Source organism: Gossypium arboreum, chromosome 9 (genome assembly GCF_025698485.1).
Source record: "Gossypium arboreum isolate Shixiya-1 chromosome 9, ASM2569848v2, whole genome shotgun sequence".
Lineage (NCBI taxonomy): Eukaryota > Viridiplantae > Streptophyta > Magnoliopsida > Malvales > Malvaceae > Gossypium > Gossypium arboreum.
In genome coordinates, this window is record NC_069078.1 from 196,333 (window position 1) to 268,421 (window position 72,089).

General features: G+C 33.3%; 2 protein-coding genes and 1 long non-coding RNA gene across 3 annotated transcripts; all 3 read right to left on the bottom strand.

Annotated features, from left to right (window-relative positions):
• Nucleotides 1–21,717: 21,717 nt before the first annotated feature.
• On the bottom strand, nt 21,718–51,870 carry LOC108455338 (GDSL esterase/lipase 7-like). Its single transcript, XM_017753917.1, has 7 exons — nt 51,694–51,870; nt 28,956–28,998; nt 23,793–24,056; nt 22,793–22,923; nt 22,451–22,690; nt 22,047–22,299; nt 21,718–21,935 (listed from the first exon to the last, which is right to left on the bottom strand). The coding sequence occupies exons 1-7, from the start codon at nt 51,868–51,870 to the stop codon at nt 21,718–21,720; spliced, it is 1,326 nt and encodes a 441-aa protein (XP_017609406.1).
• A 14,497-nt stretch (nt 51,871–66,367) lies between these two features.
• LOC108455726 (probable 3-beta-hydroxysteroid-Delta(8),Delta(7)-isomerase) lies at nt 66,368–68,119 on the bottom strand. Its single transcript, XM_017754263.2, has 4 exons — nt 67,846–68,119; nt 67,423–67,569; nt 66,959–67,067; nt 66,368–66,863 (listed from the first exon to the last, which is right to left on the bottom strand). Exons 1-4 carry the CDS (start codon nt 67,976–67,978, stop codon nt 66,599–66,601), a joined length of 654 nt encoding a protein of 217 aa, XP_017609752.1. The 5' UTR covers nt 67,979–68,119; the 3' UTR covers nt 66,368–66,598.
• A 1,370-nt stretch (nt 68,120–69,489) lies between these two features.
• LOC128280894 (uncharacterized) lies at nt 69,490–69,993 on the bottom strand. The gene is made up of 2 exons (XR_008271092.1): nt 69,679–69,993; nt 69,490–69,560 (listed from the first exon to the last, which is right to left on the bottom strand). It is a non-coding gene; the product is annotated as an uncharacterized LOC128280894 (long non-coding RNA).
• Nucleotides 69,994–72,089: the final 2,096 nt, after the last annotated feature.

Here is a 72,089-nt window from a genome sequence, read left to right on the forward strand (position 1 = left end):
TATCCTGACTTCGAAAAATCATCAAAAATTTTAAAAAAATAATTATGGGCTTAAATTTATATGTTTAAATCCTTAATGAGTCTATTTTCAAGAGAAACAAATGGAAACATCATCCAAATTCTGTACTAAGAGATAAATAATGGTTGAAGCTGTCAAACAGTAGAATAGGGATAAATTTGAAGATTTTAATGTACTTATTTGATAAACTATAAATTCTAAAAATTTTATGGTAGAAAGGTATGTGAGACTAGTTTCAAAAACACCAAGCGGATCTTAATTTGGAATCTTATAGCTCAAGATATAAATAATTAAGTGACAATGACTCAAGTAGACAACTTTGAATAAACATATAAGTAAATAGCGAAAAAATATATGAATATTTAGCTAGCATGGGTTACATTAAAAATGAATCACACGGCCAAGGCTAATTTGGGCCGTGTGGGCCACACGGGCGTGTGAGCTTATCTTTTTGAAAAGTTGTCTAAGGTTGCACGGCTCACCCAAGTCGACTGTGGACCTACTAAAGGGTCGGTAAACCCTGCTTAGACCTCTATACGAGTGATCTGTCTGTCTGATTTCTATACCGAGCATGAATTATGATATCTGAATGTATGTACTGTAATTGCATAATAGCATGACATCATTTCTATGGTGCATTGCATCAGGGTGGGTTATTGTTATCTGGAGGAAGTGTCTGAAAGGCTATTAAGCCTGTTATCTGGTAGCTCTGCTGCAAATTTCTGATTATGTGCCGTATTTCGGTACAGCATGGTGTGTAGGGATGGGTGGGTTGATTTAATCTCCACATGGTGTGTAGGGATGGACAGAGATGGTGTGTTGAGGCTGGTGGGTAGGATTCTAATTTTCTGCTATTGCATATTGTATCTGAGATGGGCCAAGGCCCTAAATTTTATCTGAGACTATATCCGAATAGGCTAAGGCCCAAACTAAATCTGTAATGGGCTTAGGCCCCAGACTGTAATTGATTATTTTCTGATGTGTATCTATATGTATGTTTTCTGTGGGGATTACACACTGAGTTTGCAAAAACTCACCCCTTTTTTTATGTACAGGTAATCCCCAGAATTAGGAGGATCGGTGCAGCAAAGGGCTCGACGGTGACCACCACTACTAAACTGCTTTATTACAACTTTTGATTTTATATTATATTTGGGTATTTATTATTGTAATGTTGGGACTTTGGACTATTTGGTTTAAATTGGGATTTTATACTGTTTTTATGGATTTTTAAACTGCAACTCAACAAAACACGATTTTTTCTAAAAACTAAGATCTTCGGTTTTGTAAAATAATTGGTTTCAAAAGCTTCTGCTTAAAAGACATGTTTTAAAGCAAATCAGCTAGTTCACGTTCTTCCAAATTAAATAAAAGCTAATTAACTGGAACAGTTTTAACTTATCAATCTTGATTTCAAACCCCATTCCATGTGACATCGCTAAATCTGGCCATAACGTATAGGCCGGGTTTGGGTGTTACATTTAATAACTTATGTTTATGCTTGCATGATTGATATGAAAGAAATAAAAGACATAACATGCATTCACTAGTGCCTATAATTATGCCTGCATTAATTGAATCAAGTTGATAGGTGAACAAACGGAGGAGTCCTTCAAGAAACGCCTGGCCCAAAGGAAATACATAGTTTCACTTGGGTAGAATGGGTCGAAGAACACACGACTCTTTCTATCTTTACATAGAGCAATATTTAGAGTGCAAACTTGAATTTTAGTCCCATTGTTATCAATGCAACATGAAGTCTTCACATACTTAAATCCTGCATATACAAATATACACATATTTATCTGTCATTCAAAATCCAAAATATCTCACATAAAAGTTAATTTATTTGTAGTTTTAAGGATTATTGCTAAATAGTGTTTACTCACCATAAGATTCAGGCATTTCGAACACATCTTTAAATACCTTGTAAATATCTCCAAGAACGAATTTAGAGCCTGAAAGAGTGGATTGCAAATTTTTCAACAAACTAGGAAAGAGGTTATTGTAAAATGATACACGATTGTTTATTTCTTCGACACATGGCCCACTGTGATTTTTTGTATTTATGCTAAATGGTGAGCATCCTAATGGTGATACATTGCTTACAAAAAATTTGCGACCACCTAGTGTATATAATCTCTGCATTGTAAAATGTAAAAGTCATTAGACATTAAAAGAAATATTTGTGTAAAAGGGTTAGTTTATCTATTTAATGATATAAAATCAGTCTGTCTAATATGGGTCGTAAGAATGTGTTTGCAAAACCCAATTATTATATCTATCATTTTACCTTCAATTGCTTGGAAAACTCTTTAATGAGAAGTTCGGCATATTTATCAATAGAGTACTTTTTCGCCATTTCAACTTCAAAGGTAAGACCTAAGTCATTGCCTACGTGATGGATGAAAAATAGAGACTTGGAAAGGTATTGAGTAAAGCCTTTACAGTAATCAAATTTGCTTTTCAAGTCTTCCATTGTGGTGTTCTCAAAAAAGTCTACTTATTGAAAGAAGTTGATGACATTCTTATGCTATAAATAATATCCAAATCCAAATCATGAATATATATAGTTAGTGTGTTATCTACATTAAAAAAAAAGTCAACTTAAATGGTTCAATATTAGTGTTTTACCAAAAAATGTCGATTTTAAGGGAGAAGCCTAGAAGATTCTGATGCATAATTAACACCAGTTCGAATTCTTTTTCTATCTATCTTAGACATACCCATAATTGGTGGTGGGTATGGCAAACCTGCCACTGTAGCTGTAATATGAAAAAGAAAAAAAAATTGTTTATCGAAAAGGAAATTAATTGGAATTCTTGCACACAAACATATACAGACATGAGCTTATATTTCTATTCAAAATTAGATTATTATTACTAAATCATTTGACTAAGAGAAGAATTATTTAGGAATATGGATTGATATCATCTAGTCTTTGTGTTTAAAATATTGTAAATTATAATGATTCAAATAGTTTTGGGATCAGATTGAGTAAGTTAGGTTAGGAAAAAGAAATGTTTGTTAAAAATTCTGATTGAAAAAAAATACTAAAAGTTCATACTAATAGTTAAAAAAATGTTAAAAAGTTATTTTGGAAGAATATTATAGTGTAAACAATAGCTATGTTCAAGGGACAATTTACTCGACCAAGTTCAATGTCTTGCCAGAAATTTTGGAAGTTTTGGACAAAATATTAGACCTCAGAAATGAATTTGAGCAAAAGAAGCTAGACATGTTTAAAATATGAACGAGTTTAGGCTCTAACATTCAAGGTCCAAGCCAACATTTGAAGCCCATATATCACCTCGATCTAGGTTTCGACAAGCATTGATTTAGCGTGTAAAGTATACAAGCTCGACCCAAACACAACCTGGCCTAGGCCATCCTCACCCTTTGTAGATAGGAATCTATCTCAAAGAAATAATTAAAATAGAATTACTTTATCTAATAATAATGAAAGAGAATAGTAGATATCAACTCAAGAATATATATAATAAAATGAATTAAAGTAAAATGTAATTTTACTTTTGTGTCATACCAATGAAATCTACTCCAATTCTACCATTGGTGACTTGACCAGTAGGTTTTCCATCAAAATCAATTCCAAATGGCAAATAACCTCCTTCAATTGCATCTTTATTTCCCAAAACTGCTTTATTGTTTACATTGTCAATAAAAGAGTCACCGAATACATAAATAGCTGGCAAAGCAATTTTGATATCTACTAATGATAAATGCTTCATAAGATCTTTTTGGTTAATTTTCAATTGCGCCACTTCAATCACATCGCCATAACCAAATTCTAATAAATAAATTAAGATGATAAAAACCCAAAGATGAAGTTTAACCATGATAATTCCAGCACTTGAAGAATATTACAATTTTTGGTATGTAATTCGTATATTTGAGCTTTGATTTTTGCGTGGATTTATATATTGTGTTTCTTTTGATTATTTTGTTATAGATTTTAATTAATTGTAAAAATTAAGCATACCAACTTCTTGAATATTGGCAAGTTATAAACTGATTATTAAAATATATAAAAGAAACTCCTAATCAAATTATCTATAATATAATATTACTAGATGCTAATAGGTTTTTGTTAAACTAAATTCATATTTGTTTCCTACAATTTTTATTCGGTCTAAATCATTTAAAAATTTTAGTTCTAATTGTTAAAGTAATTATTGTAAAACTGTAAAAACAAATTTTTTGTTTCTTGTTTGTGTAATTGTTAAGGTAATTACAATTCCATCTCAAAATACAACTAGACATCACCTTTCATATGTCATGCATTGTACAAATAAAAGATGTCTCACAACAGCAGATGTCCTCTGGCGTAGTCCTTGAGCAAAATACAAATAAAGGGGAACGAGGTAAGTTTAAAAGAATTTAGTGAGTTCCATAGAGATCTTAAGCAAAATACTAATAGCACAGTCCAGTCTTTCAAAGGAATCTCTCAACATTACAGAGTATGCTCAATGGCATATACAGAACCCAGACAGACTTAGTGCGCCAATGGCGTGTAATATGGGCGAATACTATATGCCAACACAATATAAATAGACATTATATTTTCATGCTAGCCAGATAAGCAGATTTCAGAGCCAGATTCATATCAGATGTTTTCATTTCATTCATTTACATTCTCTCCTTATTGCTCCCCATTTCAAAATCATTCAGTAGCCTGTTTAATTGTGTTATGCCAATCTAGTTTGCGATATATATTTGCCCTACCGAAGGCTACATAATTTATTTCCTTTAACTCCATTTTCGTAGATCAGTCCATATCATATCATTCATATTAGAAGTAGATGGCAGTGACTTAACATGAAAATGACCCATACTTCTTATCCCAGACATATACAAAACTCAGAATAATGACTCTGGACAAACAACCATTATTCACACATACATACATTGATCATCCTTTATAGAGTAGGAATAATTACCTTACAATATGATAAAGTAAAAATAATCACAACACATGGAAGTAAAAAGGAACTCACTAGAAAAATAACAAAGTCTAAACAGCAGGTCCTTTGCCTTTGTCACTCGGACCTTCAGTAGCATCTTGAGCTAAAAATAAGGTCATTTAGACATATCAGATTACTACTTCATCGAATTTAAACATGCATGCATGAAACAGTAACATTAAACCTAGACCCAGGAAGTTTTCTTCCTTACACACCAATCTGACACTTATGAATGAAGAATCGAAAACACGTAAATTAAAAATAACCTAGGGTTTATTAGTAATTACTAGAGAGCTATGCAAAACATATAAGTTGGTTGACTACAGCAAACCTAACTTTAGATAGGTTTTTTGGACTTTGGATTTTAGAAAATGCAAAAAAGATCATGATAAGTGTAACAACCCAAACCTAGTTGAGTAGGTGTAACCTGAATATGGTGAGCTATATTAGCCACCAAAGTGACTCTCCGTTAACTCCTAACCGGACCTCCAACACACCACTTAATAATAGCAGATAATTTCATAAGTTAAGACAAAGCAGCGAAAATAATTCACACACAGTGAAAATCATGCAAGTTTATAAAACCACAAAGAAAGGTTTGCAAGTCTTAACATCAACAAGACTGAATAGTTCGCAAACATTAAATAACAATAGTTCGCGTAATAGTATTGATAAACTGTAATTTATACATATTTTTACCCCATGCTTAGCATATTTATGAATGATTTTTCCTTGGTTTTAGTGAATTCGATGCTCCTAATCCTTTAATTTCACGTTTTATACTCAGGAGAGCTTAGGATAGTAAAAAGAGCGAAAAATAGGCCTAAAACGGATGAATTGGGCTTAAAACAGTGTTTCACACGGCCTAGGCACTTTCACACTGGTAAACCACACGCCCGTGTGAGGCACATGGGTAGACCACATGCCCGTGTTTCATGCTCGTGTTGACTAAAAACCAACTCAAAATTACACACGGCTTGACAACATGCACACAGGTATGGCACACAGCCGTGTCCCTGTAGATCCCAAGTCTAATTCTACTCGGAAATGGCCACTTTTGAGGGTTTTGAAGCATTCTAAAGCCTATATAAACAACCTAGAAGAGGATTAAAGGGGATAGATAGAGTTGGAGGCAGAAAATACTCGAGAATAGCCATCGGAATCACCTCAGAGCCAAGATTTACATCAAGACTGAAGATTTCCATCCAATTTCCTAGAAGTTCTTTGGGTTTCTTTATGTTTTGTTGTTTTCCAAACTTTGAGATGCTTTCTATTAATATTATGAACTAAACTCCCTAAAAACCTAAGGGAGATGAAACCTAAGACGAATCTTATTACTATTTGATTTATATGATAAATACTTGTTCTTATTCTTAATTGTGAGTTTTAATTCTTGCTTTAATATTCCAGGATATTAATTCAGGTTTTTGATGTGCTTATTCAGTAGAGGAAAAGTCCCTGTTTAAGAGTAGATCATTCATAATTAAGCAGAGTTACATGCAATCCTAGAGATAGGACGACATAAATATGTCGGATTAAAGTCAAATCTAATAAGGGAATCCATAGATCGAGTTATTGCAACAATAGGGGTTTTAATTAGAAAGAGATTTCGATTAATCAACCTAGAGTCAGTTGTTTTTAGTCTCAAAAGGGATAATATCATAAATCAAGAATTTCTACGGAATAAGTCAAGTGAATAAATCATCTAAGTCAAAGGTAATAAGTGAAGTCTAGGTGGATTCTTTCTTGGGCATTGTCTTCTCCATTGGTTTTTCTAAAGTATTTTCCAACTTTCATCTCTTTCGTAATCTTAGTTAAATTAGAAAATTAGTTTAGTTTAAAAACATCCTTTAATTAGTACTTTTAGTCCTCGTGGATACGATATTTCTGGTCTCACCATAACTATACTACTATTCGATAGGTGCGGTATCCTTAAGTCAGATTTTTAGTTAGTTTCACGACCATCAAGTATCTAACACGAGTTAAATTCACAATTCACACCAAAAACATAGGTTCGCTAATCGTCAACATTTCGATCATTACATAACTTAAAAACATGAACACACGTTAAAGGTTCGCATATAAACAAACTTCACTTACATAGGAAACATACATGCAAAGGTTACCATACTTTTGTGGAGTTCATATAAATACATGAGTTCGCACACATATATGGGCTTGCTAAGTCAAGCGTACACATGTAATTATCAAGGTCATAAAAAAATTGTACTTTCAACAAGTCTGACTTGCATATTATAGCCAAGGAAATATACATAACACTTATGCATGAATAAACATTAATCTTTATTCATAATAATAATAAGATATTTCAGATATGGTTCACAACAACAAGTAGACTTAATATAAAAGAGATTATTTCGAACAAAGTCAACTTATGGTAATTCTAACTTACATAATTAAATAAACCCCATCGCCAAATTTTCCAAGTTCGCCAATATCAATTCAAGAGTGAGCCTTTCCAAGTCATCGACCTTGTCATTGCTATCTGTGACTTACTTACCTGCGAAGTAATAGAGGAGTGGGTGAATTCATTACGAACTTAGTGAATAACCTGAAATCCACATGGTATGCTTAAAAACAGAGCTTAAAACAGAAAGAAGACTTAGACTTAAAATAGTTTTGCGTACTAGGTTCGCGGGTGAGATTGTGAGACCTAGATTGCAAATCTTGTCAGAAAACATAAGTTTTGTAAAAGTAGTTTCAAAAACTTAGTAGTTGAATCTCAAAGTTTGCTAACAGGGCACACCTTAAGTTGCAAGGCCTATTTAGCTTAAACAAAAATTTAAAAACTCAAGTCTAGGTTTGCCTTAGGTCGCGAAGCCAACTCGCACATACTTTTCAGGAAACTCAAAAAGGTCCGCCTTAGGTCACAAGACTGGTTGGCACATACTTATCAGAAAACATGAACAAGGTCTGCCTTAGGTCGAGAGACTGGTTCGTACATACTTATTAAAAAACATAAACAAGGTTTGCCTTAGGTCATAAGATCTGTTCACTTATCAGAATATTGTCTCATTGGATATACTAATCTTCTTATAACACCTCAGAATGACTCAAAGAGTCCAGAAAACATGTTCCATAAGTGCATCATGAGGCAATACACTCTCTTATACACAAACGTGTCCCAGTGAATAGAGCGTAGCTCAATATTCCTTTATCTCTCTACATGTCCCAAAGCCTCAACACCCAAAATCACAGAAAAGCTTTACTCAAAAGCTTATAGGTGAGTACTCACAATCCTTTGGTAGACCAATATATCCAACAAGGCTCAAAATGGAGCACGTATAGAGACATACAGAGAGCTGGCATAGAGCTTACTTGAAAACACTTATAAAGAGCTTGCACAAAAACTCGTAAAAATAAAGTTTACAAAATCATTCTATAAAACACACTTAAAAACATCGGCCCGCTTTGTAACTCCTATAAAACATATTTTTGAAACTCAGACTTAAAAACACGTTTCAAAAAAAAAAGTCTTAGAACCTGAAAATTGGTTTTTTTTTAAAAAAAAAAAACTTACTTTTGGAACTTAGTTTAAAAACAATGTTCTTGAAAACCATCACAGTTCTCACAAAAAGATACGAACCTTAAACATTCATACCTAAAACCATGATAGTGAACATACTTATGATGAACCTCAGATCACTCATACTAAAAAAAATGACAGTTTTGCATAATTTTTATAAATCCTCGATCACTCACCGAAAACTGAGAATTAAACAAGCTTAGTTTTGCATTTATCCTTACAGGTAGATGGTCCTACTCATTTGCAATAAAAACACACACAAGTTACTTAAACAAAATTCACACATGCAAGTGAACCTAGCTTTCTGGACAATCAAACCTAATAGGATAAGACTTACCTTAGGTTCTACAAATTTAACTCAAAATAGAGATTTGATGGCAGAATATTCAATAAGAGAAATCTCATGAATTAAGGTTCGTATTTATTGATCTAAGTGTCATGGAAATCTTAAGATACCCTACCTAACTTAAAAAAGGTGTTACTTGTGTCATGGGCTGTAGTTCAAAGCTCGAGACCATCGCACCAAATACATCCGATGGAGGTCTATTGTGTAGATGGGGATCATTTGGCCCGCAAGAACTGTCCCGATTCAATAAGCTGTTGGAGAAGTCTATCAGATTGAAGCCCGGTTGGCCCTATAATAGAGATTTGGCAACTTAGGCTATTTTGGTAACTAATCTTAGAAGATTGATAGAATAATATCTTGTAAGGATTAGATTTGATAAGGCATATCTTATAAATCCCTAAAATCAAGGGATATAGTTAATCTCATTCGTTGATGTAAATGTATCTTGACCGTCGATTTTGGGGGAGCTCTACTATAAATATAGAGCCTCCCATTCATTTTTACTCACTCCATTCATTGTTTCATTATTCTTTGTGAATAAGATAATATTAAGAGCATTTACTCAAACACCTTGTGTGCACCATTTTTGTTGTTCTTTGTAAGCTTCTTTTCGCATAAATCACTTTTGCTCTACAAATTGGAGCCTTGGAGGAGTTCTTAAGGAATCCTCACTTGAGTAAAGGCTAACTTAGGTGAGTTTGGACAAACAGATTGCCTAAGGCTGTACGGATCGCGAGACGAAAGATCTAGCCCCGTGACACTTGCATGTAGAGTATCCCCAAATACACCAAATCTTTATTTTCTAATTTGAGTCTGATTGTATCTTTGATTGGAAAACCCCAGTTTGCAGCTTGACTAGCAAACCCCGATCTGAACCTTACCTGGTGAACTCTTACTAGCAAAAAGTCTGGTGAACCCCCTTACCACTTGTTTTGGTCTACACTGCCACTTGCAAACTTCTTGCTAACACTCTTTTTAGTGAACCTCCAGCTCGCCTAATCTTGCCAAACACTCACTTGCGAAGGCAAAACTTCCTGACCCGATCTCATGATGTTATAATAAGTGTGATTTCTCATTCTAGGAATCTTTTTTTCTTAACTGTAATGCCACTACACCTTTTACTACTAAGAAGAAAGATAGTCCAACTAACTTTGAGGAAGTAATAAAAATTACCTTGTGACCCTTGTAGTGCCTACTATCACAAGCACTTTAAATAAAGGGTAAAGGGGGACTTCTTTTATTGTTGCCAACAACATTGAAGGATTATCCTATACAAAGAAGACTGAACATTGCCCTTCTCAGCAGACAGGTGTGAAGGCTTCTTAAGAACAAGGACACCTTATGCTATAAGGTTCTTAGTGCTAAATACTTCCCCGAGGGTGACATTTTTCAGTCTAAAAAGGTTGACAAACCATCATTCATGTGGAATAACATTGCTATAGCAGCAAGTATTCTTAAAGACTGTTTCGAAAGGAAAATAGGGAGCGGTGGTAAAATTGACACTCATAAGGAATATTGGGGTTTCGAAGGACTCAACAATGACTGGATTTATGAAACTGATCAAATTGTGCATGAGAGGAAGGTGCATGAGTTGTAGGATAAAGATAACACGTGCTGGAAGGTTAGCTGAGTTAATAAAATTTATGATAGCTACATGGGTGATCGAATTTGCAATCTCCCTTTCTTTCCCAATGACTCAAACGATAGCTTAAGTTGGTTCCAAAACCCTCATGAATACTATTCTTCGAAAACCGCTTATTTATGGCTTCTTCTCAAAAATGTTGGCATGGGTCCTCATAGATTTTTTTGGAGAACAATTTGGAAACTTAAAACTCTTCTAAAAGTTAGAGTGTTTGCTTGGAGATTGGGTTATGATCTCCTCCCTACGAAAGACAAGATAGCTTCGATACGCAAGCATACCGATCGACAATGTTTCAAGTATAGTGAAAAAAGGGAAACCCTTGCTCATGCCCTAAAGGACTGTCCAAATGCTAGGGTCCGAATAGGAGACTTATTGATTACTATTTTACTAGTTGTATTGACTGGTTGAAAGAAGGGATAAGAATCCTGGAACAGCTGGAACAATAGAAATAATATGTTGTTCAGGGGTAATGAGGTATTTGAGAGAGGGATAAAAGCCTTAGCAAGAGTTCCACATCCATAACATGATGAACATACCTATTTTACCATCTCAAATGGTGTAGAAGAAGTGGGAGAAACTTCCTATCGATAAAGTCAAAGTGAATATTGATGCAGCTATTAGTAAAGACAAAATGGGGTTCCATGTCCTTACACGTGATGATGAGGGCTTTGTCATAGGTCGGAGCTGTGGCTTTAGAGTGGAGAAAATGCAGGTTGAATGGGCAGAATTACACGTGTTTGAAGAGAGCATTAAAGTGGCTAGCTCCACCGCTAATATTATTTTCAAAATCAACTGCACAAGTTTGGCTAACAAAATAAGGAATCGGGGGGTGGACATCACTATTATGGGACAAAGGATTAATGAGTTGTTCAAGTCTAAGGATATTCGTAAAAAAGCTAAATTTAGATGGGTAAATCACAACTATAATAAGGCAATGCATTTTATGAGCAAATTTGATATTACAAACAATTGTAACTTAAATTTTGGGATGGATTACCCTTCGGCAGTCCATGATTTTGTAATTGTTGATGCGATTAATTGAAGTTGACCTTTTGGTCTTTTTTTTTCAAAAAAAAGTCATTCCACCTTGTACCAATTCATCATGCTATCTTATCATCATCAAATAAACATCAAAACAGTCATAATAATAGTCTAAAACATCGAAAGTAAGTCCGAGCAATAATCAACGCAATACGAAACGAATCTCATAAATTTAGAAATAAATAATCTATGGAAGCATCCAAAAAATCATGACAAATATCTATAAAAGTCTACCAAATTGTCTTATTCCCAAAATGAAAACAAATAACAATAACACCTACGAAATAATGGATTAACGGAAAAAGACTTGCTTGGATCACCCATCGGAACCACACCGCTCACAGCGGCACTTAACTACTCTACAAGGGTTTTAAGAAATGAATGGGTGAGCTTAACAAGCTCAATGAATGCTCAAAATAGCCACAATATACACACAATATCAAAGGTTAAACAAGATCATACTACAATACGTTCACAACCATATTCTAATCAAGTCAAAATAACATATTCACGTTTCATTAATTCATAAAACTAACATATACTCCTACATACAATTACACTCAACTCACTTATATATGATTCACTTAACAATAATTCATCAAGACTAAACGACGTATACATGCTTTAACAACCCACAAGTCTAGTAGATATATTCACATCCATTCACAAGTTAAATGGAAATGATCCAAACCACAATTACATATGCAATTTAATAAAAGAACATACTAACAATTTCATGAAACTTAAATTGACTCATTTAGCATATTATTTGCATATTTATATATCCATCTCACATCGTATTATCACAATAAATAATATCATATTTAAATGATAATTTTCATAGCAACCGCATACTCATTTAGGCATACAACACATTACACATATATAAATTTTAAGATAATTTGGCACTTGAGGCTATGAAACACGAAAGTGGGCTCTACCACCACACATCAGATACACGGATCTCCAACACACCAAATGACTCATAGAGCTGGATATATCCCAAAAGTGAAGTGTAAAGCTAACATTCTCCAACACACCAAACATGTCTCGTTGAATGGAACTTAGCTCACATTCCCTTATCTCTCTAACATGTCCCAAGGCCTCAACGCCCAAATCACAAAACATATATAGATGAATACTCACAATCCGATGGAATGCCAACTATATCCAATGGTCTCATAAGGTCACAAGACCAAAATATCCACAATTACACAATTTTAATTCCTGATTTAATGCACATCATTTATGTTCATATTCAACAATTCACATCACAAACTTGTTCACAATGCATGCTTTTTGAATTCACATTTAATTGCACTTAAAGTGCCACAATAATGTTCATTGAACCATCATGTATCCAACCATCTATGAGTGCATTAAAATCAGTTTATCAGATACATAATCTGTTACATTAGCATCACATTTCATAATTCAACACATACGTACTTATCAGTTTTTGCACACTTTCACTGCACATTTATATTGCTAACACAGCATCATCACTATTGTTTGGCATATTTAATATGCCCACCAAACTATACAATTCATAATAGTCATCACACATTCTTATATCACAATATCACATCATAATAATCTATCCATAAATATTCTCATAATCACATAATTTACTAAAAATAAAAGAAAGAAATAGAAAGCTTACAATCAGAACATAGGATAGGGGTTTAGGTTATTCATAAGCTCCCAATTAACACTATGAATTGTGTATACTAGTAGCGATTCCAAACATTCACCAATTACACTTTCGTTGAAAAGCCGAAAGCTTAAACTAGCTTTTCCTTGCCTTTCGCCTTGCTCGAAGAAGGTTCCAATGGTTCCAACACTTTACACATAATAATCACACAATATACACAATCAATATTCAGCCAAAGACTCACTTAAACCAACCAAAAACGCAAGTCTAAGCTATATTTCTCATGAAATTGAAATTTCGACTAACAAACTTAAAACTCAAATATCTTCCTCTATACTTAATCTTTTCACCTACAACCAATTTCGTTCATCTAATTATTCACCTATGACTAATGGACAACCTTTAAACTACAATAAAATACACAATTCATGGTATCGACTTTTTCGACTTGTTTTATGGCTATTTTTCAAAAATTCATTAAAACTCAAGAAATATTTAATGAAACTTCAAAACAAGTTTAGAAACCTCTTAATAATGTCAAAATTAATTGAAAAATACTTTGAAACAACATTTTTACTCAAAATCCTGAAATCCACCATTAACGAGTCAATTTTCGGCTTTTATTCAAAACATGCAATTTAATGGCTAAAACTTAGTTTTAAAGACTAAATAACATTTAAAACTATTTAGGAGTTAAATTGTTACCTTAGACGATGAAAAACCGAGCACTTGATCGAAAACCCAAAAAACTCACAAGCTTGACAATGGAGAAATCAATTGTGATTTTGGGTGGTTTTATTGGTATTTAATAGAGGTTTAAGACTTGAATGTTGATGGAAATCAAGAGATTATAGTTTAGAAATTAAAACTTGATTGGGAGAGCAAGAGGAAACAAGGGACAGCTAAAGCATAAAGATGGAGAAGATTAAAGTGAAAATTGAGCTATAAATTGGGGTTTTTAGGTTTGATTTTAAAATCTGATCTAATTGCCTCTTAAAAACTCTAAGTTTTGACTCTTTTACAAATCAATCCTATTTTCAAAATTCTGAACACTGTAGGTCTAAAATCCCTAAAATACCCTTAAAACTCTTAGACTCTATTTTGAGGTGTTACATGTGATCTTTTAAAAGGAGAAAACATTCAATTTGCTTAAATTCAATAAGGATTTGTTAAATTAAGATCCAAAACCTTTTAATTAGATCAAAATGAGTTATAAATCACTTTAAAACCAAATTTTAGCCAAGAAATACGAGATCCACCATTTTCAAGCCAAAAATCAATACTTTTTACCAAAATATAAGGTTTTCCCACTCAATTTTTTTTTCCTAAACCTTAATTAAGTTTCTAAACATATTATTTAAAATTTCTAATTTTCTAATTTCACGAATTTAAAATTTCCAAAAAATTAAGCTTATATGAACACACAAAAGGGGGGAACTCAAAATTCATTAAAACTGGATATCAATCTATAAAATTGAGTTCAAATACCTTCTATTTAGTTAAAAATGGATTAGAAATCAATTAAAAATAGTAGGTTTACTCATTATTCAGATTTCACCATTGTTGAACCAAAATTTGATTAAAAAGCTTTAAATATTAAAAGCTCTCAACAGACTCGATTAAATTTTGAATTGGAGAAGCAGCAACCTTCATCTGATCTTAATAGGTCAACACAATACCTCAATTTGAAGAAAACAACGAGTTGTGGAGCTAATTCAAATTTGAATATGAGAAGAAGACTAAGGAATTTGATGAGGATTTAATGATTTTTCTTTAAAATTAGAAGGTGTTGAGATGTTTGGGTAGCTCGAAAATCACTAAGAATGAGTTAATTTTGAGAGAAAATATCATATTTCAACTTGGAGAAATTTTTGAATGTGAAGCTAAATGGGAGGGACATCGAGTTCTTGAAGAAGAAAGGAAGATGAACATTTTTCTTAAATTAAGGGAAAATTTCCTTTTAAAGACTCTGTTTCCCTTTGTTTTTCAAATCGGTCCTTAGTTTAATTAAAACACATTTTTCTCAATTATTTTCAAACCCGATTTTATTTTTAAAATTCGTTTTAAGTTTGGACCATCTAATCCTAATTTTCACCACCTAATTTTAGACCCAATAATCATTTTAATATTTTATTATTACCAACATTATTTAATTAATTATTTTATCCTAATTTAAGTTCTATGATATTAAACCTAATTTTCTCTCGAGCCCGTAAACTAATACCCAATTCTACTAACCCAGTTTTCAGGATGTGACAACTAGTACTAACATAAATTTTTACAATTAACCTCAAATTTTAATACTAATTTCATTCTAGAACTAATTTAACTCCCTATTCTTCATTTGTATCCCAAAATTTTGAATTTGGTGCAATTTAGTCCCTATAGCACAAAATCATCAATTTACTTCACAATTTAGTCCTTTTTCAACTCTAAACTTAAAATCAATCAAACTAATCCCTAGAACTTAAACTATTCATCCATGGCAACTTTCTCAATCTTTAACAGTAGCAAAAAATATAGCATGGGTCAGCTAGCCCAAGCTACCGGGATTTCAAAAACATAAAAATTACAATAAAATAACTAAGTTGAACTAAACAAATTGAAGCTTGACAAATTGAAGCCCTAGCCGTGAGTTCTTCTTCTTCCCCCATTAATATTTTGGCCAAATGAAAGAAAGATGGAAAATGCCTTTGGTTTTCCACTAACGTTAAGTTTTATAATATTTTATTAAAATTTCATTTTATAATTTTAACTACTTATATTTTATAACATAAGAACATACATATTAATATTCTATAATCAGTCACCATGTTCATATTAAGAGTATACTTTCTCTATAAGTCCCTTAATAAAATCCCAGTTAATGATTTCTTAAAATCTACACCTTTGACACTTTTATGATTCAGTCCCTCTACACTAATTAATCACTAATTCAAAAAAATTACCCGAACGAGATTCAATTTTCTTTTAATATAACTCTATAAGTATTTAATAAAAATATTTACAGGTTTTGTTTACAAGAACGGGGTTCCCAAACCACACTTTTCGACACCACTAACTATCGAGTCGTTACATTAAGTTAACGAAAGGAAAGTAAATTTTAGTTAGTATTAGTACATCTTGAGTATTGATTAAATTGAAAAGAAATCCAACTAAATCTAAAATAAGATAAAATTATGAAATGTGCATCAAGAGATTCCAAAAAATAAGTTTCAAACTTTCGACACATGGAGGCTTTGAAGCTAAAAATCTATAATAATCCAGTACAAAACACAAGGTACATATACAATTGTTCTTAAAATAATATATTGCCTGAAAAATACTTGAGAAAAAGAAGTTAGAGATCTTTATACAATATTTTATTAGTAAAGGACTTTAGAAAGGGATATAAATGTGATAAGCAATCCTAGTAATGTTTGAAAATTGACCAAGGGTTAGAGATTAAAATTGAAATTTTTAATTTGGCATTCCTTATCCATATATGTTAAAGGGTTTGGTAAGGGCAGTAACACTTTCTTTGCTTAAAAGAAGATTTCTTAAAGAACAAGACATGGATAAAGTTTTTTATAACATGGAATAGACACCTTTTTAGACAACAATGGACTTATGGGTTTTGTGAGCTATGTTGGACCTGATTTTGGATACATTGTAATTGAATTCTATGCTAGTCTACCGAGGATTATTGATAATTATCAAAGTCCTCTCTTTCATAGAGCTTTCATCGAGGACACAAGTATGAATTCAACCCTATATAAATTAGGAAGGTCATGAGTTGCTATACTGTCAATATATTTGAGCTTGATGAAACATTGGACAGTATTCCTCTTCCATCCCTAACAACATCCACCCTACATAGTCAGTGGTGGGTTTTATTCATGCCTCATCTCTTAACACCATTTATGTTTCCATGTTTGCTATAGCAATAAGGAAGTCAATCCTAAACAACCAAAGGAACGTGGTTAGTAAAGGATTAGTAGTTATTGTTGAAAAATATGGACATCACATATATAATAAGGGTAATTACTTGTTATTATTTACTATCATGATAAGTTAGCCCAAATTAAAAATGATCTAATTTGGTTAAGGTTTATTGGGTTTTAATTATTAAATAAAGTATGGGTCAAATATGTGTAGATAATCTAGTAACTAATTTATAATTAATGATGGGCTAATTAGGAATTAAGGCTAATGTGCCAAAGTTATATATATTAGGGTTATGGTCCCTAAATTACGCACAAGGTAACTTTTCTAATATCCCATCTTTAGAAAAGAGAGAGCCACACCTTTTCAAGATTTTTTGTGTGCTAATTTGAAAGATCAAACCCCCAAGATCCGAAAAATTTCTAGGAACCCATGGATTCAAGTACGCTTCCGCATCTAGTTTTGTTATCGTTTTGTTCTTGATGATTTAACATGATAGATCCTGATTTATGGTTTATTAAGTTTTATATCATATCTTGATTTACGATTCTAACAGTTATGACTAGGAAGGTAGTAAAGATGTTTGAATTTAACCTTGGGTAGTTTATTTTATAAGAAATTACCAATCACATAAATAAGGTACATATCATACATCTATTGCTCTTTCACTCTGTGATCTTTTCAGGTCCATCTAAAGTAAAATACAAGGTTGTTTCGAGCCACTGAACATCTTAAGAGAAAAGTTTCTAAGTTAAAGTTCTCTCTAAAATAGCTAAAGCTAAAGTATGCATCAGTGGCCTATGCCGATCCATATGAAGAAGAAGAAGTTAAACCTAATATTGGAGCTACGACAACTACCCCAATGGTGACCTCTAAAGCAAGTCCTTTAAGCAACCTAATTGGTTTTCATCAAAGAATGCTCTATCACCTCAATTCGTCTATTGACTCGTACTACCCAATCATCTCCAAACCTTGAGATGAAATCTAGGTATTTCAGCAAAATCGATGTATAGCAATTACTCTCTGCAATGATTTAATGGGTCAACATAAACAGTTATGTTTGGCATATATTTTATCAAAACGGAAGAATCGAGAGGAGCAGTAGGATAAGCAATGCGATGATGATGGCTTCTGATCTATTGATTTGCTAGTACGGATAGAAGATAATATTTTGTTTTTGAATTCTTATTTTTCATTTTTGAAAGTTTTGAACTTGTTGAACTTTATGAAATTTATTGGTGAAAGCTGATTGATATTATTTTGGTGTAAGAACCCTTATCATTTGGGTTTCGTAAATATGAGATGATTTATCCTATTTGTAAAGTTAGTTTTACCTATTGAGGAAAGAGATTTTGAAAAAAAATTCTAGGAACTTATTAATTAGGACAAGATTGATATAATGTTATTGTGGTTTTTGATTTTATAGATTTTATTAATTGGTCAGTTAGTCAAGGTACAAGTGGTTTGTACTGAAAGTCAGTGGTTTTGGAAAATAAGGTATCGGTACCTCATTTTCATAAATCAAGATAGTAAATGTTTTTTTATTAAATATTTACAGAGTTTTTATATAGGTAAATTGAAATTTGGTCCAGAAATTTTACTGTTTGGATAGTTAAATAAGGAAAAAGGACTAAATCGTAAAAATTACAAAAGCTAATCAGTATTTATTTATATTAGCTAAAGTGCTTTATTAATGAATGTGTAAGGATTAATGGAACAATTTAACTCTCCCTATAATTAGTGAATGGTAAAGGCTAGCTAATTAATGAAATTATATGTTAAATTACAAAGGTAATTTAGTAAATAAATAAAAATTAAACATAAACAAAAGAAGAAATAGCCATCATCTTCCTCAGTTCATCATTTTGACCGAAAACACTATTTTAAGTCCATTTTTCGTAATTTTTATGTTTTGAATATCATTGCAACTAGGTCCAGCTAACTCATAACTCTATTTTCAAAGCTGCTATGGATTTCTAAAGTGGTCATTGATGTTAATTGAAGTTTTTGAATGTTTATGGTAGATTTTGAAGCTTAGAAATGAAATAGGAATAATTTGTTATGTAAATTTTGTTAGTTTTGTACATAGAAATTTAAATGAATTAATTTATGAAAGTACTTTCATTGCTTAGTATAATCAAAGGTAAAAGTAAGTTGAAAATAATTGGTGGAATCAAATTGTTGTGAAATGTTGATTCATGTAATAAAGGACTAAACTGTATAGTATGGAAAATAGTGTATTTGATGCAAGTATGGAATTGACCTTATATTGGATTGAAAAATTTTATGTTATGAGATGACTTGTTTAATTGAGTTATGAAATTTGGTTGTTGGGATATAATTGAAAATTTTATGGAAAATTCATTACTTAGTGAATGTACAAGTAATGCTTCAATTTACTCGATGAGGCATTCGGTACCAATTAAATCGACGAGCGTTGGGTGCAATTGGATTACTTCAATTTGTCTGATAAGGCAATGGGTGTCAAACGTATTGATGAATGTAAAGAGTAAATTCTTCACTTTAAAAGACTAGTATGGAATTGGGGTGTGGTTATTTTTATGGTATAAATAATACATTTGGTATAATGTTATGTTTTAATAAAACCTTGAAAGTTCTCTTAAAATCTTCTCATATTGATATTGTTTATAGTGATGTCTTTGTATGGATTACTCAATGTTCAGTTATTTCCCTGCACAGGTTAGATTAAGTATGAGATCTTTTACATCGACTTCAGCATCTAGTGAAGATCCCAGACTCTATAATGTTAGTGAAAATTTGTTTAGCTTAATGGCATATACCTAGGAGAGTCTTATGATTATACAATGCTATAATTATGGATAATGTTTTTTTTTTGTAATTTAGTATAATATATGTGAATTAGAATGTATAATAGATGGTGTTTTTGACAAATGAATAAGGTATGCATGCTTATTGCTTAAATATTAGTTAAGTGATGTGTTATATAAATAGGTGCAAATAGATATGGTGATTAAAATTTTAGAATATAGCTTTGTGTCAGTTTGATGTGAATGTGAATGGTATGCCATGTTAAGCTTTATGATATATGGACATGAATTGGTAATTATGTTTTGGTCATCTTGATGAATATTTCTCGATTGTACATTAGCAAGTGAAATGGTGAACATGGGTGAATGTTTAGAAATGAAATTGTGTTATGTATGATGATGAATAGTTGGTTTTGAATTGTTGAATTGATGTGTCAATTGTGGCATGTTGGTTAGGCACTTAGGTTGATTGTTAAAGTGATGTTCTTGGCATGTTGGATATGAATAAGTATGCCATTAGTTGATGATTTTCATGTATATAATCGTATCTAAGTGGTGCCATTTAAGTTCAAGTGAGTTTGGCATGAAATAGACATTTTCAAGATAGGATTTTACCATTTCTGAGATTAAGTATTGATATTTTGGCATTTGGTATCAATGCCTGGACATATGAATAGATTTAAACCAAACAAAATGTCAAAATGGTATTGATACTTTTCTTAAAATATCAATACCAGAAAAATAAATATCGATACCCTTATTTTCCATAACAAATAGAATTGTGATTTGTATCATTATTTAATAAGGAGTCAATACAGTATCGATAACCAGCAGTTAAATATCGATACCAACTTTGAAATTTTTACAAATCAATCCTATTTCATTCATGAATTTTATAATTAAGTCCTTGTATCCAATTTATTACATTGCAATGTATGTGAAAGATATTTATATAAATTGCATGCAATTGTCTTGATTTTGTATGTAGCATCCTATTATTCGGGTTCGACGATTGAACCGGGTAAGGGGTGTTACATTTCTTATACTATTTTTTTTCATATAAAACCAATTCCTTTTTGTAGTCACAAAGAGTAAATATGGGTGGCATTGGTATTATAAAAATATATATTTATATGGTCAAAATAAGTTTTTATGAGAATCACACGGGTTAAATAGATACAGTCTTGGTGTTTTAAACAATTACTAGGATCAACATAGGTTTTTTTTTCTTGAAAATTTGTAAATATGTAAATCTCTTTATAACGATAAGGAGCAAAATATGGGGCTTGGTGGGTGACATTCAAAGGGAAAGTAATACTAATTAAGAAGAGGTTTTTAGTGTGCCTTGTAATGGTAATTGTGAGATAGCAATCATTTAACAATCCTAAAAGATAACATGATAGAGTGTTGCCTAGAATAAAATGAAGGGGTTGAAGATGTCGCTTTAGATACAAAATAAAGTTATCTTAGCTACAAGCGATATCATAAGAGTGGTATGAAGAATCTAGTTCAAATTTAAGATATAAAAGGGTAACTAGAGCAATGTTGATTAGGGGGACTTAGAAGAAGTGGAGGTATATACAAATAACTTATTTTCCCTCATTTACCCCTCCGCGACTAAAAATAGATGCATTTTGAATTAAAATTAAAGAGACTTGACTAAGAGATTTGATGATTTTGAACACAATTTGAATGCAGGATAACTTATGTTTGTGCTTTCATGATTGATATGAAAGAAATACAAGACATAACATGCATTCACTAGTGCATATAATTATGCCTGCATTAATTGAATCAAGTTGATAGGTGAACAAATGGAGGAGTCCTTCAAGAAACGCCTGGCCCAAAGGAAATGCATGGTTTCACTTGGGTGGAATGGGTCGAAGAACACACGATTCTTTCTATCTTTACATGGAGCAATATTTGGAGCGCAAACTTGAATTCTAGTCCCATTGTTATCAATGCAACACGAAGTGTTCACATCCTTAAATCCTGCATACAAAAATATAGACATTTATATCTTTCATTCAAAATCCAAAATATCTCACTTAAAAGTTTATTCATTTGTAGTTTTAAGGATCATTCCAAATATTATTTACTCACCATAAGATCTAGGCATTTCGAAGACATCTTGAAAAACCTTGTAAATATCTCCAAGAACGAATTTAGAGCCCGGAAGTATGGATTGCAACTTTTCCAACAAACCAGGAAGGAGGCCGTTGTAAACAGATACACGATTGTTTATTTCTTCGACACATGGCCCACTATGATTTTTTGTATTTATGTTAAATGGTGAGCATCCTAATGGTGATACATTGCTCACAAAAAATTTGCGAGCACCAAGTGTATATAATCTCTGCATTGTTAAAAGCAAAAGTTGTTAAACATTAAAAGAAATATTTATGTAAAAAGGTTAGATTATCTATTTAAAGAAATAAAATCAATCTATCTAATATGAGTCGTAAGTATGTGTCAACAAAGCCCAATTATTATTTGTATCATTTTACCTTCAATTGCTTGGAAAACTCTTTAATGAGAAGTTTGGCATATTTATCGATAGAGTACTTTTTCTCCATTTCAACTTCAAAGGTAAGACCTAAGTCATTGCTTGCGTGATGGATGAAAAATAGAGACTTGGAAAGGTATTGAGTGAACCCTTCAGGGCTATCAAATGTACTTTTTAAGTCCTCCATTGTGGAGTTCTCAAACAAGTCTACTTGCTGAGAGAAGTTGATGACATTTTTATGCTATAAATAATATCCAAATAAAACTCATGAATATATATAGTTAGTGTGTTATCTAAATAAAAAAAATTCAACCTAAATGGTTTGATATTATAGGTGTTTTACCAAAAAATGTCCATTCTGAGGGAGAAGTCCAGAAGCTCCGGATGCATAATTAACACCAGTTCGAATTGTTTTTCTGTCTATCTTAGACATACCCAAAATTGGTGGTGGGTATGGCAAACCTGCCACTGTAGCTATAATATCAAATAGAAAAAAAATCAATTTACATTAAAGGAAATTAATTGGACTTCTTGTGCGCGCACACACACATTTACGAACATAAGCTTGGATTTCTATTCAAAATAATATTATTATTACTAAACATTGGTCTAAGAGAAGAATTATGTAGGAAAATGGATTGATCTCTTCTAGTCTTTGTGTTTAAAATATTGTAAATTATAATGACTCAAATAGTTTTGGAATCGAATTGGATAAGTTAGGTTAGGAAAAAAAAATTGTCTGTTAAAAATTTGACTTAAGAAAACAGCTAAAAATTCATACTACTAGTTTAAAAAATGTTAAAAAGTTATTTTTATAAGTAAATTTATAGCTAACCTAATTAAATTATCTCATAAAAAGAATGAGAACCTAGATTCAATTCCAACAAGATAAAAGTAATAATGCAAATATTATAGTGTACGAAGTAGCCATGTTCAAGGGGCAAGATACTCGACCAAGTCCCGTGTCTTGCCTGAAATATTAGAAGCTTTGGACAAAATATTAAACCCAAGAAATGAGTTTGGGCAAAAAAATTAGGCATTTTTAAAATTTAATGAGTTTATGCTCAAACAATGAAGGTCCGAGCCAACATTTAAAGCCCATATATCACCTCATGGCAGGCTTCGACAAGCATGGATTTAGCATGTAAAGTATACAAGCTCAACCCAAACACAACCTAACCTAGGCCATGTTCACCTCTTGTAAATAGGAATCTTTCTCAAAGTGTTAATTAAAACAGATCTACTTTATCTAATAAGAATGAAAGAGAATTGTAGATATCAACTCAAGAATATATATAATAAAATGAATTAAAGTAAAATGTAATTTTACTTTTGTGTCATACCAATAAAATCTACTCCAATTCTACCATTGGTGACTCGACCAGTAGGTTTTCCATCAAAATCAATTCCAAATGGCAAATAACCTCCTCCAATTGCATCTTTATTTCCCAAAATTGCTTTGTTGTTTCCATTGTCAACAAAAGAGTCACCGAATACATAAATAGCTGGCAAAGCAATTTTGATATCTACTAATGATAAATGCTTTATAAGATCCTTTTGGTTAATGTTAAATGGCGGCACTTCAATCACATCGCCATAACCAAATTCTAATAAATAAATTAAGATGATAAAATCCCAAAAATGAAGTTTAACCATGATAATTGCAGCACTCGAAGAATATTACAATATTTGGTATTTAATTCTTACCTTTGGTTTTTGTCTAGATTTATATGTTGTATTTCTTTGATTATTTCGTTATAGATTTCAATGAATTGTATAAATTAAGCATTCCAACCTCTAATCATATTTTAGCTATAATATAATATTACTATTTTGTTAAACAAAATTGATATTTGTTTCCTACAATTTTTATTATGCTTTAAATCATTAAAAAATTTAGTTCTATAATTATAGTAAACTGTAAAAACAAAAAATTGTTTCTTGTTTATGTAATTAAGTTAAACAAGAAGGACAAGATTTAAAAAATCAATGAGATTCAAAAAGTAATTTGAGATATGTAATAAATATTCCATAAAATCACATAATGTAGTTTAAGTTTATATATTTCAAACTTAATACACACTTTCTTAGAATAAATTTATAATAATTTACACTTGCCGATTCTTATCAAAATAGTTTATATACATATTCAATATAATTATATAAAATGTATACATTGATTTTTGAAGTAGAAAGCTCTCAAGTAGTATTTTATGGGGAATTTGAAGTAGTTTCTCAACCAAATTTGAACCAAATTGTCTATCAACTTCTTAAATAGGCTACATACTACAATCCCATTATTAATCCAACTCCTAAGGTTGTCTTAAAGAATAAATAACAAACTTCTTTTCTTTTTATTTTTAATCCCTTTGCAATAAACAACTCACTTTTATTTTTTCACAATAGCTGTTGTAAGGCAAAACTTGTCTTATTTGTGTACCAATATTTTGCTCCAAAATGTGTTCATTGGAAAATATATATATGGCCTACCTATGATGTTCAATTGTACAAAATAAAAAAGGATCAGATCAAAGTCTTTTAATACAATCCAAAGTTCCCTTGTTTAAGAAGATCGGATCATTATGAATTTTGAATATCTTTGCATTTGTCTTGGGTTTTAAAAGGATAATTGAAGCCTAATATTGGAAATTATAGATTGAAAATTCATAATTATCCATCAGCACTTATTAGAAAGTGATGATTTATTCAAAAGATACATTTGATTCCATGAGACATGTTTTTCTAAGAAGTATGTCCAATGGAAATCAAACATAAAGGATTGTGACTCTTCCAAATAGTGTTTATTGTGTATATGTAAATAGAGGGCCTATGGTGCTCACTTACAATATGTAACACCCCTAACTTTTATCCGTCATCGAACTAGGGTTTCGAAGCATTATCAAAATATTTAGAACATTTTTCAAAAAATTTACTTAGATTACTATTCTTTTATCGAAATCATTCAAAACATCCCTTAATTGGACCGTCGAGGCCCAATACAAGCGTTAGGATCGAGTCAGGACTTAATCAGAACCTCTAAGAATTTTTCGCGAAATTTCAAAAATTTTCCAAGGTGCAGGGCTCACACGTCCGTGTGGTCCAAGGGACAAGCCCGTGTGACCCTGGGTGTAACACCCCAAACCCAGCCTAGATGTTATGGCTAAATCTAGCGGCGTAACATGAGAGCGTTTTTAGAAAATCTTAGCAAGTTAAAAATCGTTCACTTCATTATCGTTACTTAAGTTTTGAAATCTCCAAACTGATTATTAGGTGAACACATTTCATCATCGCGGAAGCTAAAACATCATTAATTCATTAATCAATAGCTTAATAGTTTAAAATCCCTGAATAAACTTAAAAATAGTTCAAATTTAAAGACATTTTAATCCCAAAAATAAATATTTAAAATAAAACAGACAAATAGAATATTACTCAAAAATCCATAAATGTTCAATAGTGGTCACCACCGAGCCCTCCGTCGCACCGATCCATCTACTGCTGAGGATTACCTGACAGAAAACTAAACAAAGGGGTGAGTTTTCGCAAACTCAGTGTGTACATCCCTACAAACAGCATGCATACAAACAGATAACAAAATACAGATAGTTCAGCCTTAGCCATACACGTATCGCATGCATAACAAATCAGATATCAGAAAACATGCCCACCAACCCTGCACATCATCTCCGACCAACCCAACACACCATGTGGGGATAGAATTGACCCACCCAACCCTTCAAACCAAGTATGGGGATATAATCAACCCATCCAGCCCTACACACCAAAAGGTACCGTAAAACAGTACATAATAGATATATGCAGCGTAGCTGCCAAATAACAGGCTAATAGCCTCTCGGACTTCCTTCTCTTCACAACAATCCCAACCCAATGCAATGCAACATACATACCATGACATGCTTATATGAAGATATCAGATCTTATCAAAATCATGGCAGAACGGATATACGGAGTCAGTCAGATACACATGCTTATAATAACATGCTTTTGCACACAATTCAGTAATCAATCAGAGTAAGGGGTCTAAGTAACGCTTACCACCCCTACAATCAGGTCACAGTCGACTTAGGCAACCCGTGCAACCATACAAAACATTTCAAATTAATTGGGCTCACACGTCCGTGTGCCCTACCCGCGTGGGCCCACACGGCCCAACTTGGCTTTACCCGTGTCAATCACATGGCCTGGCCTAAAGTCCTACACGACCGTGCGGGCTAGACGGCCCAATTGGTCAAGCCCGTGCCACGCACACTGCCTCGCTAGCTTCACACACCCGTTTCAGTCGTGCCCGTGTGGCGTGTGCACGCCTTGGCTCATCAGTCACACGTCCGCGTCTCGCGACGCAGGCTGCCACATGGGCAGACCACATGCCCGTGTGGCGTCAACATGCCACTTTTCAGCTTTCACCGAAACTCATTTTCTACGCAATCGGAGTACACACCTGATTCGTTTTCTCTGCTAATCCAACCACGAGCACTCCAAAGCCTAAGATTGACAATACCGAGCCCAAAATAGTCACTTAAATCCACTTACATAAGAATGGACAAATCTCAAAACGCGAGATCTACTTACCTTCGACGAAGAACGGAGTTTCCTCGTTGCTAAGAATTTGATTACTAATCTACCAAACCTTGATTAATCCCTAAATAGCAACCAAAATCCTTTTAAATAATCTCCAACCGAAATCTCGTAACTTAGTTTAAACGTTACTTACCGAATCGTCAGAACCACTAGCCAATGTCACAACTAAACGAAAGAGAACGGGAAATCGAAGGAGAAGAAAAACGGAGAAGAAGGAAAAAGAAAGAAAAAAAAGAATTTCGGTAGCAAGGGTTTGGAAGAGGAAGAAACGGCAGAGAAACTATTTTGTCAACCAAAAGAAAATAAGAAAACCCTAATTCTTCCCTAAAGCCCACAACCCAGAATTTTAATAAAACTCAACTATTAATTGCAACTTGCAGCAAAAATAATCACATCGCCACTGCAGGGAATCGAACCCCTGACCCTAAGCGTATTCCCTTCCCACTTAACCACTAGACCAGCAAGCCCATTCTGTTAAGTTTTTACCCATAATTCATTATAAGCCCACTAACCACAAGACAGGCTTTATTCAATAATAATAATAAAACCAAAAATAACTCGAAACACAGAGTCAGACACTTCTAAGCCCAACACTTACAAAAGCCGAAATACAGAAATTTGGGGAGTTACACTAGGACACGCCCGTGCTAGAGTTCGTGTTCGACCCCATGTAACTCTCTGACTTCTGCACATGGCCATGCCACACACTCGCGTGCTAGGCCGTGTGGCTAATTAATTCAAATTGAAATTAGGTGCAGGTTTCACACAGCCAAGACACACACCCGTGTTCTAGGCCGTGTGGCACACACGACCGAGACACACGTCCGTGTGCTCAATTTTGAGCATCTGTTTCTTAAAATTAAGGTGCAGGGGACACACGGCCTAACCACGTGCCTATGTTACCAAGTCGTGTGTCACACACAGTCCAGACACACACCCTTGTGGAAGAAATGAAGCCATTTCTAGCTTTATTTCTCACCCAAAATTTCACCTAAGACCTACTCTTGAAATACACAACCAATACCAAACATTTCAAGCATTCAATTTAGGCAATTGCCATCATTCAACATAGCATACCATTAATGCATATGTGTTTATAAACTTACCTTGGATTAACTTAGGCATTAACAACATTTTATCACATATACATAGCATATCACATATGAATATATCATTATAACCTACTAAATCATACCAAAATAAGCCATCACTAGCCATTTCAATGGCTAAGTTACAAAACATCAATTTCAAGCCACTATTGGTCAAGTTTTCTTATACTTTCCATTACACCAAAATGATTTTACAAAGTATACCCAAAATGACTAGTTGATAGTGTGACAATGCTCCAGTGATCTCCAACCTTCGCGAGCTTCCGAGCACTAAAAAATAGGGGAAAAATAAAAAGGAGTAAGCATTACGTGCTTAGTAAGTTCGTATAATGGAAACTAAACTTACCAATCTCGTTTATTAAATCTAAGCATACAATAACAAGTTTTCCATCCATTTGGCTAAATTAACTAAACACATGCATCCAATCAAATATGTTAGTCACAAAGTTCGCATGTACATAAAGTAAGAATAGATGAGCTCATCATACATTATTCTTTCAAGACATTATCATTTCATCTCATAATTCTCGTGCCATGTCAAGAGTATTATATCCTTTGAATCATTGAAATTCCGATGAATACTCAAGTGGTACACTCGGGGTGTACAATTCAATAATCCGTCAATTCTTATTCAAGGGTACCCCTTAGGGAACTTAACCAAGGAACATGCTCTCGAGTCACATATTGTATAACAGGATTATCAGTCCAGGCTAAATCCTTTACATAACGTATGTGTAATCAAACCCTAGGTGCACCGCACATAGGGCCTTTTGACCAGTCGCATTCCCCTAGGTCTACCTCCACTTGAGCCATCATTGGCCACCGCCACTTGGACTGCCACCTGCAAGAATTAAAACAGAAATGACAAGCAGAGATACACATGCGATAATATTTGTAAATGGCTATATAAGACATAAAACTAATGAATTTTGGGGTTCTTCCCATTCGAACATCATCAAATAAAATAAAAAAAAAAGATTTCAAGCATACAAAACAACCAAAAATAGCAAAGCACATAAAAGAAAAAAAACGAAGTGATACACGTGCAAAGGTTCTTCTTCTTTTTTTCTTTTCAAAACTTTTTATGTATATATATATATAAAGTTTTTTTTATTTTTTTAATTATATATATATTAAAATCTAGTATAAAAAAACGTACCTTGTGTGACAGCCTAAATTGACCCTAGTCGGAAAGTGGTTTCGGAACCACTAAACCGAGTCATAAAAATAATTAGCCGTCATAGTGGATGCTCATTATATGTACATATGCATGTGTGAAAATTTCATGTTTGAATTTTTTTAATTGTAAGTGAATTTTATCAAATAGGACTTATGTGAGAAAATTTAGAAATGTGCTAGGCAAATGTAAAGTGGCCTATTAATGCATGTTGTGAAAATGATGGGCTTGCATGTCAATTTCCCTAAATTAAAGCCTAGTGGCCGGCCATGGCAAAGGGTGATGGGCAAAACATGTCATAAAACATGTTGTGTAAATGGGTTATGTTGAAATAAATAAAATAAGGAGTATGGGTAATAAAGAAATGGAAAAAGGAAAGAAGGTGTGTGATCCCCCCCCCCAATTGCCGTGAGTTGAGGGAAAGGAAACAAAACAAAAAAAAAAATGTGTTCATCCTTTTCATTTCTTTTGGCCGAAAATTCTAAGGAAGAAAGAAGGAGTTCTTGCTCCATGTTTGGTTTAGAAGAGGATTAGGAGGAGGTTCGGCCATACTTGTATCAAGATTAAGGTATGTTTGATGTTGTGCCATGAGATTCATGCATGTTTTTTTAGTTGCTAGCTTGATGTTCTTATTAGCCCATGGTTCAAATCTTTGCTATGTCATGGGGATGGTATTCGCCAAGGTGGATTTTGTGTTGATATCATTGCATGCTAAAGGTGAAGCTTGTTAATGATGCATGTGATGGTGGATTGATAACTCTTGAATCTCCTTTTAGCATCCTTGAGTGAGACATTAAGTTCCTTGTTCAACCATGACCAAAATTGAAATGGTAAGGTGTTGTGATGCATTCGGCCATGGTAGGATATAGAAGAGAAATAAGGTTGTTGTTAGATGAAGTAGAGTCTAACAAATGAGCTCGTATGTGCATTAGTTGCCAGATGGAGAAGAATCGGCTAGCAAGTTGTGTGCTAAGGCCGAATGTAATTTGGTATATTATGGGTAATGCATGTGTTGAATTAGTGTAAAGGGAGAGGATGCTTTAATAGTGTATATATGTGTATTAACCAAGTTTTGAACTTGAAACAAATGGTGTTTAGTCAACACAAGTGACCATACTTGTAGAATGTATTAAGTGTTGCAATCGGCCTTAGCATAGATGTGTATGTTCAGCCATTGGTAGCCTATTGATGGCTTTAGCTTGACTTAGAAAATTCGGCTAAGGGGAAATATTAGCTAGTATGTTGAAATCGATTCGTGATTTCGTACATATGTGACTCTAATGTCTAATGTATATATGGGCTAAGTACCTTGAGCTTCTCTTTTGATGTTCGAATGAATTGTATTAAATTGTTGATGTGATTAAAAATGCGTATGATCATTGTGTATTTGAGCTAAAAGGTGGCCATATGACCTATCAAACTCCTTGTCATATTCGGCCATAAGCTAGCAAAATGAGACTTTGATAAGTTAAATTTGTTTGAATTAGCTCAAGAGCTTAGGGGACCACAGTTGGATAAGGGAAAGGAAAAAGTGATCGAATAGCCGTTGAAGTCGTTCAACAACATCCGAGGTAATTTTTCGAGCAATGGAACCTAGATTATGATTCGATTAGATTATGTCACAAACAAATCAAAATCATGCTCTTTGAATGTGGCTATTAAGCCGAAACTTGTAAGTGTGATAAGTGTCTTGTGTTTGAGCTTTGGTAATGAAAATGAAACATGGATGTGTCATGATTTATTGATGTATGTGCATGGTTATTCGAATGATATCCGGGCTAAGTCCCGAAGGCTTTTGTGTTAAGTGACTATATCCGGGCTAAGTCCCGAAGGCATTTATGCTAGTGATCATATCCGGGCTAAGACCCGAAGGCCTTGTGCGAGTGGTTATATCCGGTTAAATCCCGAAGGTACGTGATTCGGGAATGAGCGATCTTGCTATAAAAATTTCAGTTAATACGCTTGTAAAGTCCCAGCAATGAGGTATGTTTCGTATGTGCATTGGAATAGTCGATCCCCTTCGAATAATATTCGCTCAGTCGAGTAATGAGCCTCCGGTATTTGGCTAAGATGATCCCTTATGTATGAATATAGGGGCTGGAATGTGAAGTAGGAATGATTTGAGAATATGTATATATGGAATTATCCGTTTAGTTATATGAATGCTATACTTCCGATGTGCTTAAACTCTTTGCTCAAAACTTACTAAGCATTAAATGCTTACTCCGTTTCTTTAATTCTCTGTTTTATAGATTTTGGTTCGTCAGCTATCGGACTCGGGAATTTTGAAATCAAAGTCGCCCACACTATCAAAGCTCCTTTTGGTATATTTTTGGTTGAACTTTGAAATGGCATGTATAGGACTACCCTTTTGTTGTAGGTCATGTACCTTTCGGTTTTGTGTAAATTTGGATAGCCATGCGAAAATGGCTTAAGTATACTTTGGGCATGGTATTATAATCATTGTATGTTGTTCATTAAAAGGTATGGAAACGTTTGGAAACGATTAGCCATTGGGATGGATAATCATGATCATATTTTGTGCTATTTATGTTAAAGGGCTAGTTGAAGCATGGAAACTATGAAATAGGTAAAGCCTACCTTAAAGACAGATGCTGACAGCTGCAGTGACGTGGATGTGAAAAATCACTAAAAATAGTAGATATGGAATTAAATAGTTAATAAATTATGTAAATGAACCTTGACGAGTCTATTTTCATAGGAGAGTAACGAAACGATCATATGAACAGTATGTTAAGAGATATTTAAGTTTTCGTGAGACAGGGCCAGAAAGGTTTCTGGAGTCCGTGTTCCAACTTTGGAAATTCATTATAAATTGACCAGAGATAATTAGAAGTCATGCCATATATGTACAGATTCCTTTTCGAGTCTAGTTTCTATAGAAACAAATGGCATCAGTATTGAAGTCCTGTACAGGGAGATATCCAAATCGTAATGCATGAAGGTCAGTGTAGTCGCACCCTGTAACAGGGGAGACTTTAACTAATAAACTGTACTAATTGGCCTGACCAAAAATTCTAGAAAAAAATATGTAGATGGACATATGAGTATAGTTTCAGGAAAAAATCACGAGACTGATTTTCGAGTTTTGGAACTCAAGATATGATTTTTAAGGTGACAGTGACGCAGTTAGCCAACTGCCTGGAAATTTTTAAATTGGACTGTGAAAGTAAGGGATTAAGCCGTTAACCCCGTGTCCGACTCGTGACGGTCTCGGTGCACGGGTGTTACAATTTTATTGGTATCGAGCTACGGTTTAGTCGATTCTAGGACTACCGTAATGTGTTTGGGTCTAGCTATACATGCCATTTTATGTGATTATTTGATAGTGTGGTGATTCTGACATTTGCAAATGTGTTTATTTATAGTAATGGATCCCGATCCTAACCGAAGCGGTAGTGATGATCTTGAGAGTGTAGCGCTGCCCCGACAAGGGACGGTGGCGAACTCTCAACCTAATGCTAGTAATCCGAAAGAGGAAGCTAGACAAGCTTTCTATAGCGTGATGAATGATTGGTTCAACCAATACATTCGAACTAATATGGTCGTTCCACAACCTCCATTCCCGACAAACACAACCCAGACCTACAATACCTCCAAGAATCGACCAAGTAATGTCAAATAAGCCCCCAGCTGTTGTAATTCAAAACACAGACTATGAATTTAAGGCTACGGATAGCGATGATGCCGAGCAAGCTGAATTTTGGTTGGACAACACTATTCGGTACTCGATGAGCTATCTTGCACACCGATGAGTGCCTAAAGTGTACTATCTCCTTGCTACGTGATTACGCCTACTATTGGTGGAATACGTTGACTTCTGTTGTGCCTAGAGAGCAAGTAACTTGGGAGTTCTTCCAAACCGAGTTTCGAAAAAAGTATATCAGTCAGAGATTCATTGACCAAAAACGGAAGGAATTTCTTGAACTTAAACAAGGTTCCATGTCGGTTACCGACTATGAACGAAAATTTGTGAGGCTTAGCCGGTACGCACGAGAATGCATTTCCTTAGAAGCCGTAATGTATAAACGTTTCGAGGATGGACTAAATGATGATATAAAGCTGTATGTTGGCATCTTGGAAATCCGAGAATTTGTGGTACTTGTTGAGCGAGCTTGCAAGGCCGAGGAGCTCAGTATGGAGAAAAGAAAAGCTGAGGTGGGAGCAAGGGAGTTTCGTAAGAGATCTTCGGGAAAACCCTTCCCACAGTCATCGAAGAAATTTAGAGATGGCTTGGGCCGGTCTAGGGACACTTCGGGCTTATCTAGACGAGATCACGATCGACCCCCTGTGAGTGCACGAGTCACTTCGATCGCCAGTGTTAGAAATGACCGTCGAGACAGAGCGGAATGCCAGTATTGTGGTAAATGGCATTCAGGGAGTTGTAGGTTCCATGACCGCTCCTGTTACAAGTGCGGGTCAGTTGACCACTTTATCAAAGATTTCTCGAGGTTGTCTGAACAGAATGCAAATCAGAGTGGGAAACCGGGTGCTACCACTGCTCGAGGTAGACCATCTAGAAATACGGGCAATGCTAGTGGTGGTCAGAGAGGATCTAGGGATGCTACGACCAGATCTGAAGCTCGTGCTCCAGCTAGGACTTATGCTATACGCGCACGCGAGGATGCTTCCTCGCCAGATGTTATTACCGGTACTTTTACTCTCTTTGATACTAATGTGATTGCTTTGATTGACCCTGGTTCTACTCATTCTTATATATGTGAAACCTTAGCATCTAGTAAGACTTTGCCTATTGAGTCTACCGAGTTCGTACTTCGGGTGTCAAATCCCTTGGGTCGTTACGTGCTTGTCGACAAAGTGTGTAAGAAATGTCCCCTAGTAATTCGAGGTTTCTATTTTCCGGCGGACTTGATGCTTTTGTCGTTCGATGAATTTGATGTTATTCTTGGTTTGGATTGGTTGACCGTGCATGATGCGGTTGTGAATTGCAAAAGCAAGACTATCGATTTGAGGTGCGCAAATAACGAGATAATCCGAGTTGAGTCTACAGACTTAAAGGGGTTGCCGGTGTAATATCGCAATGTTGGCCCAGAAATATGTAAGAAAGGGTGCGAAGCATACCTTGCGTATGTACTTGATGACAAGGAATTGGAAGAGAAACCGAATCTGTGCCGGTGGTTTGTGAATACCGGATGTTTTTCCGAATAATTATCGGGTTTACCACTGTTCGGGAAGTAGAGTTTGGTATTGAGCTTGTACAGGACTACGCCAATTTCGATAGCTCCGATCGTATGGCACCAACCGAGTTAAAAGAATTGAAAGCTCGGTTGCAAGAGTTGACGGATAGAGGTTTCGCTCGACCAAGTTTCTCACCTTGGGTGCACCAGTATTGTTTGTGAAAAGAAGGACGGAACCATGAGGTTGTGCATTGACTATCGTCGGTGAATAAAGTGACGATAAAGAATAAATATCCGCTATCAGCGTATTGATGATTTGTTTGATCAACTAAAGGGAGCCTCGGTGTTTTCAAAGATAGATTTGAGATCGGTATTACCGATTCATGAATTCGAGATTCGAATATACCCAAACCGCTTTCGAGCGAGATACGGCCACTACGAGTTCTTAGTGATGCCGCTTGGGCTCACTAATGCCCTCGCGGTATTTATGGGTTTGATGAATCGGATCTTGACGCAGATTTGGACCGGTTCAGTAGTTGTGTTTATTGACGACATCTTGGTCTATTCAAGAGATGAGACCGAACATGCCGAGCACCGAGGTTAGTGTTGCAAATTTTACGGGATGAGCGACTATATGCTAAGTTCAAGAAGTGTGAGTTATGGTTAAGAGAGGTTAGCTTCTTGGGTCATGTGGTATCTCGTGACGGTATTCGAGTTGACCCGAGCAAAATTTTGGCCATACTTAACTGGAAGCCTCCAGAAATATTATCGAGGTTCGAGCTTTTGGGACTTGCCGATTATTACCGACGGTTTGTAAAAGGATTCTCGATGATAGCCACACCTATGACGAAGCTACTTCAAAAGATGTTAAGTTGAATGGACGGAAAAATGTCGAAAAGTTTTGATCAACCGAAAACTTATTTGACGGAAGCTCAATTTTAGTGCAGCCGAATCGTGCAAAGAGTTTGTCATCTATAGTGACGCCTCCCTACTTGGGTTAGGTTGCGTATTGATGCAAGAAGGTCAAGTTGTGGCCTATGCGTTGAGACAATTAAAGCCACATGAGAAAAATTATCCGACCCATGATCTCGAATTAGCTGCCATCGTATTCGCCTTGAAAATATGGCAACATTACTTATTTGGTGAGAAGTGCCATGTATTTTCGGATCACAAAAGTCTCAAATATTTGATGACTCAAAGAGACTTGAATCTACGACAAAGGCGTTGGCTTGAGTTGTTGAAAGATTATGAGCTGGTCATTGATTATCACCCGGAAAGGCTAATGTGGTTGCGGACGCCTTAAGCTTTAAGTCATTGTTTTTTACTGACGATGAATGTACACTTGTCCGTTTCTACCCGAAAATGTGTTAATAGCTGAATTAAAGGCCAAACCATTATTGATTCATCAAATTCGTGAAGCTCAGGAAGTCGACGATGAGTTGGTTGCAAAATGGGCTGAATGTGTTCCGAATGTGGAATCGGAGTTTCAAATTGATGATGACGATTGTTTGAGGTACAGAAATCGGTTGTGTGTTCCAAGAAATTCAGAACTCATTTCGATGATCCTGAACGAAGCTCATTGTAGCCAAATGTCAATTCACCCAGGGAGTACGAAAATGTACAACGATCTGAGACGTCAGTTTTGGTGGCATGGTATGAAACGAGATATTTCCGATTTTGTCTCGAAGTGCTTAGTATGTCAGCAAGTGAAGGCGAACATCAAGTGCCTCTGTGTTTACTTCAACCGATCATGATACCGAATGGAAATGGGATCGAGTCACGATGGATTTTGTATCCGGGTTGCCGGTTGTCGGCAAGTAAGAAGGATACGATTTGGGTTGTTGTCGATAGACTGACTAAGTCGGCTCATTTTATCCCCGTACGTACGGATTTTTCATTAGATAAACTAGCTGAATTATATGTTTCTCAGATTGTGAGATTACACGGGGTACCGATTTCTATTGTGTCGGATAGAGATCCGAGATTTACCTCACGATTTCGGAAGAAATTGCAAGAAGCTTTGGGTACCAAGTTGCATTTTAGCACCGCTTTTCACCCCCAAACCGATGGTCAATCCGAGCGGATAATTCAAATACTCGAGGATATGTTGAGATGCTGCATCCTTGAGTTTAGTGGTTCATGGGAACGGTATTTACCTTTGATTGAATTCGCCTACAATAATAGTTTTCAATCAAGCATTAAGATGGCACCTTCGAGGCCTTGTACGGGCGTAAATGCCGTACACCATTGTTTTGGACCGAACTCGGTGAAGGTAAAATTTTCGAGTTGATTTGATTAAAGATCTGAACAAAAGTAAAAGTAATCCGTGATAGTCTAAAGGCAGCCGCAGATCGTCAGAAATCGTACGCGGATTTGAAATGAAAAGACATTGAATATCAGGTGGGAGATAAAGTGTTGCTTAAAGTTTCACCTAGGAGAAAGATACTCCGATTTGGCCGTAAGGGCAAACTGAGTCCGAAATTCATCGGGCCATATGAGATATCTGAACGAGTCGGTCCAGTTGCGTATCGTTTGATTTTGCCCCCTGAACTTGAAAAGATTCACGACGTCTTTCATGTTTCAATGCTTCGACGTTATAAATCTGATCCGTCGCACGTAATTAGTCCATCAGAGGTTGAAATTCAAGCCAATATGAGTTATGAAGAAGAACCGATTCGTATCCTACCACGTGAAGTGAAAGAGTTGCGAAACAAAAGGGTTCCGCTAGTGAAAGTGTTATGGCTCAAACACGGGATAGAAGAAGCTACTTGGGAACCCGAGAACTCTATGAAAGAGCGATACCCAAACCTATTTACCGGTAAGATTTTCGGGGACGAAAATTTCTTAAGTGGGGGAGAGTTGTGACAGCCTAAATTGACCCTAGTCGGAAAGTGGTTTCGGGACCACTAAACCGAGTCATAAAAATAATTAGTCGTCATAGTGGATGCTCATTATATGTACATATGCATGTGTGAAAATTTCATGTTTGAATTTTGTTAATTGTAAGTGAATTTTATCAAATAGGACTTATGTGAGAAAATTTAGAAATGTGCTAGGCAAATGTAAAGTGGCCTATTAATGCATGTTGTGAAAATGATGGGCTTGCATGTCAAATTTCCCTAAATTAAAGCCTCGTGGCCGACCATAGCAAAGGGTGATGGGCAAAACATGTCATAAAACATGTTGTGTAAATGGGTTATGTTGGAATAAATAAAATAAGGAGTATGGGTAATAAAGAAATGGAAAAAGGAAAGAAGGTGTGTGATCCCCCCCCATTGCCGTGAGTTGAGGGAAAGGAAACAAAACAAAAAAAAAAGTGTGTTCATCCTTTTCATTTCTTTTGGCCGAAAATTCTAAGGAAGAAAGAAGGAGTTCTTGCTCCATGTTTGGTTTAGAAGAGGATTAGGAGGAGGTTCGGCCATACTTGTATCAAGATTAAGGTATGTTTGATGTTGTGCCATGAGATTCATGCATGTTTTTTTTAGTTGCTAGCTTGATGTTCTTATTAGCCCATGGTTCAAATCTTTGCTATGTCATGGGGATGGTATTCGGCTAAGGTGGATTTTGTCTTGATATCATTGCATGCTAAATGTGAAGCTTGTTAATGATGCATGTGATGGTGGATTGATAACTCTTGAATCTCCTTTTTAGCATCCTTGAGTGAAACATTAAGTTCCTTGTTCAACCATGACCAAAATTGAAATGGTAAGGTGTTGTGATGCATTCGGCCATGGTAGGATATAGAAGAGAAATAAGGTTGTTGTTAGATGAAGTAGAGTCTAACAAATGAGCTCGTATGTGCATTAGTTGCTAGATGGAGAAGAATCGGCTAGCAAGTTGTGTGCTAAGGCCGAATGTAATTTGGTATATTATGGGTAATGCATGTGTTGAATTAGTGTAAAGGAGAGGATGCTTTAATAGTGTATATATGTGTATTAGCCAAGTTTTGAACTTGAAACAAATGGTGTTTAGTCAACACAAGTGACCATACTTGTAGAATGTATTAACTGTTGCAATCGGCCTTAGCATAGATGTGTATGTTCGGCCATTGGTAGCCTATTGATGGCTTTAGCTTGACTTAGAAAATTCGCTAAGGGAAATATTAGCTAGTATGTTGAAATCGATTCGTGATTTCGTACATATGTGACTCTAATGTCTAATGTATATATGGGCTAAGTACCTTGAGCTTTCTTTTGATGTTCGAATGAATTGTATTAAATTGTTGATGTGATTAAAATGCGTATGATCATTGTGTATTTGAGCTAAAAGGTGGCCATATGACCTATCAAACTCCTTGTCATATTCGCCATAAGCTAGCAAAATGAGACTTTGATAAGTTAAATTTGTCTGAATTAGCTCAAGAGCTTAGGGGACCACAGTTGGATAAGGGAAAGGAAAAAGTGATCGAATAGCCATTGAAGTCGTTTGACAACATCCGAGGTAAGTTTTCGAGCAATGGAACCTAGATTATGATTCGATTAGATTATGTCACAAACAAATCAAAATCATGCTCTTTGAATGTGGCTATTAAGCCGAAACTTGTAAGTGTGATAAGTGTCTTGTGTTTGAGCTTTGGTAATGAAAATGAAACATGGATGTGTCATGATATATTGATGTATGTGCATGGTTATTCGAATGATATCCGGGCTAAGTCCCGAAGGCTTTTGTGTTAAGTGACTATATCCGGGCTAAGTCCCGAAGGCATTTATGCTAGTGATCATATCTGGGCTAAGACCCGAAGGCCTTGTGCGAGTGGTTATATCCGGTTAAATCCCGAAGCTACGTGATTCGGGAATGAGCGATCTTGCTGTAAAAATTTCAGTTAATACGCTTGTAAAGTCCCAAAGAATGAGGTATGTTTCAGATGTGCATTGGAATAATCAATCCCTTCGAATAATATTCGCCGATCGAGTAATGAGCCTCCAGTATTTGGCTAAGATGATCCCTTATGTATGAATATAGGGCTGGAATGTGAAGTAGGAATGATTTGAGAATATGTATATATGGAATTATCCGTTTAGTTATATGAATGCTATACTTCGATGTGCTTAAACTCTTTGCTCAAAACTTACTAAGCATTAAATGCTTACTCGTTTCTTTAATTCTCTATTTTATAGATTTTGGTTCGTCACCATCGGACTCGGAATTTTGAAGTCGAAGTCGCCCACACTATCAAAGCTCCTTTTGGTATATTTTTGGTTGAACTTTGAAATGGCATGTATAGGACTACCCTTTTGTTGTAGGTCATGTACCTTTCGGTTTTGTGTAAATTTGGATAGCCATGCGAAAATGGCTTAAGTATACTTTGGGCATGGTATTATAATCATTGTATGTTGTTCATTAAGAGGTATGGAACGTTTGGAAACGATTAGCCATTGGGATGGTTAATCATGATCATATTTTGTGCTATTTATGTTAAAGGGCAAGTTGAAGCATGGAAACTATGAAATAGGTAAAGCCTACCTTAAAGACAGATCTTGACAATTGCAGTGACGTGGATGTGAAAAATCACTAAAAATAGTAGGAATGGAATTAAATAGTGAATAAATTATTTAAATGAACCTTGACGAGTCTATTTTCATAGGAGAGTAACGTAAACGATCATATGAACAGTATGTTAAGAGATATTTAAGTTTTAGTGAGAGGGGCGAACGGTTTCGGAGTCCCTGTTCCGACTTTGGAAATTAATTAGAAGTCATGCCATATATGTACAGATTCCTTTTCGAGTCTAGTTTCTATAGAAACAAACGGCATCAAGATTGAAGCCCTGCATGCAGGAGATATCCAAATCGTAATGCATGAAGGTCAATGTAGTCGCACCGTAAACAGGGAGACTTTAACTAATAAACTGTACTAATTGGCCCGACCAAAATTCTATAAAAAATCTGTAGATCGACATATGAGTCTAGTTTCAGGAAAAATCACAAAACTGATTTTCGCGTTTTGGAACTCAAGATATGATTTTTAAGGTGAAGATGACGCAGATTAGCCAACCGCTGGAAATTTTAAATTGATTTGTGAAAGTAAGGGATTAAGCCCGTTAACCCCGTGTCCGACTCCGGCGACGGTCTCGGGTACTGGGTGTTACACCTTGGGGGTCTGACCACCGTACACGGCGGTCGCCGGTGGAGCCCACGATGGTGAACGGCCGGAGTCAAGCTGGAATTCGCAGAGGGTGGAGAGAATTTTAAAACAGCCTCTTTGTTTTTTTTTTTGTGGGAAAAGAGTAAAATGATTTTTTTTTTTAAGTTTTGATTTAAATAGGGGTTGTGAAACGACGCTGTTTCACTTAGGTCCCTTAACGCCAAAATGACGTTGTTTTCCCCCCTAGGATCCGCGTGTCGACCAGACCCGAACCGTCTAGGATCCACGTGTTTTTGAGCCAATGGGCTATTTGCGCCCTTAGTCCTTCCGCTTTTGAGGCTGATTACAATTAGATCCTATTCTATTTTCTTTATTTCTAATTTTGCCACAAACTTTCATTTTTCTTTCGATTTGGTCTACCTTGAAGCTGTGCGTTTTGGAAATTGGGATATTGCCCATTTTGGTCCTTCCTTGTTACTCGCGCGTTCAACTTGGTCCTTTTCCTTTTTATTTTATTTATGATTTGTACCAATTTCTATTTTAAATTCAATTTAGCCCTTTTTCTATTATTTTTGCTATTTTATTATCAAAATAATTAATTTAATAATATTATTACTATTTTATTTTCTTTTCTTGTATTTACTTACTAGTTATTATTATTATCATATTATTAAATTAATTTTTATCATTATTACTGTTATTATTATATTTTCATTCATATTTATTTACCTAATTTTTATTATTATATTTCTATTTTAGATTTTTTATACATTATTATTAATATCATAATCATTATTATTATTATCGTTATTAATGTTATTATTATCATTACTATTATTATTATGCTTACCCTTTTAATTTGTTTTATTTAATATTTTTATTCTTTTATTTATTTGCTTATTTTCATTTTTTACTTATTTAAACCTTTTATTAGTTTTACTTGTTTATTTACTTATTTTCTATTTTATAATTGGTTTGTTTTTGTTTATTTATCTTATTTTTATTTTTACTCATATTATCATTAATTATGCTATCACATTTATTATTATTCTATTATGCATATTAGTACGTGATTTATTATTACTATTCTTTATGTTTTATCAAACATATTATGTCGCTATCTCTACAAATTCATGTCGCATTAATTTTTTCTCGATACATAAAATTTCATTTTTTAAAATAAGCAATCTTTCGTATTTTGAAATTCGAAAGGTCGTTCCCCAACTTACGGGATTTCAATTTTCTCGATGAATCCAAATAAATGAATTTGAAGCACGAATTTTAAATATTCTCGGGTATTAAGAAAAGATCGTATTCTAACTTACTGAGTATGATTTCTTTCTAAAATCGAGATAATCAAATATCTTTCAAAAATAAATAATTTTCAGTGTTTATTCTCGTTTCAGGGATTTAAAATATTGTGTCCTAACTTACGGGACAGAATTCTTTTCCTCGATTAATGTGAAATACGCCCTTTTTCTCAGAAAATTTTTAATTAAGCAATAATTTAACAATGGATCATATTTTTCTTCAAAGTTCTTAATTTTCGACACTATGACACTAATTAATTAACTAGGTACAATTTTGGGAGTTACGAGGGTGCTATCCTTCCTCGTGCATAACCGACTCCCGAACCCGTCTTTCTGAATTTCGTGGACCAAAATCATTGTTTAAATAAATCAAACTGTTTATTAAAAACAATCACTTTTACGAAGTGACCCAATCACACCTCATCAAAAAGAATTGGTGGCGACTCTCATTTTTCGTTTTCAAAATAAAAGTCAACCTTTTTTCAAAAAAAATGGTTTCGACAGTATGCTCAAAGAGCTCTATTAGGATTGCCAGTCTAGGCTAAACCCTAATCGTAATATATACTCGAGAGGTATTATATAAGAAATACCCATCCGGGTTAAATCCTTCCTATAACAAGGTCAATAGGATTGCTCCTCCGAGTTAAATCCCATCTGCAATAAATGCAGGACCTTATTTGTTTCGGGAAAGCGCATATAATCATCGAAATTCAATATTCAATCAAGACTTAACCCTTTTTCATCATTTCAAGCATGTATTCAATTTTTCTTTGTAGAAATCAAATAATTCACATCAAATGAAAATAACATTTCATACAATCACCACATTCAATTTAAACATATGTACATGCTCAATTAGGTTACACAAACTTACCTCGACACTTGTTCGCATAAATAATCCACTAATCCAAAAACTTTTCTTTTCTTCGATCAAGCCTTGAATTTTTGTTATCTAGATCTATATAAATAGCTTTAATCGTTAATTTCATATATTTCATATTTATTTGGATTCAATTTACGTCCTAGGCAAAATTACCATTTTGCCTCAATCTTTTCCATAAATTCCAATTTCATCCCTAGGCCAGAAAATGAAACTTGTGCAATTTAATCCTTATTCCAAGCCTAACCAAAATCTCATTATGAATTTTAAAACACATGTTTTCATAAAATTTTAGAATTTTTTATCAAATTTCACAACTTTACATTTTAGTCCCTAAATCATATTTTCATCAAAAATCACTTTGTAAAAGTTGTTTATCCATCAACAACCTTTCATTTTCTACCATAAATTTCTAACTTTCAGCATATTCATCCATGACCCATTTTTCATACCCTGATAACTTTTCAAATTAATGCCTCAAATAGATAGATTAGACTATCCCGGTTTCAAAAATATCAAAATTACTAAAAACGAGACAAGAAAACTTACCCAATTAAGCCCTGAAAGTTTTTTCTCTCTCTCCTAAGGTTTCCATAGAATTTTGGGGTTGAAGATGACAAAATAAAATGATATTTTCTTTTTATCATCTTTTAATTAATTAATTAATTCAATGTCCAATTTAGTCCATACTCTTTTCTAATTTTTCCATGGATGAGTCATCAAAAAAATCTATATACTTATTTAATGGTCTAATTACCATATAAGGACCTCTAGTTTTGAATTCCATTGCTACTTAATTCCTATAGCTACTAGAATTCAACTTTCACATTTTATGCGATTAGGTCCTTCTCGTAATTAAACACTTAATCGATAAAATTTTCGAATCTAATTTTTCACACGACATGTCTATCATAATATAGACCATGTAATAAAATAAAAATAAATTTTATTTTTGGGTCAGATTTGTGGTCCCGAAACCACTGTTCCAATTTCACTGAAAAATGGGCTGTTACACAATCAATCCTATTTTTCAACAATTAAAGTAAGATTTAGGGAATTCCTTGATTTTTCTAATCAAATGAAATTCAAAAGCTTCGTTGCATCCCGGGAGGACCTTTGTCTTAACCTTTTAGCAACTTTTTGTAGGGGCAAATAATTCTCTTTAGAAAGTGTCACCCATGCCTCGAAATCTACTGTTTATTTCAATATCGTCTCCGGATCTATCTTTTTCATTCTATATTTCCAACAATCAAATAGAACTATTTTTGAAGACGACAACGGAGGCTACCACAGCATTCAAAGTGATGAACCAAGAGTTTGTGAAACTTGACCGATTTGATAATTCAAACTTCAATCGTTGGAAGGACAAGATGTTGTTCCTTCTTACTATCTCACATGTGGCATACATTTTGGATCCAAACCTACAACCTATGGAGGATCTCGCCCCTAATGCAAGCCCCGAGAAAATTACGAAAGTGGCCGAACTCAAGAAGAAGCATGAAGATGACAATTTCACATGTTGAAGACACATTATCAACACCTTATCTGATCAATTGTATGATCTCTACATGTCAATGCAATTCTCGGTGGAAATATGAAAAGCTCTTGAAGAGAAATACAACACCAAGTGACAAGGTATTGATAAATTTTAAATGACGAAGTATTTTGAATTCAAAATGCTCGATAGTATCCCGATCATGGATCAAGTCCATAAATTACAAGTTCTTGTAAGTAGGCTTCATGAATTGAAAGTTTTTATTTCAAAATTGTTACAAGTCAAGGTAATCATCTCAAAGTTGCCCTCATCTTGGAAAAATTATCGGAAGTGCATATGACAGAGGACTTCACTATGGAGAAAATACTTAGGAATTTGTATATTGAAGAGGAAAATTAGAAGAGTGATGCAGTGCATCTTCCCCAAATTTCTAAAGTAAACCAAATAAGCAAGTCTAAGAACTCTCAAAATGGTAAGCAAAAGGCTACATCCGAGACCAAGGACGTGTAAGACAAGAAGAAAAAATCTCACAATTTTTATAATTGCAATAAGAAATTATACTATATTAAGTATTACAGACTTCTTAAAAAGAAGCAAGATGCCATAACTTCCAAAGCCAATATGGTAGAGGACATGGACTTAGAGGCCATGGTTACTGAAGGGATTAAGAGTTTAGAGATTGGTATGATTACTAAACTCAACATAGCCATGATTGATAAGTCCTGTAATCTGTGGCTCGCCTCCAGAGCTACTATCCATATGTGTAATGACCGATAACAATTCAATAGTTATGAACTAGTGGCAAACTGTGAAATGTTTATGGCCAACTACCAATCGATTAAAGTGCTCGGTCAAGGGATGGTGGAACTCAACTTCAGATCTGGGAAGAAATTGACTTTGAAAAATGTGTTGCATGTTCCCGATGTGAGAAAGAATTTAGTGTTCGTGAGTATTCTATATAACAAGGGGTTCAAGAGTATCTTGGAATCTGATAAGTTTGTCTTGCTTAAGGGTGATATTTACATTGGAAAAGGATATTGTAACGAGGGTATGTTCAATTTGAGCATTGATATGAACAAATTTAATTCTTTTACTTATATTGTTGAATCTTATCTTTTATGGCATGCGCATTTAGCACATTTTAATTTTAAAACTTTACAATATATGCAAAAGAATGGTTATATAAGTCTAAGTAATGATGAGTTTGTGGATAAATGTGAAATTTGTATTCAATCAAAAATTACCAAGAAGTTGTTTCCTAATAAATGTAAAAGGAATTCGCAAGTGTTAGATTTAATTCATTCGGATGTTTGTGAATTAAATAGAACTCTAACAAGAGATTGAAAATGATATTTTATCACTTTTATAGATGAATTCTCTAGATTTACTTATATGTATCTCATGAGAAGTAAAGACGAGGCATTTGATATGTTTAAACATTTTAAAAATGAGGCTGAGAATTTGTTTAGTAAGAAAATCAAAGTGCTTCGTAGTGATAGAGGTGGTAAATATTTTTCAAATGAATTTAATGTATTTTGTGAGGAATAAGGTATGGTACATAAGTGTTCTGCACCATATACTCCGCAACAAAATGGTTTGGTGGAAAGAAAGAGCTGTACTTTAGTAGATATGGTTAACTTGATATTGTTAAATGTTAAACTTCCATATAATCTATAGGGTGAAACATTATTGACTGTGTGTTATATTTTTAACAAAATACCATCAAGAAAATTCAAAGTATCTCCATATAAGTTATGGAAGGGTTGGATGCCAAACTTAGATTATTTCAAAGTATGGGGGTGTTTAGCTTACTATAGAGTTCTCAACCAACGGAGAACAAAGTTAGGTCCAAGAGCCATCAAGGGTGCATTCGATGGATATGCCCAACACTCTAAGGCTTATCGTGTTCTTGACTTAGTGTCAAATACGATAATTGAACAAGAGATGTTGTATTCATTAAAAATAAGGTTTTCAATGATTCAATAGATCCGGAAAAAAAGAATATCAACCAATGATCTCAAGTGATCAAACCAAAAGAAGTCTTTATGATAATAAGGATATAGAGCCAAGAAAAAGTCAAAGAGTGAGAAAAGTAAAGGACTTGGGTCCTAATCTCATTTCCTCGCAATCTCTAGCATTCCTTGTTGAGCGAAATAGGGAATCCGTAATTAGGAAGATCCTCATAATATTGAATGTGGATGGTAATCCATAAACCTATGGTGAAGCCATGACTTCTAAGGATGTAGCATTTTGGAAAGAGCTGATAAATGATGAAATGGATTCAATATTATCCAACAATACTTGGATTATAGTTGATCTTCCTTAAGGATCGAAGCCTATCGGGTGTAAATGGATGTTTAAAAGGAAGAATACTCCAATAGGGGGTTCTCCAACCTTTAAGGCTAGGTTGGTGGTTAAAAGATTTAGGCAAAAGGAAGGCCTAGATTATTTTGACACTTATGCATTAGTGGCTAGGTTAACCCTCATTTGAATTCTTATAACACTTGTACCAATCCATAATTTACATGTACATCAAATGGATGTTAAGACGGATTTTTTGAATGGTGATCTCGAAAAGGAAGTCAACATGGAGTAACCAGAAGGATTTGTGTTTCCTAGAAATGAACATAAGGTGTGTAATTTGATCAAGTCATTATATAGTTTAAAACAAGTTCCTAAACAGTGGCATGAGAAATTTGACTCGGTTATCTTGTCATATGGTTTTTTACATAATGGTGCGGATAAATGTATTTACACTAAATTCACCGATAGGTATGGTGTAATTATTTGTCTCTATATAGAAAATTTGTTGATTTTTGGTACGAACATGGAAGGTGTTCGTGAGACTAAAAAGTATCTAGCCTCGAATTTTAATATGAAGGATCTCCATGAGGTAGATACAGTTCTAGGTATAAAGGTGAAAATGCATGAAAAGGGTTTTGTACTAAGCCAATTTCACTACATAGAGAAAGTATTGGAAAATTTTAAACACTTGAATATCAAGGATTCGAACACTCCGTACGATTTGAACTTCAAGTTAAGTGAGAATAATGGCAAGGCTATAGCGCAACTTGAGTACGCCAGCGCAATCTGAAGTCTAATGTATGCAATGCATTACACTAGACCCGATATTGCATTTGTTGTGTGCAAATTGACGAGACTTACAAATTGTCCTAGTATTATTATTGAAAAGGAATTTGTAGGATTATTAGCTATCTCAAGGAAAAAAATTGGGATTATTCTAGAGTGATTATCCTGCAGTACTAGAAGGTTACTCAGATGCAAGTTGGATTACAAGTCTAACTAACAATAAGTCCACATATGGATGAATATTTACAATCGGAGGTAGAGCCATTAGTTGGGGCCTCTATTGGGGCCTCTCTTGCGTGTAAATAACTAATGCAATTGTGCAAGTGTACACATCATTCAAATAATAAAGTGATAAGTAAGTGTCATCTCCATAGGGATCAAAAATTGGTAAGAAATTGAGTAAGTTATTATAATCCTATTGACTATACTGAATAGCATGAAATACTCTCAAGTTGAATAAGATGTTTGTATAATGAATTGATGAAATCAAATGTCAAAAACAAAGAATTGATATGGAAAATAAAATGTTGTGGGAAAATTACTAAGAAAAGCAAAAGTAATTATGTTGTTGAATGAGTAGGGATAGAATTATTTAGGTGAAATGTTCATATAAAAATAATGCCATGGAAAAATATTGTTTAATCAACTGCTCCGAGAGTCACTACTGTAACCTGTCTCTTTCAATAGCTAGATCTAAAGCTAGAAATATAAGTTACTGTATATCTACAATATTCTGGATTAATAACTACAATGAACGTTCTTCTCTGTACAACTCACAACATCTATGTTTAGGGTGCTACGAATATTCTATCAAGTATTTGCTTGCATCAAACGATTCAAGATCCAATATATTTAACCTTTTCAGAATTAAAAATACATCTAAGAACACAACACACAATCAACTATGTCTAGAGCTTGCATGCATGTATTTAAAATAAGCATAAATCGAATGAAACACTGACATAGACAATCTCAAACCACGAGCATTAAAAATGATAAAACATTTACCCAAATAACTCCAACCCATAAAAGATTTAGTTCATGGGTGGAAAAGTTAACATCAAAATGAAATCATTTATCAACATTCTCAAATAAGTTTAAATCATAGAAACTAGGAAAATAAAAGAAGAAATGCAAGAATTCTCGCCACACTCTAGCTTCTCTTTGATCTTCAGATTATACGTGAATCCAAGATAGCTTTCTCTCCCCCTTATTCACGTTTGTATTCTACTTTCTTAAGCGGCTACCCTTTCTTTCTTTGGAATTCTCCAATCAAGAGAAAAATCGCTATCACTAATTTTCTTCTCACACAAATTTTCTATTGCTCTTTCTTCTTCTCTTTCCTTCTTTTATTAGGTAGATCCATCCCTCTCAGCATACATTTGTTTCTCCTCTTTTTCAATGTTATTTTTCTAGTACATATCTAGTTGGCTGAGAGTGACGCGGATAGAGTGCTGAGTCATCTTCCTAGAATTGCCATGGCAATTATATTAACAATCAATCTCACCATTTGCCATGGTAATGTTTCACTTCTCTTATTTTCCTTCATCATCCTCTTCTTCTACCTGCACCTGTGTCCAACCATAACCACAACTTTCCCAAGTAATAAAAGTAATAAATTATAACCATTATAGCACAATCCAAGCTTTGTTATGCAATGTTCTAAAATTATCCTAAAATGCATAGGTATTTACTTAATTACAAGTAATTAATTCCATCTAAAGGTCTAAAATATAAATATTTTCAAGAGTTATCAGCCTCCAAGAAACAAACTTGCATATCACATTCAACTATGGAGGCTAAATTTATAGCCTTGGCAGTTACTGTCAAGGATGGAATGACAAAGAGATCTCTTGCTGGATATAAAGTTGTGGCCATAACGTAGGTTCGCCATTTTTGTGTATTGTGATAATGAATCTACCCTGTCTTGAGCATACAATAACGTGTACAATGGAAAGTCTATACATATAAGTTCGAGACATGAGTATGTGAGACAATTGATTAGGGACAGTGTGATAATTGTTATCTCTGTTAAGTCAGTTAACAATTTAGCAAATCCATTGACAAAAGGTTTGTCAAGAGATTTGGTTAAGAGTACCACCACTAAAATGGGATTAAAATCATTCTAATCATGTCATTGATATTGGAAACCCTACCTTTTTCTAGCAAAAAGTTAGTTTCAAGGTTCAAAGGGTAATAACAAGTTATCGAATGACAATGTGCACTTAGGATCAGGATTTAGTGTTTATATTTTAGGAAGATGATTTTTACTCTTAATGGATGGACATTAACTGTCATGAAATCCACCTATACGAATATGAAGTGGTGCCGCTTCAACAAGATTTTATAAGTACATGCTCATGAAACGGGATGAGCAAATGACTATAACGATGCTAAAGCAAATTAAACTCTTACTATAATATGTTATGATTATGTGTCAAATTTTTCCAGTATTGACTTTAAGAGTGATGGTCTAAGTGACTAGTCACCATTTACTTTGTTGATATTTTAAAGAGTTTGCACTAAAGGAAGGTTCAATCTACAGACACCCTTCTTTATGCATAATCGTTGTGTACTTGTTCTCTAGAACTAATAATCTAATAGGGGATTGTTGGAAATTATAGATTGCAAATTCATAATTATTCATGAGCACTTATTAGAAAGTGATGATTTATTCAAAAAATACATTTGATTCTATGAGACATGTTTTTCTAAGAAGTATGCCCAATGGAAATCACACATAAAAGATTGTGACTCTTCAAAATAGTATCTATTGTGTGTATATAAATAGAGAGTCTATGGTGCTCACAAATCACAATTACAATCAATCCTATTTTTCAAAAATTAAAGTAAGAGTTAGGGAATTCCTTGATTTTGCTAACCAAAGGAAATTCAAAATCTTTGTTGTATCCTGGGAGGACTTTTGTCTTAACCCTCTAGCAACTTTGTGTGGGGGCAAATAGCTCTCTTTGGAAAGTGTCACCCGCGCCTCGAAGTCTACTGTTTATTTCAATATCATCTTCAGATCTATCTTCTCCTTTCTATATTTCCAATACCTAAAACTCTTAAATATGATCAACTTGTTCTAGGTAAAAAATAATTGTGTGAGCACTTATTATTTTTCATAGGGGAACTTGTATTTGAGTGCAATTTTGTAAGTAAACTCAAGTGAGTCACTTTTTTTACAACAAAACTTTTAAGGGAAAAGTCTTGGTGGAGAGTGATCCAAATTAGAGAATGGATGTCAAGTTGCAGTATGATAAGTGTGATTTCCCATTCTAATAATCCTTTATTGTAGCCCTAATACCCCCAAAACCTTCTATTACTAGGAAAAATATGGTCCAAATGACTTTGAAGATGCAATGTGAATTACCACAATGACCCTTGTAGTGTGACAAACTTAGATTTTTTCAATGCAATCCATGCGGCCTTAGGTAGTTTCTTCGCTCCAAAAATGCCTAAGTCAACCTAACTCCCAACAATTGAGGATTCAATAGAATTTCTCTAAGGCACCCAAGAAGAACAAAGCAAAGCAATGAAAATTGAAAGAACTCAAAAGAAGAACAAAGCCATAGAAAAATAAGAACGCAAAAGAGAAAGTTTGGAGTGAATGCTCTCAAGAATTTTTTTTACTCAATGAATGAATTACAATGAGGGGGAGAAGTCTCTATTTACAGTTGAGCCTCTCTAAAATCAACAGTACAGATCAAAGTACATCAATGGCTAAGATTAAAAGCTATCTAAAAATTATATCCCTAAGATTACAGAATCGTATCTTCTAAAGATTACATATCATATCTAAGATTACACATCTTTGAAGATCACGTTCCTATATTTTTCATGCTTTGTAGATGGGTATTCAATCTCTCCAAGCAATGGGTCAGTCTAGTTGGACCAAATGATCCCCATGTCAATGATAGACCTCCATAGGATGCATTGTGTGTTATAGTCATGAGCTTTGAACTACGGCCCATGACATTCTCCCCCACCCATTCTCACAACGCCTTCGTTGCACCTTCGGAATGGCACTAACTTGATTCACCTTGGTTTCGTCTTGATGCCTTAGCTTTTTCCTTCCTTTGAAACTTTTGCCTTGGCTTTGTCACCTCTTAACTCAAACCGTCCTGCTCATTTGTACATCTCGATAGCAAGAATTTACGTCTCTCTCTTGCGCATATTCTAACTCTCTTCGAATAGAATCCTCTTGATGCACACCACTTGGCTTCGAATTGCCTACAGTCCCTCAGGCTCCTTACTTAAAAACTTCGAAAGGGCTCCTATGTCCTTGCCAAGCTAACAAGTTAGAATGTAAAACACTATCAAAAAGTGTTCAAAATGTACCTTTCTCGCAGCATTTACTCGGGTCAACTGTCCAACATGCATCATCACTTTCTTGAAGTTTGATGCACAACGCACCTCTCCCATAGATAGTAGCTCCTCCGGTGTGTCAATAGAAGTGAGCCTCATTGATCCTAGCTCCAAAGTTTCTAAGTCTGATGCCAAACTCACCTCTTGCATTGGTGGAAGGCTCACCGATGACTCGGCCAACTACATTGCTTTACTCGAATTGAGCCTCATTGGTCCCAGCTTCACTATCATAGGTACTTCAAATACATTTTGAAGGGGGACTTGCTTTGTTGTTGGAAACGAGATTTATGAATTATCCTATAGAACAAAGACTAATAAACGGAAGGCTTCTATCCCGTCTATAGCCTATAGGAGGTTAAGAATGGAAAATTTATTGAATTAAGTGTATTAAACTATAAAATAATTGTGTAAAAGAAAAAGAATTGAAACATAAATTAGTAATATTTGTTATATTAAAGTGAAGTGAATTATATTACGAAGTATATGTTGGATCGAATATAATTAAGAGTAGATTAAGTTAACAAAATAAAAGCAAATTATAGTTAGTATTGGCGCATCTTAAGTAATGATTAAATTGAAAATAAATTCAACTAAATCTAAAATAAAATAAAATTATGACAAGTGCGACAAAAAGTTCCAATACATAAGTTTCAAAGTTTCGATACGTGAAAGCTTAAAAGCTTAAAATCTATAGTAATCTAGTATAGATTCTAGTACTTATACATAAGGTACAAATACAATTGTTCTTAAAATTATATGTTGCCTAGAAAATACATAGGAAAAAGAATTTAGGGATCTTTAAATAATATTTTATTAGTAGAGGACTTCAAAAAGGGATATAAATGTGATAGGCAATCCTGGTAATGATAGAAAATTGACCAAGGTTTAGGGATTCAAATTGTAAATTTTAATGTGACATTCCTTATCTATATCTATTAATAGGTTGGGTAAGGTCTGTAACACTTTCTTTGCTTAAAAGAAGCTTTATTGAAGAACAAAACATGGATGAAGTAAGTTTTTTTAGCATGGAATAGATACATTATTAGAGAATAATGGACTTATGGGTTCTATGAGCTATGTTGGACCCTATGTCACATATGTTGTAATTGAATTCTACGCTAATATATCGAGGATTGTTGATAATTACCAAAGCCTTCTCTTTCATAAAGCTTTTGTCGAGGCCACAAGTATGAATTCAACCCTGAACAAATTAGATAGGTCATGAGTTGCTATAGTTGAGCTTCATAAATCCTTGGACACTGTTCCTCTTCCATCACTAACAACATCCACCCTACATGGTCAGTAGATGGTTTTATTCATGACTCATCTTTTAACAAGGAATTCAATCCAAAACAACCAAAGGAATATGGTTAGCAAAAGAGTAGTAGTTATGACTAGGAAAGTCGTAAAGATGTTTGAATTTGACCTTGGGTAGTTTATTTTATAAGAAATTACCAATCAATTAGACAAGGTACATATCATAAATCTACTGCTCTTTCCCTCTATGAACTTTTTAAGTCCATTTGAAGCAAAATACAAGGTTGTTTCGAGCCACTAAACATCTTAAGAGAAAAGTTTCTAAGTTAAAGTTCTTTCCAAAATTACTCGATGTAAAATATACATCAATGGCCTATGCTGATTCATATGAAGAAGAAGAAGAAGAAGAAGCTAAACCTAATATTGAAGTTACGCCAACTACCCCAATGGTGACGTCTGAAGCAAGTCCTACCAGCAACCTAGTTAGTTTTCATCAAAAAATGGTCTATCACCTCAATTCATCTATTGACTCACACTACCTACTCATCTCCAAACCGCAATGATTTAATGGGTCCATATCGACAATTATGTTTGGCATATTTTTTATAAAAAAAAAAAGGAAAGTAGAGAGGAGCAATAGGGTATGCAATGCAATGGTGATGGTTTCTGATCTATTGATTTGCTCGTATGAATGGGAGATAATATTTTGTTTTTATATTCCTATTTTCTGTTATTGAAAGTTTTGAAATTATTAAACTTTTTGAAATTTATTGGTGAAAGGTGATTGACATTATTTTGGCGTAAGAACTCTCATCATTTGTGATTTGTAAATATGAGATGTTTTATCCAAATTTTAAAGTTAGTTTTACCTCTTGAGGAAAGAGATTTTGAAAAACAAATTCTAGGAACTTATTAATTAGGACATCTTTCTTATGTTATTATTTTTCATATAAGAACAATTCCTTTTTGGAGTCACAAAGAGTGAATAGGGGTGGTTTTGGTATTATAAAAAAATATTTATATGATCAAAATAAGTATTTCATGACAACCACACAAGTAAATAAAGATAGTGTTGGTGTTTTAAACAATTACTAGGATCAACATAGGCTTTTTTTTCTTAGAAATTTGTAAATATGTAAATCTATTTATAATGATAAAGAGCGAAGTATGGGTTTGGTGGGTGATCTTCAAAAGGAAAGTAGTACTAATTAGGATGAGGTTTTTAGTGTGCCTTGTAATGGTAATTGTGAGATAGCAATAATTTAACAATCCTAAAAAATAACATGATGAAGTGTTGCTTGGAAAAAAATAAAGGGGTTGAAGATGTTGCTTTATATACAAAATAAAGTTATCTTAGTTACAAGCGAGATCATAAGAGTGATAAGAAGAAACTAGTTCAAATTTAATATATATAAGGGAAACTAAAGGAGTAGTGTTGATCAGGGGGACTTAGCAGAAGCGAAGGTATATAGAAATAACTTATTTTCCCTTCTTTAAGAAAAACTAATGCATTTTGAATTAAAATTAAATAGTCGTGACTAAGAGATTTGATGATTTTGAACACAATTTGAATGTAGGAAATTATGTTTGTGCTTCCATGATTGATATGAAAGAAATACAAGACATAATATGCATTAACTAATACCTCTGATTATGCCAGCATTACTTGAATCAAGTTATTAAAGGAGAAAATGGATGAGTCATTCAAGAAACGCTTGGCCCAAAGGAAATTCATGGTTTCAATTGGGTAGAATGGGTCGAAGAACACACGAGTCTTTCTATCTTTACATAGAGCAATATTGGAGCGCAAACTTGAATTCTAGTCCCATTGTTATTAATGCAACATGAAGTGTTCACATCCTTAATCCTGCATATACAAATATTTGCATTTATATCATTCATTCAAAATCCAAAATAATTCTCTCATTTGGTATCGATACCGCTTGGAAAATTGGTACCAAAACTGATTAATGTTTCTCGATTAAAAACCTAAACCCTAAAAACTATCGGTACTTTTGTCAAAGTACCGATATTTCTACTCTGAGTATCAATACTTGTGATACGGTATCGATACCAAATTCCGTTACTATCTTCCTAGACATTTCAAAATCATAGAGGTATCATTTTTACAACATGAATATCAATACCTTTGCTTCGGACCAAAAAAATACAACATACATAAGCATATAAGTCATTCCAACATGTACTAAATCATCATGCTATCATATCATCATCAAATAAATGTCAAAACAGCCATAATAGTAGTCTCAAACATCGAAACTAAGTCCAAGCTATAATCAACATAATACGAAATGTATCTCCTAAACTTAGGAGCATATTATTCACATGTTTAAGTGTCCATCTCACATCGTAATACCATAACAAATAAGATCACATTTAACGATAATTTGCATAGCAGCCACAAACTCATTTAGGCATACATCACATTCCACATATATACATTTTAAGATAATTTGGCACTTGAGGCTATGAAACATAAAAGTGAGCTCTATCATCACTCATCAAATACATATCATATTTCACATGTTTAATCATCTTTCATTAATTCTTTTACACATTAATCACATGAATATTTAAACATATATCACAGAACATATAAATCACATTTAATCACATTCAGTCACATTTTATGATAGTTTGGCTGTTGAGGTTATGAAACATAAAAGTGGGCACTACCACCAAACATCGGATACACGGATCTCCATCACACCAAATAGACTCATAGAGTCAGACATGTCCCATAAGTGAAGCATAAAACTAACACTCTCCAACACACCAATTGACTCATACAGTCAAACATATCCCAAAAAGTGAAGCATAAAGCTAACACTCTCCAACACACCAAACATGTCCCGCTGAATGAAGCTTAGCTCATATTCCTTTATCTCTCCAAACATATCTCAAGGCCTTAATACCTAAATCACAAAACACATATAGGTGAGTACTCACAATCCTATAGCATGCCAACTATATCTAACGGTCTCATATGGTCACAAGGCCAAAGTATCCACAAATATACAATTTTAATTATTGATTTAATGCACATCATCTATGTTCATATTCATTAATTCATGTGACAAACTTGTACACAATGTATGCTTATTGAATTGACGTTTAATTACACTTAAAGTGCTACAATAATACTCATTGAGCCATCACTTATCCAACCACATATGAGTGCATTAAAATAAATACATCATATATCACATACAAGTATTCTCACATATTACCTGTCATAATAATATCACATTCCACAATTCAACACATACGTACTTATCAGTTTTTGTACACTTTCACTGTGCATTTATATTGTTAACGCAACATCATCACTATTATTCGGCATATTAAATAGGCCTACAACATAATACAATTCACAATAGTCATCTCACATGTCTCATATCACAATAATTCATCATAATAATCAATATATAAATATTCTCATAATCACATAATTAACAAAAAAATAAAACAAGGGAAATAAAAAGCTTACACTCAGAATTTAGAGTAGGGGTTTAGGCTACAACTAAATTCCAAAATAACGCATTGAATCATGTCTACAAGCAATTATTCCAAACACTCACCAATTACGCTTTTGTCGAAAAGTCGAAAGTTTAAACTAGTTTTTCCTTGCCTTTTTCTCTACTCACAGAAGGTCCTATTGATTCCAATGCTTCAACAAAGTAATTCACACAACAACACAATCAACATTCACCTATAGACTCAGAACAAACAATCCAAAAACACAGGCCTAAACTAGGTTCTCATGTAACTGAAACCTTTAACATAACAAACTTAAAATTCAAATATCTCGATCTATATTCAATATTTTCACCTAAAACCAATTATGTTCATCTTATTATTCACCTACTACTAATTCCAAACTTTTAAACTATACTAAAATACTCAATTCATAGTATCGACTTTTTTGACATGTTTTTGGCTATTTTTTGAAAATTCATTAAAATTCAAGAAATACTTAACGAAACTTCAAAATAAGTTTAGAAACCTTCTAATCATGTTAAAACAAGTTGAAAAACATTTTGAAACCACATTTTTACTCAAAATCTCGAAATCCACCACTAACTAGCAAATTTTTGGTTTTTTTTTCAAAACATGTGATTTAATGGCTAATAATTCAGTTTGAAAGACTAATTAACATTTAAAGCTATTAAGGAGTTGAATTGTTACCTTAGACGATGAAAAACCAAGCATTTGATCAAAAACTCGAAAATCACGAAAGCTTGACTATGGAGAAAACTATGGTGTTTTTGGGTGTTTTTATTAGTATTTAATGGAGGTTTATGACTAGGAGGATGATAGAAATCAAAGGAATAGAGTTTAGGAATCAAAACTTGAATGAGAAAAGCTTGGAAAACAAGGGAGGACAAACACAAAGGATGGGAGAAATCTAATGTGGGTTTTATAAAGATGAAAGGAGAGAATAGGTTAATTTTTAAACTTTGGTAAAACTGCAACATAAATGCTCACAATTTTATCTCTATTACAAATTAGTCCTTTTTTCCAAAATTAAAGGTATTTAAAACTTATTTTTAGAAATTGATTTAATTTTCTAAAAGTCATAGTAAAAAAAACATTACCGGAATATCATGTTGCAAAATTTCGAATAGTCTAAGGCTAAAATTCCTAAATTATCCCTAAAACTCCTATGCCTTATTTTGGGGTGTTACATACACTGAAAGTAATTGGGCTGGATCAATGGATGATATGCAAAGTACCTCTGGATATTTCTTTTCGCTTGGACCTAGGAAACTCTCTTGGAGTTCGAAGAAGCAATTGACAGTTGCTCAATCTACAGTTGAGGCAGAGTATGTAGTTGCGGCAACAGCAGTCAACCAAGCAATTTAGTTGAGAAAACTTTTGTTTGACTTGAATCTTGTGCAGAGTGAAGCAACCCAAATTCTATGCGACAACGAATCTACCATAGCAATTGCGAAGAACTCAATCTTCCATGGAAAGACAAAGCATTTCAAGATCAAGTACTATTTTGTGAGAGAAGTCAAACAGAGCAATGAAGTGACTCCAGTTCATTGTAGTACTAAAACTCAACTTGCAGACATTTTGACCAAACCACTAGGAAAGACAAGGTTTGAGAATCTGAGAAACAAAATTGGTGTTCGTAGCATGAAGGCTAAGGAGGAGTGTTGTGAGATGACCATTCATGTAATATTCGGCGAACCCTCCAAGATTGGAGAACTCACAGTAAGTGGCGAGCGCTACCTCAAATGAACAGTGAGTGGTGAGCTACCTCGAATGAGTATAAGCGGTGATCTCATTACTTTAGCGAACTAAAATGCAAATTGGGGTCGCATGGAAAATGTGAACTAGGGTCACGAAAAAGATGCAAGCTATTTGAAGCTGAACCATGAAGCTGTGCAAGTTATGTTTTCAAATTATGTTTTTCAGCTTTTTTAAGAAATTTAGAATTTATTAGCATAATATATTTGATGTTAATTAACATAAATCCGTTGTTATTTCTTTCCATAATTAGGAGTTTTTTCTTGTTACAAATACCCCTGTTACATTATTCAAAAATAAAGTACAATATATAAAACTTTAACAGATAATTTTGTTGCTAAATTTATTGTTTCTTCACTGCAATTCCTTTTTTCTTAGCGACGAAATTCCAACAAATACTTTTACCGATAATGGCCCATGGTTAAAAGAGTTACATTTATGGCATTCTTGGCGGATGAGCATGATGTTCATGGTCAGGCCCTCCAGGTGAAACTCTATCAGAGTCAGCTTTCAAAGCAAAAACCTGGCGATAATGCTCCAACTTGTTACGATCATAGCCTAATTCACGTAAAAGAAGGCGGCTGCTAATTTTCTTCTGCACCAGGGATTGAGCTTGAGAAGAACTCATCAAAAGGACCACGAAGAAGGCAGCCAAGAAAGATAACCTAGCCATCGTAAGTGAGGAGGAAGTAGTAGCAGTAGAGATGAGAGAAATAGGCAACAACTGCTGGTATTTATAGGGATAGATCCAAGTCATGATTTGTGATAGTGGAGATTAAATGAGTCAGTATATTTTGTTCTGTTCTTAGATTTATTATTTTTAAAATCATCCTCGTAATTATCAGATCCTTTTGGAATACAATATAAGCAAACACATCAGTGAGTTTGGATTATTTTTTTAAAAGAGAGTCAGGATTATTAATTTATTAATACACCGGCTAACCATTAGATAATGATCCGTAGTGATATATATATTGTTGAATATTTAATTAATAAATAATAAATTTTGAATTTCATTCTTAATTTTGTTTATGAATCTATATAGCAATGATTAAAAGTTTTGTCAGGTATCCATTTGATACAAATTCAAATTGTACATGATATCATTCTTCGCTTTTAATTTTGTATTAAAAAGTTATTATATTAATATATTTATAAGATGTCCCGATTTCGGGGTGGAGAAAGATATTTAGATTGTGAGTTAATTTTTAAAATTAAAATATTATATAAATAATATTAGCCTTTGATATATATGTCCTCTCCAATCTATAAATAGGAAAATAATGCGATTCAGTACACTTAAACTCATGTTCTCCTACATTAGTAACAATGTTTATGCCAATTAAATTAAGACTCAATCGGCTTTTATCTTTTTTTTAAATTAGTTCGCATCTCACTTTGTCTATTCACTCTCTTTTCTTGTTGTTTTTCCTCTACTTCATTAGTAGGCTTTTCGTTTTTGTTTTAAGAAACTTGTTTTTGTGATAATTTGTTTTAAGAAACTTATTTGGTTTTGAGGTCTCTTATTGCTGATATGGTGTATGTTACTGTTTAGAGTGTGTATTTTTGTTGTTGTGTTTTGGTATCATAGGTTGTGAGACTACACAAGAAACATTTTATTGTTGACCTTTCAGTTTGTTTACCTTTTTGGGTTTAATAAATTTTACTTTGGTTAAGAAAAAATTAAACCGATTTTCATGAAAACAACATACATCTAATCATTTTTTTTTTCACAATAATAAAAATTAATTTATGATTCCACTACAAATGAAAAGTAAATAAAAGCAACAGCATAAATGAATACTCCTAAGTTCCATTGTTAGATCAAGTCTCAGAACTTCATTGCATTTGTCTCTCCCTTAATCTTAGAATCATCACCTAATCTAGACAAGTCAATAGGTGCATTGGATGTACTAGCATCGATATTTCACGGATATTGCCGTAAACACCCCTTCCCTGCATAGATAAAAGGGCATTCTCAAAGGATAAGAACTTGATCATAAGGGTATGATTACTTTGGCAACGAATTTCAAGGGACCAGCTTGGGATGAGAGTCAAGTCCGACGGGAACTTACCATCAATCCAACCCAAGCAATGATTTTTCAACAATGTAGGGTCAACCAAGCAATGATTTCTCCAGAAAATGTTTGACTTGCTTAATTAGCTTCTTCCTCAGCAACTAGCAATTTCTTCACAGCATTGAATAAAGCATGCAAGTAAAATGGCCCAAGCTTTTAGAAGAAATTGGTTTAGGTTTAGTTAGTATAGTTTGACTTCACAAAGAAAGGATGTAGGGGTATTCACAAAGAAAGGATGTAGGGGTATATGAAAGCTTCCCCTAAAAATATGAAGATAAAAGCACAAGTGGTTTGTGTCCCTTTTGGAAATCCTCTAGCAAACCTTATTTTCTAACGTAAAGTCACTAGGCACTTCTGGAGACAAGCCTCTATCTTTTAAGATAAATCTCAGAGTGTGTAGCACATGTTAAATAAGCCCTACTGTCGCCCCAGTCGTTATGTTTAGCATTGCAGCTATTAAAACGCATAACTTCTTTATTATATCATTTGCAAAGCATGCGAAGATATCTGATTTACTGCAATTATATATACGTAGTCTTCCACAAGTCATTTTGAAACATGTAGACCCCACTTGGTTGGGACTATTGTTGGAATACTACAAATTAAGCTCAGTAAACACAGAATGGGTCTTCTAAATCCCTGAACCTCTATATGGGTTATCTACAAAGGATAAAGGCCACCTGAATGCTCGAAACAAGCCAAGACAAACTCTTTTTAGTGACTGTTAGACTCGAAAATATTAAGAGGGGGAATTGATATTTTAATTTTTTTTTGCAAGCAATGATGAGGAAATGAAAAAAAGTTTGGAGACTTTGATTTAGGGTGGCTCGGCCCCATTTGCCTACCTCTATTACCTTAGTATATCTCAACTAAAGATTTTTCAATTCACTATATTTGAATTGTTATCTTTTGAGAGAAATGTATAATATTTATAATCTCTATCATTTTCACAAGGTTAAGATAGAATATTCTTCTAGTTTTTATGACTTAACTAAAACCCTTTATAAATTAATTAAGGTTTAACTAAAACCCTTTATAAATTAATTAAGGTTTAACTAAAACCCTTTACAAATTAATTAAGGTTTTATATCTCAAAACCTTAAGTGGATCTTTCAATACAAAGAAAATATGTAAACAATGAAAACCTTTCAAAGGTGTATGTTTACAAGTGTTAAACTCTCTCAAAGAATGGAAATGATAATGATAAAAAGATCTAACAATAAGCACCTAAGAAGTATGTATAAAAGAAAATGAAGAAATAAAGAATTGGAGGCTTTTCTCTTGATTTCTATGCTTAGATGTTCATCTCTTGTGTCTTGATGTGTCCTTGACTTGTATTTATACCAAAGAATGAGTTTATAGATGTTTATAACCGTTGGGGATGAATTCTAACCATTGGAAACATTAATTTTGGGCTTAAAAACACTTGTAGATCTTTGGGGTGCGATACATTTCTTCAAAATTTGACCATTGAGCCGCAGGTATTGCACTCTAGTTAGCACGGTGCGGTACCTCTTGAAAAATGGTGTGGTACTTGGGTGGAAGGGTGTTGTACCTCTTGAGAAGAATTCTATATATCTATCTCTGTCTCTTTTTGCACACTGACTTTAGGTACTACATTTTTTGGTCAATGTGTTGTACTTAGATTGAAAACACTTAAAAAAAATCATTTTTGAAGCCTTAAAATTATTTTGAAAATATTTAATAAAATTTGTTATCATATTTTTACTAAATAATGTAAAAATATATAAAATTTATTTTAAATGTTGTTATATTCAAAGCTAATGGTGTCAATATTGTTGACATTATAATGCTACAAATCAAAAGAGTAGTTGGTAGAAGCTTCAAAATAAACAATCGTCAGCTCTATTAAAAAGCGGGCCTAAGGCAGTCCCTTAAATGATCAGATGCTGGTACTTGTTCTAAGGTTGAGTTTAAAAATACGGCATTGCCAGCCCAACAAAGGTAAGTTGATAAACCCTGCTTTTTCTCCATTATTCTCACCCATTAGCTTTCTGTTTTGCAGCCATCAGTTCCAATTGCTTGCATCAACAGAAAAACTTAATGAACTATCATATCAATATAATTCAATTAATGCTGAAAGAAAATAAGAAGAATTTGATAAAAATATGCAATCAATTAAACAACATTTCCTTTATATTCAGTATAACATACTAAATCTATAATAGCTTTTGTGGTCTGCAACTTAAACAGGTACCCACATGTCTAAGTTAATTGTTTTCAGACTCCACCAATGTTTGCTTTCCAACCCATTCATTATTCTCATTCTCTCCACCAACACCCAAATTTCATATTTTTTTTTGTTGGGTCCATCCGTATAAATAATCTGAGAAGATCAAACATATAAATTTTATGTAAATTTTAGTTGAAAAAATCATATCAATAAATCAAATTTTTAAAAATTATATTTTTATTATAAGAAAGAATCTTTTACTTGACCACAATAATAAAAAAATATAAATTGAAATGAAAAGTAAAAGAGAGGTATGAATAATTAATTTAAGAGGAGAATAGATCCCATGTTCTACTCCCAACGTGCGAAACAAAAAATAGACAGACAGGTTAGTAGAGAATCAATGGAAGAGTAAATTAGTAATTTATGAATGATTTGAATTGTGCGATGGGGTGGAAGTTAATGACTGATGAAAATTTTAGATTCAATTATAGAGTAAAATTAGACCAACATATTTTTATTTTTATATTTTTGTAATATTTGATAAAAGAAAATACCTTTTTTTACAGAAAAATATACCACATGGCGCGGTGTGATTGGCCTACTAAAATGAAAAAACGACAACATTTTGTGATGATTGGAACAAGAGAAGAAATAATGGAGAAAGAAGAAGAAATCACATTCCTCGTTTTTTTAATATTCTTTATGCCTCAAAACAAGCCTCACACAAATATTCCCTTAGCTAAGAAATTTAGTCAAATATAAAGGCAACAACTACTTCTCCCCAAGCATTGAAGTTGGCAAATTGCCTTTCAACCTCATGTAGCATTGTAAAACCCATTACCACAATGTTTGCACTTACAAAAATTATTTTAACAATTTAATTAAATCAGTTTCCAAGCTTTGGAAAGGTATAAAAAACATAAAATTATCTTTAGTTATTCTTTGACTTAAAACATACACTTTTAAAAATGGGGTAATAAAACATTCTCTTGAATTTTCGTGTCACTTTCCACTTGGATTCATTAAAATATCATTTTCAATGTTTTAAAATACTTTTTCAAATTATTTCTAAAGTTTTTTTTCAAAACCATAATGGTAGGACCTTGTTCGAGGTTAATTTGGGCTTGAAAAACCCAAAGAATAGAGGTGCAATGGCAAAGGTATCAATACATGATCCTTATGTATTGGAACATTGCCATGATATTATAATATTTTAGCTACTAACTTGTAAAGTACTGATACCTAGATGCAGTGGACCCCCAAAATTGGTTCAAAAACACTTAAAAGCATCATCAAAACATGCCAACAAGTTTCAAATCACTTTAGAACAATATCAAAACACATTAGAACTCAAATCCATGTCACAAATATGTCTAAATCTTTTCAAAGGCTAAATTGAAAGCATTCAAAAGTTCCTTAATATTCTAAAAACAATACCAAGCTTCAACACACTTTAACTTATGTACAAGTCATTACAATTTCTTCCAATGCAAAATAATATATTTTAAATTTGTTAATCGCTTCCCACCTTGCACGATGATGTGATACCTCAAAGACACAATCTTTAACTTTGCAAAAAAAAAAAAAAAGGTCCACCACCTACGCATTTAAACCACTAACATTTTAAGCTTGAAGAATTTAGTCTTATTAGAGTTGAGTATTTTATAACTATGAAACTTAAGTTCAATTACGCCACTAATCAATGAGAATTTAGACTCATTCACTTACTAAGTTGTTGATTAAGGCTCAAAGCTGGCATTAGAACCTTTCTCCTATAAGGAGATTACCACTTCGTGGTTCATTTGTTGAACAATCACTTATGACATTAGAACCTTTGATTCCTACATAAGTTCTCTTATTACACAAGAATTACAATTTCATTATAAAATTTCCCTTTTCCCATTACACACATTATAGTTAAAGTCAAACTCAATTCCACTTTCTCATCAACCCAATGTATAGACATTTTTAGGTGAATTCTCTCAATTCTTTATTCAATAGTTTCACTTTGTATATATGTTTAATTATTGCGAGACATATTCATTAACACATCGTATTATTATTAACAACTAAATGTTTTATCTTTAGTAAAATATACTCAGATATTCAGGATTTCAACTAACACTTTAATACATATTGCGTTAAAGGTACATCTATTCAAATACCTTGAAAAAATGAGTCTAAAATACATTTACGTACTATGCCATAAGTTATGTATCATCACCTTCAACACAAATGCGCACATTAATCCTTATAGCATGCAAATTATATCCTAACTATTCTACTAAATTTACCAGGACAGTGCAATTTATTAACACTTTTATAAATATTACCTACTCTACTCTCTCCCATTACCTTAATTTCTACTACTATTTTTTATTTCATGTACTATCAAAATTTTAAAATTTCAATAATCACGAAATAATAATTGTTATATTTATTAACTAAAGTTCCGCTATTTTCAAAATCTAATATGCCAAATATATTATTATATAGACAATGTCATGGTAACTTATTACTACCACATATTACTCACTAAAAATCTAATTAATAAATTACTGATGTCATTTACATTAAAATTGAAATTTCAAATTTTGAAAAGTATAAAAACTTAGAACGATCCAATTGAAGAAAATAGACTAAATCTACAATTATATGCAAAACACAATACTAGTAATTGAATTTAACCAAACAAACTTAATTGCTACTGTTTGAATCTAAACTTAAATTTCAAATTTTAAAAATACATGAATTAAAATTTACCGATTTAAAAAATACAAAACTGATATTAATCAAATAAAAATACATAAACTAAATCTTTAACTTTCAAAAAATGTAAAAATTAATCACGAACTAAATCTGCTCCCCGCCATTAAATTTAAAAAGTTGAAGTGTTACATTAATATTTTCGGCCTGGCAGCGGGCAAATTATTTTCTGCTGCTTTTTTTATTTCTCTGCCTATCTCAACTATAATAAAATTAATATTTATTATATAAAAATTATCTTAAAAGGTTTTCTTTCAATCCAAATAAATAAAAAAATTATTGACAAAACTATAAAAGCTTTAAAAATAAACTCTAGTAAAATTAATTCTATTTCAATTTAGTTTTATTTGATTCTTTTTAATTATATAAGAATTAAATTGATCCGCTTAATAGTAAAGATTAATTTGATTAAGCCCTTATAATAGAAGGATCTTTCGGATATATTCACCATTTTTTTTTCTTGACCTGATGACCAACATATCCAGAAATGGAAGAAAACAAACAACTATATATGTTTCGGAGAAAACAAAGCATACTTACTGTTAACTAAAACACAACAGTTGGTTGTTTGCCATTTTTTGAGGTATTGATGAAGGTAAAAGTATCACAGAAGTTATTATACTTGGAGTTAAATTACATTTTAGCTTCTCTACTAAAAAAATTAACAAATTAATCCTTATACATTAAATCAAAAAGGAAACTGATCTTTTCATCAAAAATTCCATCCAATTTTACTATTAAAATTTGATCTTTATACGTTAGTATAAAGTATACACGGTATGCCACATATCATTATCTAGTTATTTTGTTAGCTATGTCAATTTATAGCTATACAAATGGATGAAATTTTCAACATAAATGATTATTTATTTTTTGATCTAATGTACATGGACTCATTTGCCTATTTTTTAGTAGGGGACAAAATGTAATTTGATTACTAATACAAGGACCTCTATGGTCCTCTTACCGGCCACTGGATAATATCCAAGCAAAAACATGGATCCAAATGACAAATTGATTCTAATAAGAAGGGAAGAGTAGGAAAAAGATCAATGAACATAGCTTGCTATGCTTTGCTACAAAGAACAAGCTTAGCTTTCTCATATCAAACTTCACACAGTTCCACAGCATGAAGCATATAGAAGCAGAGTTTCAAGAAGATTGGTCATGTTTGTAGTCTATTAAAAATCAATTAACATTATTCATTGAAGACTGAAAATGTCATCTTTTTCTAACTGGAATGCCTAAATTATTTCAAGATGGTCCACCAGTGCTAAACAAAGATATCCTTTTGCAGTCTACATCACCTAATCTTGTTCTTCTTCTGGCTTTGGCTCTGCACAGCCGAAGAAATTTTCTTCCAACACCGGATAGCAATGAGCGAAGGTATCAAAAGCCAAAACGAATTTGCCAAAACATAGTATGCATAGTAATAAAATGGGCTTGCAGAAAAGTTATCACCCTCCAAGTAAGCTGTTATGAAATATACAAATGTACCATATAACTGTCCCAGAGAGATGGCAAATTGAAGTATGTAGCTATATCCTTTTCCTTTGGCAATAGCATACCTTCCAAATTAAAAAATAAATAAAAAAGCATTTGTCAATGACAACAATCAAAGTAGAAGGAAATAGATGTATATGTAAACAAAGCCAAATCTTACACTGCTAGAAGGCAAGGTGGACCTTCAAGAACTGATGTCATTCCTTCAACAGCAACAATTGCTGAGTCTCTTCCTGCATATCTTGAATCACCTTTGCTATATTCCTTCCCTGCCATTAAATCATATGAATAAATAGAAGGTAGGGGTAAAAGTACCATGGAGGCTCTTGTACAAGAAGTCAGATTGCTTTTACCCCTTTACTAAAAAAATTGGGCAAATTAGTCATTGTACGGAAGATCAAATAGCAAATGAATTTTTTTGCTAAAAAAAAGGTTGATGTCCGTCGGCATGTGTAATACATAGCAAGCCAGATGTAAGTATTTGATTATTCCATCAACAGGGATTAATTTGTCCATTCTTCTAGTAAAGGGGGCAAAATTAAAATCTAAATCCTAGTACAGGGATGTCATGGTACTTGAGCTATTAATAATTATCAAGAACATTCAAAACTAAGAGCAACTTACAAACTTCAGCTAGATAAAATCCAGTCTTGTCTTTATAGAATTCAGGGGAGAATGCAAAATATCCTTCAAGAATTAAGTGTGTAAGTCCCGTGAAAGCCCACCAGCACATCAACAATCTATCAAGTTTAGATATGTTGCGCGATCGCCCTGGTATAAAAACAAGTAAATACCTAAATTGAAACAAGTTTAGAGTCCTTTAACGGGACACTTATAGTCCATGTCACAGATCAATGCTAGGATTCCTCCGGTCTATTAGTAGATCTAGAATGCAGCAAGTTGTAATAACTTTTTTCAACGTATTGGTAAGTAGCTAATAAGAAAGAAATCAAACCCCAAAACATGTGAAAAGCCTGCAGAATTTGAAGTGAAAATGAAGGTGTTTTGATTTACATCGAAAATGGGATTAGAGAAAGAGGGACAAACCAGAGAGGAACCAAACAAGGGAGACGACGAGCAGGGAAGAGAGACCATAGACGGTAAGAATGGTGGACTCAGAAAGGGAGACGGGGACATATCCAGGCAGTTGCAGATCCCTGGGCACATATGGATGCTCCATTTTCAGTCGTCTTTTGTCTCTTCTGCAGTTCTACAACTCAAAACTCTACCAAGTCACAACTTATATGGAGGGTTTTCTCTTTTTTCCATTAATATTTTTGGCGGATCTCAAGTCATTATTTTTCTATAAAAAAAAGTCAAATAAAAAAAGGATAAAATTTCAAAAGCTTTTTACAAAAAATACATACAAATTTTGAAAATCACCTTTCTAATATTTAATGATTTTAAAATAGATATTCTTTCCTGGGTGAAAAATACATATTTTTATGGTCATAATTGAAAAATATAATTTTATTTAAGGATATAAAGACTATATTCATCTGTTCAATAATAGAAAGAGTAATTTAACCCAATCTTGAACCTCTCATCTACTTTAATCCAACTATTTCTTCCTCCTTTCCTACATAAGCCAAACATATTGTTAAAATGCCAATAATTTGATAGAAAAGCAAATAAATATCCAACTTATTGCATTTCAAAGGAATTTTATATTAATAGATTTTGAATCGATCGATTGAATTATCGATTCTTGCTCTGATTAGTTGTTTATTAATATTAAATATTATTAAAAAATAGCAGTTTAAAAAATTAATAAAATTTAGGTAAAACTAAACCACAAATAAACCCAGCTATGATTAGGCCATAACCAAATAAAATGAGGAAATTTCAATTATAAATGAAATGTTGTTAGCAATTGAATTTTAAAAACCTAGTTGTGAACTATGGCAATTTAACATAATTAAGACATAGGCGGCTGTGTATCGTTGTTTACAGACTTTAAATGCAGTACCGGAATTAGTTAGAATATATTCAACATATATATACTACTATCATTACTTTCAGCCATCCTACACTAATTTTGTTTCCATAGTAGCTATATTAAAATACCAATTCTACAAGTTTCAAATTACTTACTCACTTGCCTTATAATGTTATTGCCCAAATTTTGATAAGACGCATTGAAGTGTCGTTACTCTTCGTATGAATATCACTTTGCACATCATAGTGTCACTTTCACTTGTGGGCTTAATTACTTTCCTAATGGCATACTATTTATATCCTACTAGTTTTCATTTTGTCTACATGGACATATATACTATAAAATTTTATCACTATTTCTCAACAATGAAACAATTCAAATTTTACTATTTTACAATTTAATCTTTATTTAAATAGAATTAAAATCATCAAATTTTACTTGACATTCACCTTATTAAAATTTTACTTTTCGCTTGAATACTTTGTATTAACATTTATTTCACTTATCTAACTTTGTACTCTTAGCAATTAAATCTTTATTCTTCAAATTACTGTACATACACTTTTCATTTCACTATAAGAATATACTTTCACTTTAAAATAATTTTCGTAGTTTAAAATATCATTTTTATACACTAATAAATCCCATGAATATTACCAAACCAATTTATCAAATTTTCAATTAGGGTTTTAATTAAATAAAATAAAACTTTTGATATACTTCAAACAAAAATTGCTTGAGATGACCCATTCTTTCTTCCTTCACTCGTTTGCTATATCTTTGCGTCTATCACCAATTGGATGTTCACTCCTCTTCTCATTCTCTTCATTACAAATAAACATACACAACATTTACACATCAATACCATGTTCACATATCACTTCCATGCACATCAAATGAGATAAATATGAAATCTCTTAAGAAAAGCTCATCATCCTTACCTTACTTACACAAATCCCTAACTTTTCTTCACTTTCAAGATGTACTATTGCTAGTTCCACCAAAAACTAATCATGTCATGAAGTTTCTATCGTTGATTACTAAAATCTATGGTGGAAATTTGAGTTTAAAGCTTGGGATAAGTTAAAAATGGAGGAAAAGAACTAAAATGAAAGCAAAATAAAACTTTCTTAGAAAAAATAGAGTGAGACATGGAGAAAAAAGCTTTAGAGGATGATGATGACGACTTTTTTCTTCTTCTCTCTTTTTATCATCTTTCCAACAAAATATCTATCATCATTTCTTTTTGTATATATTATTTTATTAAAAGAAATTGCATTATCATCATTATAAATCAAATGCTGCAAATTCATTTTCAATATCAACCACATATCCATGTACTTCCATGCTTAAATTTCCCTTCTAGTCTTTCCTCTTTTTCCATCCATATAATTATTCTTTTCATATTTCTAATTTTTACACTACGACCCAACACTTCTCACACTATAACAGTAGTCTAATCAATTCAAGTAATTTATCCATTACCTATCTTTAAATCATTTCCAATTTCAGTACATTCAATTCCATTCTCATTTAACACCAATATATCATTTAACCCACCATTTAATCGTTTTCTGGAGCCTATAGACTCATTCATATTTGTTCGACCTCCAGAGCTCATTTTCAACCGATACATATAGTAGTTTACGTACCTTATCTATCTTAACACACATATAAGCATATTATACCAATTCATTAACATTTTATAACTTCTATACTACTCTTGTCATCCTAGGTTGTCCTGCAATGATGACTTTTGCTATCAAGACTCATTACACCATCCCAAGTGACTCGACAACGATGGTTCACACTGTTCAACAAATTACCATCCCGAATGGCCCGACAATGATGGCTTTAACTATTCTTACATTTTATCATCCCGGATAGCTAGATAACGATAGCATTCAATATCTAATTATTCTACCATCCCTGTAACGTCTCGAATTTTTGGGTTAGAAGTTTTGAGATTTGTAGGTAAGGGTTAATAAGACATTTGAGTTTGTTTCTGTATTCTAGTGTCAGAATGGGCCTGCTGGTTTAATGGTTGGTTGTGTGTTAGTTTACTCTGTGGTATCGGGTACGAGTCTTCAGGTGTGTCAGTAGGAAATTATTTTTGCACCTTCTATTTGCACCTTCTATATCGTACTTTAATCTCATCACCAATTTGTCATGTCATCACATCATATAGTATATTTTAACACAAATTCATACCAAATAACACATTAATTAAATCATACTTTTTTTCATTCTATTCAATTTAATCCTTGTCTCAAAAATCAATCTCAATCATAACAATTTAGTTTAAATAGCCATTGATAACTCACCTCAATGCTATATCATGCAAAACATCATAAATATGCAACAATTAAATTGATCCTGAATCATAGAAATATAAATCGGGGCCCTTCGTCATTCGTCGATAACTCTTGCTTTTGCTTTCCCTCTCGATGGCCCAGCATCTACGTTAGCTATGTATAATCATAAAACATATATCAATATAAATTTCCAGCCAATTCACAAACAATTACCAATTCATGCATATTTTTCAATTTATTCAATTTAGTCCCTAAACTTGGAACAAGCATAACTTTCAATTCCTAGATTTGGATTAAAATTCGATTTCACATTTATTCATTAGAGACCTCCTCCTTTCTATTCCTATCAAAATTTCTTAAAACTTTAACTTAAACCCATTTTTTAGAAACATGCAGAACCCTTAAAATAGTTCTAGTGTTCTTAAACTTTACCCTACGTATACAGAAGGGTTAAAAATCTTACCCACTTTCTAGTTTCCCCACTTCTCAAGCTTTGTCCTTACAAAGTCTGCTCCATGCAGAACCTTCCATGTCTAATCCTTCTTCAACCTATAGAAAAAGATGAAGAACAAGAGAAATGAAAATAAGTCGGGGAGGAAATCATCCTTGGGAGCTATCTCCTAACTATTTATAACACTTCCCCCACTTCTTCCAACCTCACGAAAGTCGTGCATCACTAATCATTATGCATCCCACTAAAGAACCGATTGATTCCATTGTAACTGAACCAGAATTGGATCTCAACCATGTCCAATTCGATTTCTAGCTTTCTTGTTTCTTCCATTATATGATGCCAACTTGTGGTCTTTTTCAACTTAGCCTCTTATTTATCCTAATTTTGAGTTTATTGGAAACTGGGTGTTACAAATACCATACAGCAGAAATCACCCTTTTTCCAATTCTATCCCTTTTTCCAATTCTATCTTTATCTAACCTATCAATATTTCCCTCTCATACCATGCATACACTAATCATGCATATGGTAAAATTTACCTGCTAACAATAATCATCGCATAACTAGCATGATCACACAATAA

What these genes read in the sequence shown, in the direction of transcription:
- LOC108455338 (XM_017753917.1), bottom strand. Translation starts at nt 51,870, where the DNA reads ATGCAAGAGGTGAGTTTGGCATCAGACTTAGAAACTTTGGAGCTAGGA. An exon ending in CTCAGAATGGACATTTTTTG is followed by an intron (nt 22,691 to 22,792) that starts GTAAAACACCTA and finishes TATTATTTATAG; the next exon opens with CATAAAAATGTCATCAACTT. An exon ending in AGTTTTCCAAGCAATTGAAG is followed by an intron (nt 22,300 to 22,450) that starts GTAAAATGATAC and finishes TTAACAATGCAG; the next exon opens with AGATTATATACACTTGGTGC.
- LOC108455726 (XM_017754263.2), bottom strand. Translation starts at nt 67,978, where the DNA reads ATGGAGCATCCATATGTGCCCAGGGATCTGCAACTGCCTGGATATGTC. An exon ending in CCTTGTTTGGTTCCTCTCTG is followed by an intron (nt 67,570 to 67,845) that starts GTTTGTCCCTCT and finishes TTTTTATACCAG; the next exon opens with GGCGATCGCGCAACATATCT. An exon ending in CCACCTTGCCTTCTAGCAGT is followed by an intron (nt 66,864 to 66,958) that starts GTAAGATTTGGC and finishes TTAATTTGGAAG; the next exon opens with GTATGCTATTGCCAAAGGAA.